This window comes from Ursus americanus, chromosome 11 (genome assembly GCF_024610735.1).
Source record: "Ursus americanus isolate L20-20 chromosome 11, mUrsAme1.1.p, whole genome shotgun sequence".
Classification (NCBI taxonomy): domain Eukaryota; kingdom Metazoa; phylum Chordata; class Mammalia; order Carnivora; family Ursidae; genus Ursus; species Ursus americanus.
The window spans coordinates 22,229,963-22,302,051 of record NC_142137.1 but is presented as its reverse complement, the minus strand read 5'-3'; positions in this window follow the sequence as shown (position 1 = coordinate 22,302,051).

The following is a 72,089-nucleotide window of genomic DNA, read 5'->3' as shown; positions in this document are numbered from 1 at the left end:
TTTTTCTCTTCATTTAATTCTAATAAGCTATAACACAAGTGTGTTACTGGGAGTCTTTTCACATGTAATTAAACTACTGAGAAACAAAAGTTTTGAGTAAACTGAAGGCCAAGGAAGGACAGATAAAAGAATGCTAAATCCCACAGAGCATTTTATCAGCTTACCACTATTCGCTCTGTAGTCTGATAATAAGATGAAAAAAATCTAGTACTTAAAGGTCTGGTGAAAGACTGCATATAACCGAATAAACATCTTATTAATTATGGAAATAGCATTTTTATTTTCAAAATGTAGTTCATGCTTTTAAAAATGTACCAATAATTTCTAACACTTGGAAGACAGCCACTTGTAGTCTTTCTGGGGGTTTTCGACCTGACCTACATTGTTAAGTGAAGCTAGTCTTTCTAACAGGGTGGATATCACATCAATTTCCTTTTTCTCTTTGCTGAATCTTTTCACAAAGTTATTTAAAGATATGTCTGTACCACCCCCAAAGTGCCAAACTGTTCCATGAATGACAATCCTCTGCCATTAGGAGAATTGTCTTATATAATGTAATTACACGTAGCAAGATATCTGGCAAGGTTAATCTGTGTGCTTTCTTGTACATGACCCTTTCCTTACTCTGTTGTAGGTATTCCCATTACTCTAAGGAGAGAGAGATTTATTGCAGAGACACAAAGAGGATATTTATAGCAGGAATAATATTTTTAATAGCCAAGTCTTTTGATTCGCGAGAGAATTTGTTGAGAAAAGGAAAGGATCTTGAAAATTAAAAATTCTGAAACACAATTGATGGTCTCCAGTGCCCTGAGATTCATTGAGCTCTGTATGAGATGCTTTTGTAGTTACCTCTTTATTAATGTCCCTGGAGCCTCAGAAGAACCCTGACACAGAGGGTGAGTTCCTTGGCCCTCACAAGGACAGCAACGGTCATGGAACAGAAAGTCTCTAGCACTTGCTCTTGGGAAGGAATTGAACATAAAGAAAACTTACTCCCTTTATTTAAGTATTAACACCAGCCTTTTCCTTATCCTTCTAAGCATAGGGCAAATAAAATCAATTCCAAGAATAACTCTCGCTTTCACTGATAAAGTGGGTATCATAATGATAAAAACAACCAGTTCGGGAGAACAGCCTTCCACTGTAAATGAACTGCCCGTCTTAGGTTATGATGAACATCACTGGTGGCCAAAGGGTAGTCATCTTAGAATCCTAGACCCACAAAAGACTTCCAACTTCACCTACTTCCGCATTCTACCCCACATTTGAATCTTGGCTGTCCCCTAGCTGACATGTGTCATTTACTCTTTCCTGGAATAGCTTCACCCACAGAGAACTCCTCATTCATATGCCAGTCTTTATCATTGTTGACACCTCTGGTGGCTAAGAAGATTGTCATTCTATTGAAGTTTCACTACCAGTTTTACTTCCTGTATTTTCTGTATGGAATAAAATATCATGCATTATTGAATTGAAGGCCCTGTTTGTTAACCATCCAGAGAAGGAAAATATTTTGGGGGATTTTGTTGGGGATCTTGGTAGAATTCATTGCGTTTTTGATATGCTGCCTTGTTAACACCTATAGATCTACCTGAAAAAGAACCAAAAATTATTAGTGCCTTTTCAATTGCTATAGAAACTGAAGCAGAAAGAAGTTAAGTAACTTTCTCAGTATTACACAATCAATGGCACAGTTGGGAGAAGGTGGCGGAGAACATTTTCAGTGGAGTGGGAGTTAAGAAGGGAGATTAAGGAAATATGTGTTCGAGAATCTGGTTAAGCAAGTCACAGTGTGGCTGCATTTTGGTAATGTGAAATGCGTTTACTTGAAACATCAGGAAAAGTACCTCATAAGAAAAGCTCTTTGGGGGCGCCTGGGTAGCACAGTCGTTAAGCGTCTGCCTTTGGCTCAGGGCGTGATCCCGGCGTTCCGGGATCGAGTCCCACATCGGGCTCCTCCGCTGGAATCCTGCTTCTTCCTCTCCCACTCCCCCTGCTGTGTTCCCTCTCTCGCTGGCTGTCTCTCTGTCACATAAATAAATAAAATCTTAAAAAAAAAAAAGAAAGAAAAGAAAAGCTCTTTGAATAAATAGACTTGCATCATGGGTAGAAATTCCTAAACAAGAACAGGGTGCAATGTAGTTGGAACTCCTTTGAGGGCAGGGGCCTTCTCCCTGTGGTACAGAGCAGTTTCTGAGGGTGTGGTTGGCAAAGTGAACCCACCAATAGGAAAACTACAGATTAAAGCTACACAGAGCCCGTTGAGCAGAGGACAAAGCACGTTGGGTCTTTGGGTGTTTGGGAGAGGAGAGAAGTACCTGGGTGCTCCCGCTGAGGGTCCTGCTCTAGAACCTTGCACTGGCGAGGAGGGAAGGGCTGTCTCATTGCCCCATCTTTCTAGCAGATGGTATAGGAAAGGGAAGAACAATTTTGTCAGCCTCTGGGGTTTTCAGAAATAAAGACAGAACAGCATTATCCCTTCAGTTGGCCCTTGCTGATTCCCAGTCTTGGGAGGGGTTTCTGAGCACTGGGCTTCTGGGGTGTCAGGTTTGGGGGCCCAGGAGACAGTGCTGTGCAGCAAAAGAAATGGCTGGATCTTGGCTTTAGAGCTTTGGGGGAAGGAAAGGTAGGGTCTGAGGCCCAGAGGAGAAGGCGTTGATCTAGAGCTTGCCCACAGTGCTTTAAATCCTAGATAAAGGTGAGGCTAGGGGCAGAGGATGGTTTGAAATGCCAAGCCAAAGAGTCAGGCAGAGAGCAAGATGAGATCAGAGTGAAGACAAATTGAGGTCAGGGTTAAGAGAAGAGGGAGGTGCCCACACGGTCAAGTTCCAGAGGCATAACAGGGAAGGATGTCAGGAAAAATTAGAGTGTTGTTTCAGTTGATCAGGGGGTCATGAAAAGTGTTCCTAAAGCAGTGGTTCTTAACAGGGGCAGTTTGCCTCCAGGGACATTTGGCAGTGTTGGGGGACACATTTGGTTGCCACAGCTGAGGGTGGGGAGTGCAACCGGGATCTAGTGGGTAGAGGCCAGGAATGCTGGTAAACATCCGACAGTGCACTGGGCAGCCCCACAACAAGGGATTTTTCCAACCTAAAGTATCAACCCAAGTTGAGAATCCTTGTCTTTAAGGACTTAATATGCAGTCCTGCAGTTCTTTTAAGGTGGGTAGAATGTATATTTTGACACTTTGTCTTCTTTGAACCTGCTTGCTGATCAGTCCTTTCTGAGCTGAACTGCTAGGATGGGCTCGACATTGTTCCAAGACATTGGTACCAGTGTCATGCTGACCAGAGACAATCTTGACTATCATCCCTGCTTGGGTGATTTGGGGACTGCCTGAGTTTACTTTCTGGTTTACCTGTTGTGTCTGACCTATCCAGCCCTCATCAGTGGGCCACCCACTCTCCTCTTGGCCACCTTTATAGCCCTCTAGCTTTACCTGTTTCTGAGATGACCATCTACCGGACAACTTCGGTGCTGACATTGGTCTGGTCCAGCCCCCTCAACAGATGTGGAAATTGAGGTCCCTCTGCAGTGCACTTGCCCAAGGTTGAATCATTTCTCCTGTCGTGTGATTCAGTTATTTCAGAACTGGGCTCTGAATTTCATGTTTCCTCCGTATCTTCTCTCTCCTCCACATGTAGAACTGCTAAGTAAGTTTTATCGCTGATTTCTTCTTGCTGTAAACTCTCAAAACTTTATTTGCCTAACTTCAGATGAAATGCTTGTATTTGGACTATGCTGTGAAAATAGATACATATTTTAAAAGCCTTATTGAGAAATCACTGTGGAAGATCAAACTTTCCTGTGGAGAGACGACACTTCTATTTCCATGAGCAAGGAAGGAAGCATCATGCAGAGTGGGTAGCAAGGCATCTGGGGTTATTGATGTGCTGACGTGGAGTTTGTGAAGTGCCGGAATAGCTTTCCTCACCGCTCAGGGGAGGGCCCCTCAATCCATAGTGATCTCCTGTGCATCTGGTCAAGATTTCACTGACTTTTCTGATCTAGTTCTTTTCTTGGAAGGAAGGAGAGGTACAGAGCTGCTTCAGTGCTCTTAGATGAGGAAGGGGGTTTTAGGGAAGGTTGAGGTAGAAACAAAAGATATCAGGTTTGCCATCCATGGGCAAACCCATGGGCAGATTTAGAGTAAGACATCTGTTTCTGTGTTTTGGATATTTTTTCCCACTTAGAGAGAGAGAGAGTGTGTGTGTGTGTGTGTATGAGGGAGAGAGAGAAGAGGGAGATAAAGAGAGAAAGGGAGAGAAAGTGTTACCTATGGAAAAATTCTAATATTGCTAAGTACACAGGGAAAGATTTTCTTTTTACACTTACGCACATTTTAAAAAGCTAGGATGCCAGAGGGCATCAAAGGGCGGGGCTGGGCATGGTGGCAGGTCCACCTTGGGATTCTGGCAAAGAAGGGGACCTGATTCTGTGTGGACACTTGGATGACCATTTCCATATTTTATTTATTCCCCAAGTTTGAGGAATTTCAACTGTGCCTTTTACTAATCTCTATAAGCACAAAAAGATTTTTTTCCGGGGGGGGGGTAGATTTGACAATGTAGGGAAAGTCAATTTTTATAAGCTTTACTTCGTGTCTCTGCAGGGACCTGCTCTGTGTATACAGGATGCTCTGACTTATAAGTAGGTTGTGTTCCAGAACTTCCTTTTAGGTCAGAATTTCTTAACTGGACCAGCATGTGAATGGGCTTCAAGGGGCCACTGAAGTCCCTTGAGTATGAGCAGAATTTTGCATATATGTGATCTGCACATATACTTCCTGTGGCCAGGAAGTCCACCATTTGCATGGGATTCTGAAAGGATGCTTTGACTCTCTGATATTAGAAACAATGTTTGGTAATCAGCTGTTTGGAGGTTTTAATGCATAAGTCAGAAATGGATTCTGCCTCAAGGAACTTACAGCCTAGCCAGGGAGATAAGACATGCATATAAATATCTGTAAAGGTTTGACAGAATGTTCTGGTCAATCTCAGGAAAAGAAATAAGTTTGGGCCTTGGGCATCAAACAGCTTAATGTTTCTTCAGAGTGTATCGGGTATATAGAAGAGCCAATGAAGAGAGCGACTTTAAGAGAGTTAAGGAAGGGGACCCATTTATATGTGAGTTGCTTCCATGCTACATATTTGTAAATCTTTTCTTTAATGATACGAAGATAACCAAATTATATTTATGGCTGCATATACCATTTCTTCATCAAATATGAAAAACTGTATGAAAAATGAAACAAGATAGAGAGCTATACTATTTTGTTCTCTCCATGGACCATGTCCATATCATTTGATAAGAATACATTAAAAAGCAGACGTTGTACTTCATAGTACTGTGACTGGATATGCTCTCACAGTCATATTTAGACGGTAAGAGGTATAGGTTTTTGCCATAGCGCACCTGGAAATTGGAACGGAAAGCAGAACATCCCGCCCCACTCTCCCGCTTCCCACTTTATTCCTTGCACAGTCTAGCCCGAGGTGACATTCTCTGACCACTAGATGGCACTCCTGCATAGAAGAGCTGAACCCTGATTTCCCCAGGGCGGGGCTGGGCTAAACTGATCTTCCCCAAGCCCTGGAAGTAAGGGCTGCACCTGATAAATGAGCTGATGAAGAAGGCAGAAAGTCAAATACAGTTGCGTAAAAGAGATTTTCAGGAAATCAAATCGATGATAGTTGAGGTGACAAAAAGCAGGAACTGCCTATCTGCTTTTTACATTTACATTTTTAAAAATGTGAGGTGCCTCAGACATGACTGTCACTGAGCCATAGGTATGGTAGATAAATTAATATGCATAAAACTGAATTTTTAACTTCCCCCAAAGCTGGCTCTTCTTCCACATTTTTGTTTCTCTTCCAGCGAACCCCTGTTTTCCAGACTCCCAGGCTAAGTGATCTCTGACTTCTGTCTTGGATTCTTCGGGCTTACTTCCCCCCATTCAATGATTAAATTCTAGCATTTGCTTCTTCAGACTGTCCTCTGGGTTCCCTATGTCTCATTCCTTTTCACTGCTGTCACCTCTGCATCTTTTAAATGGCAATTACATAAATTCCTCAGATACTGTTCTGGACGCTCTTTTGGACTAGAAGGGTTCCTCAAAGATCCTTGAATGTGGGTTCCTGCCCTTACGGAGTTCCCGTGCCAGTCCTGTGCTCAAGAGCTGACAAGCCTAGAAGATCTCGGAGGACGGGGACTGGGAGAAGGACTCACTTCCTATGCGGAGCACTGACTTGAACTGACTGAAATTTTGTTAATGGTTGTTGAGTTGGTCTTTTTTTTTTTTTTTAAAGATTTTATTTGTTTATGTGACAGAGAGACAGCCAGCGAGAGAGGGAACACAGCAGGGGAGTGGGAGAGGAAGAAGCAGGCTCCCAGCTGAGGAGCCAGATGTGGGACTCGATCCCAGAACGCCAGGATCACGCCCTGAGCCGAAGGCAGACGCTTAACGACTGCGCCACCCAGGCGCCCCTGAGTTGGTCTTTCTATATTTGTGATTAGCAGATTGATTTCCTAGAACATAATCTGCTTCCCCAACATAATAGGTACATGATAAATCTTTGTCAAATGAATGAATGAATGAATGAATAAAAAGACATGACTCCAAACTCCTCCATAATATTCACCACCATAATTCCAAATAGTCCAACAATATAGAAATCCTGCAAAGCAATAGTCTTTAAGTATTTGTTGAAATTTCCTTAGATGGTTCTGATTGTTCCCAAGCAAAAAAAATGATTAATGTAACAAACACCTAAATACCCTGCTTTTTCAAATTATACCATTTTGTCTTATTTGCTTCAGATCTATTTAAACAATTCAGTTGGTATTATAATCAAAATTTTTATGTAAAGAAAGAGTAAAATTGTTAAAAGAAATGCTTGGCGTAAAAAAAAGTACACTCCACCTTCCTTTTCATAATTTCTTGCTCTCCAGAGGCAACCACTTTCAAATGTTTTAGTACTTACTTATTTGGCTTATCATGCTACTTACTCATTTTTCAGTTTTGACTTCCTGCTGTAAAAGATGAAGATGTAGCTATTTTTCACTTCTTCAACCCCTATCCATACAATTTTTGGGACATACTTACACAAAAAATTATTAGCTATTTATCTGAAATTAAAATTTAACTAGGTATCCTGTCCCTGCATTTTTATTTGCTAAATATTGCAACCTTAACTTTCTAACACACACGAATCCTTCCTGCCCCAAGTTCTAAATGTGGTTACATCTTAATTTTCACTTGTTGACTTTTTAATGTTTACATTCTGAGAGGTATGCAAATACTAATCAAAGCTGAGCTAGAGAGCATATAAAATATCATTCATTTTCCTTCCCATTTTTTATTTCCTTGTATTGAAAATTGGTTTTGTGTTTGCTTAATTTTTTTTCATATCTCCCACTAATTCACCCTCAAACTTCCCCAAGTTGTGTATTTTTTCATCTGAATGTGTTCGATTAATTTTACTTCTTAAGGAAATTTCTCCTGGTGACTTCTGTTCTAGTCTCAGCAGATTGTTCTCCAGACTTGTACATCTGGTGCACTGGGGAAGCTTCGTCCTGGGGATACTTGCCACTGCCCTCCTGGGAGGGATCTTCTGTTTTTTGGGCCCCTAGTCTTTATCTTTGTTTATTCCTTCATTTGGGTGGGAACTCCATGAGAAAGTTTGCCCGGAAGATAAATAGATTGAGAATTTGCACATGTGGAAATGTGTTTATTCTATACTCACACCTTATGGCCAAGAATAGGACCCCAAGCTGGGAATTATTTTGTTAAGTATTGTTATATTACTTTCTAGCGATGTTGCTGTTGAGACCTAACTGCTCTCTTGAAATCTGCTTCTTTCTGCCTGCCCCAGGTGTTCTGAAATTTTACATGATGTGTGTGACCTTGCGTGGGTCTGTGTTCAGTTGTTCCGGATTCTTGGTGGGTATCTCAGCCTCCAGACGAAGTTAGGGAAAAAAGTTCAAACTTCGTTAACCAGTAAATAACATTCAGAACCAGTTTCCAGTAGGAATGTCAATTTTTCTGCTGTTAGCTTTAAATTATCAAATTACATATTTTTCTTATTATTTGACATTATGCAGAAGACTTCACTTTAAAAATATAGTATAGAAGTCATCCCTAATAAAAGTCCAAAATATTGGGGCGCCTGGGTGGCACAGCGGTTAAGCGCCTGCCTGCGGCTCAGGGCGTGATCCCGGCATTATGGGATCGAGCCCCACATCAGGCTCCTTCGCTAGGAGCCTGCTTCTTCCTCTTCCACTCCTCCTGCTTGTGTTCCCTGTGTCGCTGGCTGTCTCTATTTCTGTCGAATAAATAAATAAAATCTTTAAAAAAAAAGAAAGGTCCAAAATATTTTTGGAACACACGTTACATTGTTGCCTGCCCCTGCACACACCACCCCTCATTTGAAATTTTGACCCAATTTAAATTTAAAATCAAAAGTTCTAAAAATTAAACTAAGGGGCTCCTGGGTGGCTCAGTTGGTTAAGCATCTGACTCGATTTTGGCTCATGTCATGATCCCAGGGTCCTGGAATGGAACCCTGCATCAGGCTTTGTACAAGCTCCGCACAGGGAATCTGCTTGAGATTCTCTCTCTCTCTCTCCTCCTGCCCCTGATTACAGTCTCTGTCTTTTAAATAAATAAAATCTTTAAAAAATATTAAAAAAACCCTAAAATGGTTGTTGCCTGATGTTAACTTTTGTTAAAAGCAGAAAAAAAAAAAACCCCAAACAGCCAAGTGTTAGTTATGACCACCTATATTTAAAATACCTGAATCAACACAATTTTCCTGTTTTAAAAGCTCTGAAATTGGTCAAATATAATTTTGTGGAGAAGGAGTGCTGAAAGCCACATAGACTTTGGAGCCTGTTATGGTTTTAATTTTTGGTTCACCCACTAATCAACGGGAGCTTAGAAAACAGACTTAACCTCATTGAGTGTCACCTCTTAAATGGTTTCTCTTGGGAATAGCAAATAAAAAGTAACAATTTCCAAAGTGCCTTGTGCTTGTCACCTCGTACACACTCACGAACAGCAACTGGGGCCAGGTCCTCCAGGCGTGTGCTGGGAGTGTGGCTGTGGTGGCGGATGCGCGCCAGGGAATGACAGCAGGGAAGGCACTCCAACAGCTTGCTCTTTCTCTTCTTTGTGGAAAATCTGAAGAACTTCAGAGAAATCATATACATCTTACAGCTGTCAAATATCTCATTACAACTTTTAGGTATAATGAATGTTTAAATATTAAAAAGAACAATTTGGGAAAATCAATCATACCTTATTTTTGAGAAAATTGCTTTAGTGGCACCAAGTTGATCAAAAGAACATTTTTTTTCCTAAAGATTCATGGATTTTTAGATTATTGCTGAATAATTTCTCCCAAAGAAAGTGAATAAACATCTATTTTCTTAGTCGTAGTGCTTTTCATAGTGCTATAAATTAGAGATTAGTAATATTGATAGCTGTACGAATAATCTCTGTTGCCAAAAGTACCATAATGTTTCACATATAATACGTGGCCTTTTAAAAGTATATCTTGTGGTTTGCAAAGAAAGAGTTAAAAAATTTCTCATTGCTGTACAGCTGAGCTTAAGTGAGAAATATCTGGCAGCACAACACATTGACTCTGACGATATGGAAAAATTTTATTCAGCAAACATCTGTCAAAAGATATTTCATTATCAAATGAGATTTTTCTTTTCGACATGAAATGATTTTTTTCCCTGTCTTTCTTTTTCTCCTTTTATCATAATTCTTTGAAATATCCGCTGGCATTTAACATTTGTTTAGGGAATTTGGGAGAGCCTGTTTGTAATTGGATTATCAAAGGAAATATTAAAAATATGAATGATGGGGGGGGCCTGGGTGGCTCAGGTCATGATCTCAGGGTCCTGGGATTGAGCCCCACGTCGGGCTTTCTATTCAGCAGGGAGTCTGCCTCTCCCTCTGCTGCTCCCCCTGCTGGTGCTGTCTAGCTCTCTCTCTCTCTCTCTCTTTCAAATAAATAAATCTAAAAAAAAAGTGAACAATATGAAACATGGTAAGTATCTCATTTTTCATTTGTGAACTAAAAATGAAGAAAATCTACTAGGCTTTCCATAGTAAAAAGTCACTGTTTTTTCTTGGGCAGATTTTAGCCAGTGCCTTTTTTTTTTTTTTTTAAACTTGAGTTTAAAAAGTTGAGGGTTTAGCTTTGCTTTTTATTTTTTGAGGGCAACTGAAATTCCAAGCAGAATTGCTCTAGTGGGCCTGAGTTTCTTTCACATCACGGCAGAGAATATTTTCCATGCCACTAATTCCCAGTGGGTGCATTTCACCCACCTTAAATGGGATATTTCTAAACATTACCATTTCAACCAAAGTTATTTGATAGATCGCTATTATTTATTGATACTGTTATACGTCTTGCTGCCAACATAATCTTAATAAGTCATTACAAGTCCACTGGGTAAGCTATTTTTCCATTTCTTAAGCTTTAGTGCCTGTGCTGTATGGATTTGGCATTTAATAAATCACTGGAGGGCCAGCAAACACATTATATTCCTGTAGTCGAGACTGTCTAGACAAAAGTGCATGGAGAGATCTTTCCACTGTAAGTAGCGGGAGAGCATTTGTTTGCCACAAATTGGTTCTGAATCAATTGCTCAGAAACTTGGCATATCCAGGCTTACTTGGATACAGGAGGAGGGCTAGACTAAGTGCTGCATGGGGTGCTTTTCTGCCTTCTAGTTTAATTGAATAACCGAGTAGCAATGCCTAAGAAACAACACTCCTTTGGGAAAATAGCCTAGAATTTACCCTTTTCAGATTTAAGAGTTATTATACCAGTCTTCCTGTTATATGACCGTCGTTTACAAAATGTATGGAAGATTTCTTAAAAAAGTCAAGCAAGTGATACTATTAAGAGTGTATATAGCAAGGGAAAAAAAAGAAAGAGAGAATATGATTTCTTTTCTGGTAAACATATTATGTATGTATGTGCATGTGTATTTGTTTCCCTCACGTAGCTTTTCGTGTGTGTGCGTGTGTGTGTGTGTGTGTGTGTGTGAAAGAGAGAGAGAGAGAGAGAGAGAGAGAGATCTTCAGTGAGCCTTAATGATCTGGAATTATGTTAGGGCTCGATTTTGCCCTTGGAATTAGACTGCTAATAATCTCATAACTATTGCTGTCTTTAGAAGTCCAATCAGAACACAGGGAATTTCTGAATAATATGTGTTTCAGTGTAGCACTTGGACTGACCAGCCTTTTCCATTGCTATTACTTCTTCTATCTTAGTTATCTTTGCCTCACTACTCTTTTTGTTGTGTAGCACCTGAAATTTCCACCTAGAGTTTCCTCTTTGATTGATTTTCTTATAGATAAGGTGTTTTTGGCAAAGGAAAAAAGTTATGAAAATAACCGTAGCCAGTGATATTCAGGCCTCAGTGACACTAGTAACATAGAGTTTGTATTCAGAAACATTTGGATTACATATCCTATCCACACATTACCATAATGTTCGGCCCCTTATATGGATTCTAAACTATCTGATTTTATCTTTACATAAAAAGAAAAATAATATTTGCCATGAATGTCGATTATTCGGGAAGTGTTCACTTTACAGGTGACCTGTAATGTGCACTGGTTCAGCTGTGTAAAAGTGCATTTGACTGTTTTATGTACGAATGTATTTTTGAGCCTAAATTGTCCACGTGTGTGAATTCTGCCTTCATTTCTGCTTTTCATTCGAAGATATTTGAATGTTGAAGGAATTATTAGACAAGTCAATAAATTACCAAGATTTGAAGGTTGGGCAGCAATGACACTCAAATATAAGTCCCAAGTTACCTGAGGGCAGAATGAATATCTCTTATCATGAACATTATAGGTACTTCTTGAGATTTAGGTGAAAGCAGAAATCAGGGGTTTTATATCCTGCATAGAATGATGCTTTTCAGCAGTGATAGTAGAACCTTTCCTGACTTCTGTAAACTGGCTTAAATTCCAGTGTTTCTTGATGTGATTATGTACAGCTCTTGTGATTGTGTCCTTTAGGTCTTTGACTTTAGAATGCTATCCAATCCAAATTCATAAATCCTCACATCATCTTGTAGCATTCTGATTATGCTTATAATTGGGCACCTTTATGATATGAGCCAATGGAACTGGGACTGTCTGTCAGAATATTTAAGTTCATGGAGTTATTAGCATTATCTGGAGAGAGATTGTATGATTACAGACACGAAGAGGTAGAACAGATATCCAGAAAGCTCTTGTTATATCCTAGTGACTACTTGACACATCTTTTTCCAAAAATATTTCTCTTGCATAAGGGTTCTAGACCTCCTCCTTGAAAGAAGTTTGGCAGACTTCATTTCTATAATACATGCAGGGATGGCCCAGGAGGAATCTCTGAGATTTTGGTAAGCAGAATGGGGAAAGGAGAAAAAAGTATTTCTGAAAGCATTAATTGAATAGAGAAAGGCAAATTGAGGAAGTTAAAGGTCCTGGAGGAAAATTTCTCTTACCCTGTAGCATTACCTGTGGCCAGTTATTCTTATTTAAAATAACATTTCTTGACTTATCTTATTTTTCTATTTACAATCCACTTTCTCCAAGGACAGAGACTTAATATTTAAGTCCATATGTCCAAGAAAGAAATACCGAGTTTTTATTCTTCATAGTCAATAGTAAAAATCAACCTCTTTCACCAGTGTCAGTAGGGCAAAAATTCCGTAAATTTTTCTTTCAGTCAAGAGGAGAAAATATTGAGAAACATCCTATAACAAGAAAATATTTTTTCTAGAAATAAAATTTAAGAATCTTTTGGAACAATGTTCCTTTTTTCCTCTCTTCCATATGTTTTGAGCATGTGGATGCCTGGAATAAATTCAATTTAGAGACCATTCTGAAAAGGCAGAAAAACCAAAGAATTCTTATGTATGATTGGCAAATCTTAAGAGTGCTAATTTAGAAGAATGCTAATAAATAGGGATGCTTCTGTGAGTTTGGAATGCCTATCTATAGCTTTCAGCTGCCATCTGAAGAACAGTAGAACCCTGTGAAGAATACTTTGGCCAAGCATTGTTGGTGTATATCTTCCCTCCTTCTTTGTCCAGATGTATCAGTGCTGAGAACATGGGCGATGATTAGGTATTTGATGAATCCGGATCATGTGTAGATAGTCAGTTTGGAGAAATGGGAGTACCTCATTATCTAATAATTTGAAGATGTCACAGAACTTTATCAATATTAACTGTCCTGAAAGAGATACGGTGTGAGGTAGGTTCTGAGAATTATGAAACTACATCTCAGAAAAAGTATTCTGAACTTTTCGGCTGTAATAATAATACGGTAATAATGGATGACTTTTTGTATTGCATCTTTGATATATTTTGACTCATCAAATCCTCATGACACTTGATGAGATTATGTATGGATACTATCCCTATTTTATACAGGAGGCCCAGACAAAGTGGTTTGCCCAAAGTTGCACATAACTATGCGGTCATGCTCCTTACCCAGTCAGTTTGGCCCTAAGGTCTATATATATAACAACCATCTGTATTACTGTAATCAACTCAAATGAAGCAAGCCATAGAAAGTGTGTTATGGGGTATCCCTCAGTATTACTAAAAGGCATCTCTCAGTAATGAATACTAGCTTTGAAGTATCTTGGGGCTGGAGCTGGTAAGTGGACACCTTCAAGGACCAAGGTGTTCACACCTCATTCATCCCTCTTTCTCTCTCATGGTCTTATGTCTGTTATCTCTCACTGTGTCTGCTTTATGTGCCAGCTTTTTCTCTGTGGTGCATATAGATAAAAATGGTTGCCTCCACCCAAACTCTACACAGAAGTCAGGAATTCTCCACTACCTAAGCTCTGCCTCTGGGTTCATCCCTGGTCCAGTCATCTGAAAATAAGATGTAAGGTATGAATGTCAGGGAGGATGCAGTTCTTAGAGAATGTACTATAATAGGGAGGCAACAAAAAACCTACTGCAGAAGGGTATGTTCAAGCTTTTCAGGGCAGCAATCTTTCCATAAGACCCCACTGCTTAAGTGTTGTGGACAATGATATTACCCTTTCTAAAGTAGTCCCATTTCTATACCTCACAACTCGTTATGTAGGAGGATTATACATGCCTGCCCTAGTAAACTCAGGGTCGTGTGACTTGCTTTGGCCAATGAAATGTCAGTAGGAGTGCCATGTGTCACTTCTGAGCAGAAAATTTAAGAACCAGCCAGTGATTCTCCCTGCCTCTCCTTCCCCTGTCATGATGCTTGATTAATAAAGTCCCAGACAGAAGGAATAAATATGCAATGGAGCAGAGCTGCATGTACTCATGATGGTCAGGTAAGCTTGAGGAAGAAATGAACTTTTGCTATTTTAAGCCACTGAGATTTTAGAGTAGTTTGCCCTTACAATTCATCCTGACTGAAATGAATATGTCACAACTTAAATCATAAATACTGTACAAGCACCAGGCAGAAATGGAGAAGAATATACTCTTACTTGATAACCCCACTGAAGTAGAGCTTTCAGTGACCACATAGTCTAATTACACCACATTGGAATGTCTAGTTGGTTACCTACTCCCAAGGCCCAGTTCTAGGCAAAATGATGAAAATGGTTGTTTACTTTCTACTTTACCTTCCCCAGACTCTGTGCTCCCCTTTCACAGGGACCTCTACCATTTGAGAGGACATATCCAGACTGTCCTTGGCCTCTGGACCTCACCTTTCCTTGCTCCCAGAATGCTATCTCCTGTTCACCTCTCCACCTTTCCCCTCTTATATATATCTTCTCTCAGGCTCAGATTCAAGATATTATAAGTGTATTAGTTAGGGTTCTCCAGACAAACAGAACCAAAAAGATAGATCTAGAAGAAATTATTGTTAAGAGCTGATTCATGTGGTTATGGAAGCCTAGAAGTCACAATCTGCCATCTCCAAGCTGGAGAGCTGGGAAAGCCATTGGTAGTATTCAGTTCAAAGCCAAAGTCCTGAGAACCAGGAATTCTGATGTTCATCCATGTTTTCCCAGCTCAAGAAGAGAGAGAGAATTCACCCTTCCTTCACCTTTTTTTTGTTCCATTTGTGTCCTCGGTGGATTAGATGGTGCCTAAGTGTGGGTAGATCTACTTTATGCAGTCTACTGAATCAAATGCAAATCTCTTCCAGAAATACCCTCACACATGCATCCAGAAATAATGTTTTACCAGCTGTTTGGGTCTCTGTTGACCTGGTCAAGTTGACACATAAAATTGACCATCACAATAAGGCAGTAGTTCACTCATATTCTATTACAGCATTTTCCAATAGAAATATAATGCTTGCCACATTATGTAGTTAAGATTTTTATACTTATAAAAGCCATATTGAAAGAGTAACAAGATACAGGTAAAATGAACTTTAATAATATATTTTTTTGAACCAAACATATCTAAAATATCATTGAGATTGTTTTTCACTTTTTTCATAGTAAGTCTTTGAAATCTGGTGTGTTTTTACACTTATAGTATATCTCAATTCAGACCGGCCACATTTTAAGTACTTAATAGCCATATGTGCCCAATGGCCATAGTATTGAACAGCACAGCTCTTTAACACCCAACCCACTCATAGGCAGTTAACAGGATGCCATTCTTCTTACCCTTCCAGGTAATATAGGATTATTTTGTAGCAGTCTCCTAGAGGTAATGAATGTGCTTCTGTTTTTTAACCAAAAGAAATGACTACTGGTGAAAGACTTTCTGACAGACAGGATTCCAGAAGAGAAGGATCTCTGCTGTAGCTATGTGTCTATTGAACATCTGGTCCTGTGGGTTTTAGATCTTCCTTAGGGTGGATCTTACCCTCTCCTCCTTTTGGTCTAATACTATGACCTAGGCTTCTCTTGGTAAATTAGGAACTGATTGTCAGGCTTTCTCTGGTGCATAGTATATGGATTTCTAAACTTTGGACATTTTTAGGGCTACAGTTTTATGAAAATTCCAACTGATTCTTGATCCTGTTTGTTCAGCCAGAACCTAGAAGGTGGAATGGTCCAGGTCTTAGAGGGAGGTGGTTTTATAGGGGTGGAGATATTATAGCTCAAGTTTGCAGGGGAAGTAGATGGAACAGTTTTATTTCTACCTACGTTCCTTTCCCTAACTTCTATCTTTTTAGTTTGGAAGGTGTGTTTCATTGCATTCTAGTAAAGTAAAAGGGGAAGCACAATTAATAGTAATAACCTTGAGAGGGGAAAAAAAAATCCAATGCAAAAAGTGAGACAATATCATGAAATACAAAACAAAATAGTGCTAAAATAATTCTCTAATGGTTTCTCCAAACCAAATTTAAACCTTTTTGCAAAGGAGTAATTTAAATGATTCATAGTAAAAGTCGAGCAAATTTATCCAATCATCAGTCAGTATGCCAAATGATGGTGTTGGAAGAATTGCACATCAACAGGGAAAATCAAGTTATTTCACATAGCAACTGGGTTGTTATCCAAATCAAATCAGCAAAATGAGAAAAAGTTATGTCCTCCATGGCCATAAATCAACAATAGTGGGCTCTACTGCATTTTTAATTGGCAGCATCTTTCCCTTTTTACATCTAAATATGGATTCAGGAAGTATCTCTTTAGCTGTCTGGGCATTTTTATAACACTTATCACTATAAAACTGTAGAATCAAGGGAGGTAAAAGTGGGACCACAGGAGACAGAGCCTTTGTGAGGCTTGTAAATTACAAGCTTTAATGTCTTAAGCCATTAAAAAAATTCAATTTCTATGTGGTTTTAAAGACAATTTTTAAAGTCAACTACCTACCAATTAATGCAAAAATAAATGGGGTTGTTATGAGAATTAGTCTTTAGCTATGAAGAAAGTTTGTTTCAAATGTCAAGGATGTGTCCTAATGAATGCTGAAATCAGTGAATGTTTCCCAGCAGAAAAGGAAATTTCCAAATATGAGAAAAATACATGGTCTTCTTTTTTAAAGGCAGTTGTATGTGATAAGAGTTAGAATCACTTAATATTTTCAATATTTGCTTTGAAAATTGGATGAGATCCATACCACTGATAAAAAACAATCTTCCTCTAGAAGCATTGGGTAGTGCACAGCAGAGACCCAGGTGCTTCCTTACAGTAGAAAGTGGAGACCCTGCCAATCCAGAGCACGCATCTTGGTGGTATAGAGTAAGGGTTCACACTGCTGCCTGAGGCATGGAGCTGTGGCAGTGGCCCCCTACACACGTGCCTAGGTGGCCAGAGGAGGCCTTCTGTTTGGGGAAAGAGGTAAAACTGGAAAGTTCCTTTATTCACCTGACTCCTCAACCTGAGCTTGCACATGCCAACCATTAAGTCTCTGACCCAAGGATTCCATCTTAGGAACTGCCTTAGTGGAAAGTAAAAACAGGAAATAATCCTGATTTGAAAATATAATGCATTTCAAATGAGCAGAGCATGAAATGAGATATTTTCCTGCAGTGCGCATGAATGCAGACCCGTAGTGAGCTGGAGAGAATTAGAGAAGGTGGGTGTATCTAAGTCCCCAGAAGAAGTGATGGCGCTACCCAGAGAGCCTCTGCCTGAGGGTGACCCACTGCGCAGGTGGAGCCGAGTGTGGCACTGCGGGAGATTTTTAGAGCTATCGAAATTCCAGATGTTTGTGTGAAACTGCCCGATTTTTAAGTGTTGGCAACAAATTCATATAAGAAAAAAACAAACAAGCAAACAAACAAAATGAAGTAAAAAATCCTTTACGTGTGTCAAACAAAACCAGCCTGTGAGGCAGGTGCAACTAGCTGGCCTTCAAATTGCAATCTCTGTTTGACTGCTTTGAAAAATCCCTATATTTAAAAAGAAAGAAAAGCTCCATGATCATAATTTTCTTTTCGAAAAGAGTTTATTGTCTTAAAGTAGACCTTAATTACTCATCTGTTCTTATTTTACACAAGTCCTGTTCTGAGTCCATTTTACTTTGGATTGAGTATTTTCTGAGCTGTGAAATATTCTCAGAATCTTCAGTCACTTAAGTTCTGCCCTGAATGTAGATTTAATCATAAAGCTATCTTAAATCCCTTTTCCCTTAAGCCATCTCCCATGTAGTTTTTAAAGCTCATCAATATAAATGTTTGTGTCTTGTCTTATTTGTTTCTCATGTTTAGAAGGGGAAAAAGGAGATTGATTACAAGGGTCATAAAAGTAATGATGTGTTTAATGAAAGCATGTATTTTATAGATAAAATAAACTTTAAAAAATAACTTGAAGCTGATATCCGAATTAATGGAATGAAATGACCTTCAGAAAGCAATTTCTTTATATTCAGGTCATTTGAGCCCTTTTCTTGTTTTTATTTATTTATTTTTAATTTGATTTTTACATTTTGGTTTTGACGACTTTATCCTACTTCCTCTGGATCCTCTATAAAACTTAAAAAGTTTTTGATGAGCCTTCTAAAATTCTAAGTTTTATCATAGTTACAGTGGTTTTTTTTTTTTTTAACTGTATAGAGTCCAAATGGCTTGTTGCTAAGGATAAATGCAGCAACATATCCTTCATAAAAAATGTGTTTACTGAGTCCCCAGTATAGGCGGGGCAGTGTTCTGGGTACCAAATTTCCTGCTTTCATGTAGATTACATTTCTTTGGTGGAAAGCTGATAGTAAGTAAATAGAATTGGTTTTAGTTGAAATCCAACCTGGAGAATGGAAACAAGCGCAGGACTTTTGAATACAGGGAATTTAACATTGGAAGATTGTTGTATTGCTGCTGGAGTAGCTGAAAAGCCAAACAGGATGTTGAGGAAAGATTAGCAGCAGTAAGAAGCTGTTACCATCCCAATGCCTGGACATGGAGAATATGGAACTTCCATTGTTGGAAGGGGAGGCTCTCCACGGGCAGCTGCCCTCTCGTCTTCTGCTAGTGCTTCCTTAGACCAATCCTACTCTGGAGCCAAATCATAAGAGAGCCCAAGACATATAGGAGGCTGTAGGAGTATCTAGATGAAAGATAGTAGTTTCACCAGAGATTTAGGATGTAGTTTGGGAACAGAATTATCAGGATTTACTAATTTACTAGATGTGGAGTACAAGGGAAAGAGTGGAGTCAAAATTGACTCCTAGGTTTGGGGCCTGACTCCTAAATTTTGGGTGGATGGAGTTGCCATTCACTGAGATGTTGAAGCCTAATGGAAGGGGTGGGGGTGGGGCAGAAATCAAGAGTTCTGTTTTAGACACGTTAAATTGGAGATCCTCCTTCAACTTTCAAGTGAAGGTGTTGAGCAGGCAGCTGAAGATGTGAGTTTGGAGGTCATGTGAGAAGTTAGAGCCATTTACATATGAGGGCTGTTTATCAGCTGTGGAACTGAGATTGATCACCTGAGGAGGAAGGCCTGAGAATAGAAGGCTGAAGAGCAAGTCCTAGAGTAATTCAGTAATTAAAAATCAGGGACAGAGGGGCTGGCAAAGGAGATTAAGAGGGGTGGTGAGGTGGGAGGTAAACGGGGATAGTTTTGTTGTAGAAAGTTGAAGTGTTCTATGGAGGCTGAAACATTCACCAGTGTCACATGCCGCTGAGAGTTCAATTAAGATGTCAGAGAATTGATGATTGGAAATGGGCAGGGAAGGAAATTTCTGATCATTATGAAACGTGATTCAGTATAATGGTGACCAAGGAAACTCAAGTGAAAGGAGGAGAGAAGGTGAAGAAACGGAAGTAGTGGTTTTGAACACCTGTTGCATGGAATTTTACTGTGAAAAGGAGTGTTCTGGATTAGAGTGGCATTGGCATCTTAACTACTAACTGGAAGCCAGAAGACAATGGGGGAAAGCTTCCAAAATTATAAGGAAAAATTATTTCCAACCTTGAATTCTACATGGAAGCAAACTATCAATTATGAGTGAGGGTAGAATGAGGATCTTCTCATACATGCCAGGACTCCAAAACTGCCTTCAAGGCACCTCGTTTCAGAAAGCTTTTGGAGAATATTCTTCATCAAAATGAGGACATAGACCCCAAAAAGAACACATGAGATCCAGGAAACAGTGGAAAGAGCATAGGTATATATAGAACATCCTAAGACAGCTGGAGCAGGAAGATAGAGGGGTCCAGGAAGTAGAAAGACAGTATTTGGGTAGGGGATGGGAGAGCAGAATAGAAGGGATATGCAATCTAAGATTAAAGACCAAACAAACTATGCAATGAACCATATGGAAAATAAAATCAAGGGACACCTTCGCAGATAAATATTTGGGAATGATTAGCGAGAGAGAGAGAGAGAGAGAGAGAGAGAAAACTAAGTAAATGAAAAAAAAGGTAGCTGTGGTTAAGAAAAAACATATAGTTGTATGAGAAACGAAATATGATCGTAAGACATCTGTCTAATATTGCTTGGCAATGAACACTGATGATTGACTTAACAAAATGTTATGAAATAATTATGCAGGCATAATTTGGAAAGGCAGATGTGGTAGTGGGGTAAAGAGCTCAATCCTCATTTACCACAAAGGGAATTAATACATGTTGTCTAAACCAGGGCACCGTTTAACATATTATTTAGGAAGAGGGAGGTCAGTATGGTAATGTACCCAAAGAATTGAAGTTGCTGCCCTGTGGTGAGGGAGGTCAGGGAGTGGGACAGCCAGGGCTTTAGTTTTAAACCTTTACCATTTGCTAGTGTATTTTCTTTTGAAGAAAATAATAATTCTTACTCTTTTTCTTAAACATCTTTTAAAAATATCAGGAAGTAGCCTAAAGAGATATAACTGCTACAATGTCTGGTTGATAATTTTTTTATGACACTATTTTTTTTTTTTTTACCTCACTTAACTGTTTCTTGTGGATTTGTCTCATTGTCTCTATGAGACCTGAATTGCCACTCACAACACTGGAAAATAACTCTTTTTAAGTCATTTGTAATGGAGAGTCTTAGTTTTATTTTTATCTCTGTGACACCTAGTAGGCACTCACATTTTTTATCGTTAAATTTAATTGAATAATGAATTATTTTTAATTAGTTTTAGGATCTCGAGTAAAAAGATTCCCTTTTAATTAGATGCTGTAATTGTCACTGAACAAGGAGATTGATGATATGTTTTAGACTCTTTCACTCTTTCTTTCTTTGTCTTGTCTAAGACAAAGGCCACCTGAACATACTATTTCATTTCACAGGTGAATTGATTTAGTGGTCAGGGGTGCATTTGGTAGCTAAACTTCCTGGGGCCCATGAAAGTTCACAGTGAGTTGTATGATGATTGTTTTATAGTGGAAGTAGATGATTGATAATACCTGCCCTCAACTTCTCCAGGAAAAGGTAATATTTTTCATGCTTTGTATTGTCAGACTCTAGGGCTTTAATGAAAAATTTGTTTGAGTGCCTGAACAGATCTAATGCTCCTTCCTGAAGGCAGTTTGATGCTGCTGGCAGGTACATTCATAGCTGTTCATTAGGACAAGAATGTGTCAGTCTAAATAATATTCATATTGTCTGGGCAATCTGTGGGCAGATCCTTGCCATTTGGTAAAGAGTTGCACCCTTGGGAATTGCATATTGATTTGTTCACTATATCAGCGTTTGTGTGCTTTTTATATGCTTGACATTGTGCTAGGTGCTGGAGTAATAGAGTAGAAAGCAAAATATGCTCATATCAATTAAAGAAAGGTAAACTGTGTATGAGAAGCACTATAATAGAAGCATCACAAAGGATGCTTGAAGAACATAATTTCTATCCCAATGTACTACTAAATCTCTTATAATAGAATTTCAGGTTTCAGGTACCTCGTATCAAGGTGGGAAAGATGTTTTAGGTAAGGAGGCCTTCAGGTCACACTTCCATATCTGTTGTCTATTTTTTGTTTTTTGTGTGTTTTTTCTGTTTTTAATTCTTTATTTAAATTCAGCGTAGTTAACATATACTGTATTATTAGTTTCAGGGGTAGAATTTAGTGATTCATCAGTTGCATATAACACCCAGTGCTCATCACATCAAGTGCCCTCCTTAATGCCCATCACCCAATTACCCCATTTCCCCACCCACCTCCCCTCCAACAACCCACAGTTTGTTTCCTAGAGTTCAGCATCTCTTTTGGTCTGCCTCCCTCTCTGTTTTTATCTTATTTTATTTTTCCATTTCTTTCCCTTCATCTGCTTTGTTTCTTAAATTCCACATATGAGTGAAATTATATGGTATTTGTCTTTCTCTGACTGACTTACTTTGCTTAACATAATACCCTCTAGTTCCATCCACATCATTGCAAATGGTAGGGTTTCATTCTTTTTGATGGCCGAGTAATATTCCATTCTATATATATGCACCACATCTTCTTTATCCATTCATCTGACAATGGACATCTGGGCTCTTTGTGTATTTTGACTATTGTGGACATTGCTGCTATAAACATTGGGGTGCAGGTGCCCCATTCGAATCACTGTGTTTGTATCCTTTGGATAATACCTAGTAGTGCGATTGCTGCGTTGTAGGGTAGCTCTACTATTAACTTTTTGAGGAAACTCCATACTGTATTCCATCTGTGGCCTATTATCTAAAGCAAATTGATATTTTAATCAACAATCCGAAATACCTGAACTTCAGAAAAAGGCCAGGGATATCAATCTTGATAATTCTCTTCAGCTGCTTCATGCTGACTTTCCATTCTTCCCATCTCTGTACTCTCAGCTCTAGTACTGTGTCGACTTCAAACCCTGGAAATCTCCATGTCTGTGCTATAGTACTTGAGCTGTGCCTAGAAATGCCTTCACAGGATCAAGGTTAACATTGGGTCTTTGACTTTTATCAAAGAAAAGCAAGAAAAACATACATAAGCCTCTGGGTCTTTCATTTGTATTTGTATTTGAGGTTTAACCATTAACGTTTTCTTTGTTTTTCCCTAAAAACTCCTGTAACAAATTAATTCAGATTTCAGATGCTTAATTAGCAAGGCAGTATCTGGTCCATTAATAGGTGCCAACTAAGTTTTTGTTGAAGGAGTGAGTGAATGAACTAATTAATATTGAGCATACTGTGTGCCAGAGTCTGCGCTAGATGCTTCATTCCTTTGATGACAAACTTCTATGTTGTAAAAGCTATTAATAAAATAAAGCTCTGAGAACCTTCCTGCTTCTTCTTTCACCTTTCTGCAGAAAATATCACTGTTTCCCTATGGTCGGTTCACAGGCACAACTATATACCCTCTTTCCACATTTCCCTTCTTCCCTCCCTCACCACACATTTGCACCTGCATGGGCACACGTGTGTGCACACATGTGTACACACATACAGCTTTTCTTACTCTACCTTATTTCCTTTTTGGAAATACATGGAGTATACGTAATAAAGGACTAGAGGGATTCAGGTTGTACATCGCTGCCATGTACCTTTAATTCTGCTCTGTTTATTGTGGTAAGGGATTGGTCTAGGAACAACATTTCAGTCTTTTAAAACACATAACATCAGTAAGTAACACTGAAACACAAATAGCTCTGAAACCAATACTAATTTGCTCTTTTTTTAATATGAAAGAAATGCTATTATTGGCCATGAGTATTGCTGTTATTGCTCTTATTTCAACAATAAAAATGGCATCACATATGCCATTAGGTTGTAATTCTCAACCAGTACTTAATTGTTTTACCCTGCCTATCTCATAAATAGAAACAGGGTGATCATGAAATATGTAGATTCATTAAGTATTGCAGTATCCAGTAGTATTCCAAATTAAACTCAAGCAATTGAATCTTTTTTTCCTTCATATTCAAGCCTCCTGAGCATGGAAGCTGGGTTTTCATGTGCATAGAGGCTTTATAGTATTCTTCCTTCCTGTCTGAACTTCTCTCCCTTGAAGAGTTTTCTTTCAGTTTTGTTTATTCAAATTTAGTTGCCTTGGTTCTAGAATATTCTTCAAGTGCCTTAAGTTGAGCAGATGGCTTCCTAAATACAAGACTAGTAAATTTCACCGTACCTGTGAAACAATAAATCTGCCATAAGTCAGGCATGGTGGCATATTTGAGATTGGAAATATTTTGGATCCCGAGGTGCTTTTCCCACTAGGCAGACACTTTCATCTTTTGAAAGTACATGATGGTCCTAGCATACCTTAATAAACCTCCAGGGAATTCACAGGGGATGTTTTACAATGCAAAACTGAAAAATAAAAACAGGGAAGATTTTAAAGCATCTTTCTTCACGATCTGTAAGACAGACAGTTTTAGAGAACCACAAATATATATTAGTAATCTTTTCAGAATGTTAAGATTTGAGATTTGGAGGCAGCTTCAAATACTTTGGTCTTTATCTTCAATTGCATTATGTGACAAGTTTAAAAATGCAAGCAATATTATTTGTCTTGGAAGATACTGCTGTATATATTAGGAGTGCAGAAGGGTAGGAGGGAATTTCAGACAAAGGGGTAGCCCTTTGCCATTGGGGATTGATTTTGAAATTTGAAGTTCACAAATTAAAGCCTGTACCACAAAAGCGACTTAGGGTTTCAAAATATTAGCAATTTTCAGGGTTAAATAAGCCGATAAGGAAAACCTTCAAGAAAATTTATCTTTGTCCAATCTGTCCCCCAGGAAAATCAAGATAACTGCTTTTCCTTTATTTTATTGGGTTCAAGCAACCATGTGAAAAGCTATGTAATCATCAAGTAAATATTGACCATGTAATTACAGAGTAAATATTATTTTGTGACACTATAAGTAGCGGATAGTTATGTCTGCCTCCTGAACTGCTATCTTCTGGTCATGTCCTAACATTGAAAATTAAATGATAATTATGTTTCTAATGTCTTTCAATACTCTTTCTGAGTATTCTACCTGTTGGTGGAGTTATAAAGATGGTAATGTTTTCTAAATTACTGTTATTTTATGTGTCAACCTAATGTGATTCTCTATACAATTTTTTATAAGGATATTGAAAATAATACTCTTCATAATGTTTTAAAATTTTGAAAGGACTTTCACACATACCTCCTATAAGTAGAAATAAACAGATTATTTTTCCAGATTAAAACCCCTTTGTTTTATTTTATTTTTTTAAGATTTTATTTATTTATTTGACAGAGAGAGATACAGCCAGTGAGAGAGGGAACACAAGCAGAGGGAGTGGGAGAAGAAGAAGCAGGCTCCCAGCAGAGGAGCCTGATGTGGGGCTCGATCCCAGAGCACCGGGATCATGCCCTGAGCCGAAGGCAGACGCTTAACGACTGCGCCACCCAGGTGCCCCCAGATTAAAACCCCTTGAAGTCCAGAAGTATTACCAGAGTTGTTTAAGTTCATGCAGTGGAACCTGCTGAATGGGGGCTGATGTGTTTTTCTGATTATTTGGCCGGTGCTATTTTTGCTTATTTATGTTCCTTCTGCAATAAACATTAACTACCGTGTGTCAGGGACTGAGGATCTGCTATGGCTACAGATACAGTGTAGTTTCTGGGGCTGAAGGAGAGGGCAGGGGAATTGGTAGGTTGGTGCCAAGCCTGTTGCAGAGATCCAGAGTCCAGGGCAAAGTACCTGGAATAGAATGGAGTATTGTATGTGAGGGATGGTCCATAGGATGGTTTATGTACATTTGTCGTTCTTATCGGCCCTATGTCAGTAGGATTATCAACTCTAAAAGAGCAACTTCAGCCAAATAGGGGCTTACTTGCCTCATGCAGTGTGAAGCCTGGAGGTCTAGAGGGTAAGGCAGTGTGGTACTGTAACAGTTCAGTCAAGGGAGCAAGGTCCTTCTCACTTCCAGTTTTACCGTCTTTTGTTATGCTCAAGAGTGCTTTGGTGCCACAGATTTTACTACTAAGACCTGCCCTTTCCCGCTGTTGCTTGTAATAATTACAGTTCAGGGTGTAGAAGGCTTGGCTTTTTTCAAACATGCAGGACTTGGCACTGTGGGACTATTTGATGGAGTTAGACTGCAGCCTTCGGGCCGAAAGCCCCTCCTTCAGCCAGGTGATACTTCCATTTCTGTTTACAGACTGGTGGCCCTGCTGTGGTTCATTCTCTCTTTTAGGACATGGCTGAAAAGAGCAAAGAGTCAGCTGATGCCAACTTGATGGAGAATTTCCTCCATCTCTTCTAACGCTATCTTGGGTGCTGCCTGCTCTGTGTTCTGCATCCAGCGGGTGACTAGTGAGACCAAATATCTTTCCAGTGCATTGAAAGGCCAGCAGCTTCCCAGTTGTCAGTGAGCCAATTTCATCATTCTCACTTTCAGTTACCAGATTCTGTGTTATTCAGAACTGAGATGCCTGTGAGTGACATACATATGACCAATGCTCTATAAGGAACCAGCCTCACACGCAGGTAAAAAGAACAGTAAGGCAGAAGAGACAGCACTGCTTCCATTTTGTCAGTCAGAACTGAGTTGTTCTAAGGGTTTCTAAGAAAGTGAGGTTTAGAAGATGAAAGGGTGGCGAGAATGGGTGCTGAATACCTAGTGCCTGCCTCAAACATCTAGCATTGGAATCTTTTTCTTGTATTTCGATTGTTCCTTGTAGCTCAGACATGGGTCCTGAGCTCCACCAATCAGATCCACTCACATAAGACATTAAGCTGAGTATCAGTGATATAAAGAGATTAGGATGGTACAGAATCCATTCTGGTAAGAGTGGTGGTGACAGAAGTAGAAGTAATAGAGTGATTTGTGCCCATTTCCCAGAGACACCAGACAGAAGCCACAGTTCTTGCAAGCAGGATTCTGGCCCAGTACTCTTGGTGTCTGTGACGTGAACTGTTGTGACGTGCCTTGAGATGATGGCAGTTGGTTCCTGCTAGGGTAGGTGCCACAGCACAGTTTAGGGCATTGTTTCTGGCTCTCTGGTCTCATTCTCTGGCCTTCTGAGCATTCTGTGAGTGAGCCAACATCACTGAATAAACTTTGATTTCACCTAAATGAATCAGAGTTGATTCAGCTGTTTGCAATTTAGCACTTTGGGAAAAGGATTAGTATAGCTTGGTGGCTGCTAGAATTTCAGGGGACAGAGGATAGGGAGGAGTAAAACATGACTCTTGTTCTAAGACCGGGTTAACTGAAACAAATAATCATGTGATTAAATTAAGTTCTAGTATCGAGTGACATGGGGCAGAAGTTGTCAAGCTGTGCATGACATATCGTGGGACATCCCAGTGGAAAAAATCTAGCAGATTGATGGTGAAAAGTGTCAAAAGCTTGTGAGAGAAGACAAAGCTAAGTATGTGAGAGATCTGAGCTAGACCAGAGCTCAAAAATTGGGGCAGCTCGGTTAGAAGGTTGGTTAGGTTTAAATGACTCCCATTTTGAGTTTTTATTGAAATAACAAATAAACAAAGGATATATAAGATAAGGATAGAGGTAAATGGATGGACTCAAGTCAGATGCCTCCTTATTTCCTTTTGGAGATGAGTCCATAATTCAGTGGTCAATGGAGTCCTCATGGTAAGAGAAATCTTCCAGGTCAGAGAAGGCCATCCCAGTGTACTTAGTTTTTATGCTGTTAGACTGGTGGAAGTCTCATGCAGTGTGCTAGGGTCTACTCACCACCATACAAAGCATTCCTGACCGTGCCACAGTGATACACTTTCATGTCCTATTTCTTACTGCATCTTTGGGCCTACAGCAGGCCTGGCCCTGGTCCATCAGAGCAGTCTAATAAGCATTTTGTTAGCTGAAGTAAACAGATACCCTGACACTAGAAGATAAGGCTGTGGTAATCAGCTTAGGACCTTGTTGAGGCATTAAACATCGATTAATTATGAAGAGCACAAGAGCCAGAGCAAAGAGCATCTCTATTAAGTTGGCAGGGTCTGTAAGTCTTGGACAGCAGAAAAGAGATAGTTGCAGTGACCTTAGGGCTTAATTGTTGGGGGATCATAGTTTTTCACTTTGATTCACTAGTGGCATATCTAACAGCATTGCTAGAATTTGCTGAGATAAATACTGCATTTAAATATAATGCCAGGTATAAAATACGAAAGAGGGCAGCTAAGAGCACATTCTGAGTTGTCCAGTTGGGAGATGGGGTCAGCATACACATGGCAGCATTTTTGGGTGAAATGTCTAGAGACAGTAGCGTAAAGCTTCCTGCCTGCATGTAATATTTGTATGCTTTCCAGAGATGTTTCTTGATTTAAACCCTGGAAAATTACTTGCATCTTTTAGATCAGGAGAGTAAGTTTGAATTAGGTTTTACATTTTGATAGTGAGTGTGGAAGAGCTTGGCTAACAATCTATACGGTCTGTGTTCAGAGCTAGACTGTATTTTCCAGACTCCCTTGCAGTGGGTGTGGCCGTGTATAAAGTAAATGGGTCATTTCCAGTCCTGACCCAGGGAACCTCTCGTGCATGTCTCTCTGTACTCGTGGAGGGAGCCTGGTCCCTAAATCACTATAGGGAGGAACGCTGCTCGCTGACCAAGAACATCTGTATTGGGCAGTGGGTAGAAAAAAACTCTTGTGTTGATCTGCGGAGATGTTTGGGTTTATGTTTTACCCTAACCAATGCAGACTGTTAGAAAAATATCAACAATTTCAGGCTTTGTGTTTACCTTGACTCTGCGAAGTTCAATCCATGTTTAGTAAATCACAGAGCTCTAGTGACACATCTAATTAATCACCACAAGTTCTTCTTGCCAGACCTGTTTACAGTCTTCTCTGACTGTTGGACTTCATTTCTCTGTGAAGTCTTATATTCTACATCTTCAGGTCCATTGGTTACTTGGGTTCAGTTCTGGAGTAGAAGAGAAAAATATGGACTAGGTATTTACTTGGGAGAGTTAACCACCCATGTAAGGCTTTTTAACTATAAGTTTTTTCAGGAGATATACATAGAGCTAAAGGGGATATACACAGAGCAAAATGCAGTGGCTGGGCTGAAGCAGAGGTTATCAGTACTACCTTTCTACATAGCCATCATCAAATCATACAGATCTGCCCTAAAATATATCTGGCAATATATCTGTTTTGCAAATACTTCTTGAAAATACGACTTTGAACTCTGGGCTTCCCAAACTCAGTTATAGATAACTAATGACAGCAGTCAATCTATTTCACTAGACCGAGGACTGGCAAACTTCTTCTGTAAACAGCCAGATAGTAAGTATTTTAGGGCCAGTTTCTGTTGCAACGACCCAACTCTCCTCAACTCTTGAAAGCAGCCACAGATGATATGTAAACAAATGGGCATGGCTGTGTTCTAGGAATTCTTCTTTCTAAAAACAGGTGGTGGGTCTTTGTCTGTGAACACCTGCACTGGGATGTCCAAATTTTATATCTGAATTAAACCAAACCATTAAGGAGCTTGTACCAGAGGGCATTTCTTTGGTCCCTTTGGAGTCAGGTTCACTGAATTTTGCTTTGGTATTATATACTCAGCTTGCCCTGAGGGACATTGTAAGAAGCAGTTGTCTGGACTGGATATCATGTTTCTTGTCCTCGATTATAGGGGATTTACCACAGGATGCTGTGCCTCCTTTAGGGTGCTTAGCAGGAAGAAAGGAGTGACTCCCCCGAGGCCTGGAAGTTCCTACCTATGGACAAAGTAAATTGTAATGAAACACAATTAATTATCTTTCTGCTTTGGCAACAAAGAAGCTCAGGAAGGTGCAGTCTTCCATCAGCTATGTCTGCCATCTGTGTACTGATGCCACCCTTAATGTTCTCTTGAGTATGTACCACCTGCAATGAGATAGGTGCTGGTGTACAGTGGAGGACAGAGCAGCTGTGCCTCTGCCCTCACACAGCACATGTTCTTTCTAACTTTATTTTCCATTCTCTCTGATTTAAACAACATATTTATTTTTAAAAATCATGCTGGATTCTACATGTTTTTATGAGCTGCCTGACATCCTTATTTGGAGTGAGGTCAGGTATATAAAGACAAACCGACAGATGTCAGAGAATGGGATTTGCAGAGGTTGATTGCCCAGTTCCCTGGCATCTATCATATCTCTGTGCTAGTCCTTCTGTAAACTGTGGGTCTGAGTCTTAAACCTTTATAATCCACATAAAGAATAGTTAGTTTACGGCAAAACTCTTCTATCGTTCAGGAGTTAACTGTTGCTTTCATTCTGAAGAAACTATTAAAAATCACATAAGATCTTCACAGCACTGGCTCAATAGGCCCAGTCTTCGGTTCTGAGCTCGGTAATTATATGTGTGCTGAATTCTTGCTACGAGAGCCAGGATAGTGATGCTCTTGTAGGATGTTTATCACAATAAATAAACAGAGGAGGCTATTGACAAGGCAGTTCCAGACTTTGTCAGTTTGGATTAAGGGTTCTGAATTTGGAACCCCTAAAACTCTGAAGGAGCTATAAATGGGTTTGAGAGAATCCATGAACCATCTGTATTATATGCATCATTTTATACTGTAATGTATATGGAAATTATTTTCTGCAGAGAGTGTCCATTGTTTCGATTGGCATTCTCAAGGACATTGGGTTAAGATGGCCTAAATGATTTACATCAGCACTTTTCTAAATGATCTATGCAGAAGTGCCAGTTTCTTTCTTTTTTTTTTTTAAAGTATAACCTAAGTAGATCATCATTAAAAAATATGAGAAAAATAAATTACTAGAAAAATTAAACGCTGGATGCTGCAGCAATGTCCAAGTGCTATGGAAGTTTCTAAATACCTGCTTTCAGTTTCTGTAACTGTCGAGTATTAGATATATAAATCGAAGGAGAAGGGATTCAAGAATTAAACGGAGAGTTCCAACTTTGGCAACTGGAGAGACGATGATGAGAAGATATAGTAAGCAAAAGAAGCAAGTTTGGGTAGCTGAATAATGAGTTTAACTGGGATCTACTAAGTTCAAAGTATCTGCATGACACTCATGTGGCTATTACCACAGTTCCAGTAATTTTTGCACTTGTGCTAGAAACTCAGGCTATAGATAGAGAGATACTGACCTGAAAGACATCAGTAATGATTGAAGCCAGGGAAGCAGATGATATTACATGAGGAAATGATGTAAGGTGAGGAGAAAAGAAGGTTAAGGGTGGTACCCATGAAATACCAAAATTTAAGGAATTAGCAGAGAAAGAATTATCTGGCAATGAAATGGAGAAGTTCAGAGATGTAGGCAGACAACGTTTGGAATATTGCAAAAATTAAAGAATAGAGTTTCCAGAAAAGAAATATAAGATTCTACATAGAGGTCTGGTAAAGGTCCAAAAAGAGGCCATTGGATTTAGATACTGATACATTGATAGCAGTTTTTGAGAAGTGTTAGGGGCCAGGAAGAAACTGAATACAGAAATTTGAGTAGTGGGAGGTGAGCAAATGGGGTTGAGGTAAAAAAAAGAAAACACTTTTCCAGAAAGTTGAACGCTTTTATCCAACGTAGGTAGACAAAGGAAGAAAGAAAATATGATGATTTTCTTGAGGAAAGGCAAAGTTATGGAAAGACGAAGCAACAGAAGAGTGGACAAGAAAAGGGGAGCAAGGGGATTTGACACCTCACAAGGCAAACAGTAGAGGAGAGGGTGAGAATAACAGGTGCCTAGGTCAGCCTTGGTACTAGTCCTCCAAGTTGGCTTATAGCTGGCCACATTTTCACTGGTTGAATTCCTGGCTGTTCTCGATCTGACTGTTATCAACTTGTGTCACATCCTGTTCATATTTTCACTGAGAGCTAACCGAGACAGTGCATGAAGGCATTGTGGAAAGAGGCTCAGGATCGGACATTTGAATCTTCTTCGCTCTTAGTTCTGCCTCAGTCTCATCTGTTTTGTTCATGACGTGAATTTCTAACTCATTAGGAACACTTAGGAAAAATGGTTATTTTTAAAACTAAACTGATTCACCACTGTCATAGTTTAATATAGAAGCAGGTATAGTTTTTTTATGGTGAGATTTGGCAAGTTGGTCTTTGTGAGAATACATACTTTTTTAGTTTCAGAAAACATTGTGTAATTATTTTCTACACGACTAATTTTCTGGGCACTTTTTATTCTTGATAATTTATTTTCATCCCCTAGAATTCCATTAGAAATAATTCTTCCTATTTAAGATACCTTAACAGCAACTGGTACCCAGTTCAGTTTAATGTATTCTCTATAAGACATTTAAAATAATCAATGTGAGTACTGGGTAGAGACTAATAGAAGAAGGATAGAGTAGCCCACTGTGTCAAACCATTTGCATCATTTTTGGCATGTCTGTCGACAGCATTCACAGATGAGGCCAAAGATGGAATGGCTTGGAGCCTACGCTGCTTTTAGGCTCTGGCTAAAGCACAGTCTTTAAATCATGCTCCAAAGTACAATTACCAACAGTGAATTTATACATCGTAAAGATGGGGGAGAGCAGAAAATGGCTTTCACAAGACAGCTGCAGCTGTAGAGACATGGTCTATCTATGTTACTCCAGGAAACCCTGATTAGTATCATCTTGAGCAAGCTCCCTGCCACGGGGAGCCACTACCCTTGATTTCACCTCACTGCCTCCAGTTTCAACTTAGCTCAAGGAAACAGATCTCCTTTTACTGTGACTGTTCCTCGGAGAACCAAAATATTGCTTTTTTTGTTGTTGTTGTTGGGGGGGTGCATAAGGGTTTGGGGTAGACCTAATAAGTCTATTCTCCAAAGACCATTTCTCTGTACTTCTGGTTTCTCTGTACTTCTAAACTCTGTATTCTAAACCACAGAGGAAAAGGCAGTGGTATACTGTGTTGACACTGAAGAAAAACATTGACCAGACAGAACATTTTCCCCACAGTCAACTGAGCTATAATGACCGGGCTTTTTATTTCTCTCAGGAAAGAGTAATATAAGTGTTCCCTGTAATACAGTAATCAGTTTGCTCATTCTTTGTTCAGTAGATGTTTATTTGGGAGATATGTCTCACAGAATAAATGGGCTCTGGGATAAAGGCTGAGAATAGATTAATTTCTAAGTAAATCTCAGTAAATACATCAATAAAAGAAACACGGGAGGAGTAAACTGTACAATTAGGAGTACCTGAAATAAGTACATTTATGTATGGCAATTTACAAGTAACAGTTATGTTAGAACATGTCTTGCGTTGATTTTTTTCAAGGGCATCTGTGAAAAAGGAACATTTCTGAATTAGAATTTCTGTCATGGAGTAGAAATAAGAAGTAAGAACATGTTTTCGAATATGCAGTAAAAAGATCACCAGCTCCTCTAAAGACCTGACACTGACATTCATCTTAGTACATAAAAGAGAAAATACGCTGAGGATGGGAAATGCAGGAGCTATAACAACAGCTGGAGAGGTGACTGATTCTAACGGATTGCCTGTGTGTGACATCGGTGCGCCCCTGAATTTGGCGGGAAAGTAATTCACAGAATTAAGATAGCTGCATTAGTGTTGTGTTCTCTTATTAAAAAATGTCAACAGCTCATTGAATACAGGAAAATTTCAGGGATTTTATTTTGCAGAAAACCAGTGTAGTATCTGCAAAAGTCATATCACGAAAATGATATGCATTAGGGAATATGCGCAGCATAGGCTGGTACATTAGTTTGAGTTATTCCGCCAGTCCTTTAAAAGGGTAATATCCCATTTGAATGACAAGCAAAGGAATTCAGAAGGATAACGGGCATTGTTTTTGTTGTTATGGTTGTAGTTCCTTGTTTGTCATTTTTTTATTAGCTGTATTAATCTAAGGCAGTTTTTTAAAACTTATTTTGGATATCATTTTATACAACTGTAAATCTAGATTCTTTTATTCATTCACGGATTTTAAATGATGTATTCTGTGTGTCAGACAACCTGCTCGAAGAGAAAAATGTAACCTGTACTTTAACTAGTTAAGCCCATTGTAAGGCATCCTTACATATGAAGATGGAACGGTATGTAAACAGCAGTTGATACAATTGTAAGAACTTGTATTTAAATTTAATTTTTTCTGCAAGTGCAGTTAGTATTATTTTTTCCCCACTGGTCTCTGATATACTATTTTTGAGGGAGGAAAAAAAATGTTTTTGCTACCATGGCAACAGTATCCTTTTGCTTTCCATCACAAGCCATAGTTTCTGAGTATAACTAGGAAATTGAAATGTGGGTAGCTCAGAACGATAAGGCCAAGCGTGGTAAGCATTCATCTAAATGAATATTTGTGTCACTGTTCTTGCACTCACGGTAAGATTGGAACTTTCAAGGTCAACATATTTGTTCATAGTTTTCACAGCAGCACTCATAAAAGATTATTGCCACTTACTGGGCAACTACTCCTTTCACTAAATGTCTTATTAGCATGATTTTCCGAAGACGATAGGAAATTAAAACACTCCATAGTACAGTTTATTTTATAGTGTTGAGGAAATGTAATACAAAGAAAGGGCACACACTCTAGTGAGTTTGAGGAAAGAAATGATCTGCAACTTGACCTGGAGTATGTGTGAGGGGAGGGAGCACAGCAAAGGCTTAGAGAGAAGCTGATGGAGCTCCTTCTGTTGTTTGTTTCAGGGGTGATTCTGAAATGGTGCTTCTCTCTGTGATGCCCTTGCAATAACAATATTCTTTTTATTTTTCTTGATCTTTCACAGCCTGTAGATATTTAAGCTTGCAAGGTAAAATATGTTTTTGCTCCATGGCCAGCTTTTAAAATCCTCTTTGGCTCTGCTATGACACTAGATAAAAACAACACAGCCTTTGCTGCCCCTTGGCTCTGCTTCACATGTCCTCTCCCTTCAGCTGTTCCTTAATCTCTGTCCGCATTGACTTTAGATCTGGAACCTCTTTGCCTAACCCCGTTTGGATGGGCAATCATATGCCGAACTGTTTAGCCACTCTCGACTTGGCACTTTCCTCAAGTAATTGCATTTGGAGGACACATACTACACCTACTGGAGGCAATCATGGAAATACTGCAGTGTCCTTTTCAGGCCTTGGGGATACCACCCTGCTGGGGTCTGCTGTGCTCTCTGGGTTCAGCTTGTCCGTGGAGGAGCAGAGAGAAAAGTGTTTATGGGCCACAGACTGACCTGGACCTCACAGCAGATTTGCTTTCTTAAGTAGATGACTGTATATTTTTCTACCTTGTCAAGGACACATCTAACCACATTTGGGAAATTCCAGGCTGCTTCACACACGATACTGATGAACCAGGAGTAAACTGGAGTTTACTTTCTTATCCTTCACTATAGTCGGGGTTCAAAATAATCATTCAGTTCCACCTTAGCATGAATACATGTCTAGGGTGATGTTTTGCTGTTCTTAACCAATGGATTGATTCTCTATGTCAGATTTAAAGGAGTGCAGGATGCTGGTTTGAGCATTTTGGTCATATGGCAACAGGAATTGGCTCTTTACCGGGCTGCTTTGATGGGCCTAATTAGATCCAGAGGAGAGTCTTTGTAGTGTCAGAATGCACTCAGCTTTGGGTCATACCAAAGCTTTAATTGCCACCTCTGTCACTTACTAGGTATATCACTTTGGGTAAATTATTAAGCTCCTTTAAAATGGAGATATAATACTTATGTTGGGCTAATCTGAAATGCAAAGTGCATTAACTACATTAGAGCAGTACCTAGTGCAGAGGACATACTCATTACATGACTTTCTTCTCTCTAATAGGATTGAAAGGGGCGTGTATGGGGCTGCAAATTAATTGTGTATTGGTATGCTTCTTTTCTCTTATTATCTGAGTATCTTCCACTTAAACTTTTTTTTATCCAAGACAGAGCTTTGCATGTATAGGATGATCATATATTATTGTTTTGACTTAAAAAAAAAAAGGAAACAAATTGATTCTTAATTTTCACATAAAAATTACTTAGGCAGCTAGCTATGAAATCTGAAAAAATAAATGTTACATCAGATCTTGAAAAAATGAACAGAATGGAGACCTTGGATTCCTCCTCCATTGGCCTAATAACTCTTGAGGCAGAGTAGGGCATGTCTGAAGATGTAAAATGGCTGGCCTATGGCACGGCCAATCCATTCCTTTCAGTCTTCTAAGAATTGATGTGAGTTGTAGCCAGATCAATTTGGCTGTGGCGATTGGTATCGATTGTGTAGACGGGCAAAAAGAATGGATTTGCCATGTCACAGAATAGTTCATTTGCCTCTTGTAGATACTATAGTAGCCTAGGAAAAATTGCACAGTGGTGAGAGTCAGGAAGGAGGCCTCTTCTCCTGATCCTTCCCTATCTTCACCTTGCCCTGTGTGACCACCAGCTAGACAGCTCCATGTAGATGCTCCCCTGGAGCTTTTGAATATGTTCCTGGACTCATCTTCTCTCTGAAATTACTTCCTACTTGTTGTTGGGGGTACTACTATGTAAGCTCAAATGCTTAATATTTTCTTTCACTTCCCTCTCTCCTATTCCTCCTTTCTATCCTCCAAGCCCCATTCTAATCATACATCAACTTCATTTCTTCCTTAGGAATATACCTCAAATTCTTATCACGGTTTTCTATACCATTTGCCAGCTTTGTTGTCTGTTCTGGAAAATATTTATTCTACTTGCAGTCCTGCTGGATACTGCTGCCTGTTTTCTTTTTTTGAATGCTGCTCTGATTATTTCATTCTCTGACTTAGAATCCTCCCCAGCTCTGTACATTCCAGCCTGTTGTAGTACCTTTAAGGAGCTCTCACATTTGGGTGACTGCAAAAAATGAACATTTCACCTTCTGTACCTTCTTGTCAGGCTTGGTGTGACAGAGATAGAGAGCAGTCTATCAAAATGCATTTTCCTCCTTTAAAGCCTAGAGTTGTCACTGAGGAGTGACAATCTAGGCAGGAGCTACATTTTCCAGTGTCTGCTTAAATCCAGGTGTGGCCATTATATAGTATTTACCAGTGCAGCGTGAGCAGAAGTGGTGTGTGTCTGTTCCATGCCAACATGCTTGAGAAATGGGTGTATCTTCTCCAGACTCCTTCTTTACTTCTGTCGGCTGGAAAAGACTCTGAGCCCTTGGGGGACAGTGAGGCTCCAAGACGGAATGACCCTAGATACCTGAACTGTGTGTGGCATAAAGACATCAACCAGGAATATCTTCGTTGAACTGTTACACAAACAGGAAATATAAGTGCACTGGTTTTATACCGCTGAAATTTTGGGGTTCCCTTATTTCCATGTCTTTCCATCTTCCTAGAAAACCCTGTTCATCCCTCTCTACTAATTTCAGTTTTACCACATTCATAAATTCAAGTTTTACTGCTGTTAAGCCTTTCTTAATTATCGTAAGCCAATTTGCTCTCTCTAGTCTTTGAATTTCTTCATTGCTTATTTTCCACAGTGCTATTCGGTTTTTCTATGGTAATTATCTTTTCCTTCGCTCTTACAACAATTATGGAAGCAAAGTCTACTATGTTTCCAATTGCTAGTAGAGCCAAAGTTGAAAACTGCCTATGTCCTATTTCCTTAAATTTAGTATGAAGGCTGAATATGTCTTCTATATTGCTGCATTCTTCAAAGTGCCTGGCATGCCGCATATTATTATTTGAGATTGTTTGGGTTTTATTTCTCAGAGTTCAGAAGTTTTTTTTTAGAATAATCATGCTAATTTAACCGAGCACATTAAGCACCTTGATGAGTAGGCTCTAAGGCTGTGGTGTCTAAAACCAGTGAATGTGCTGACTCTCAAATTGAAGAGGAGAAGGGCTAATTTAGATCACTTTGGTGGTGCAGACTTGGTAAATTCCATCTTTTGATTGGAATTCTAGGTGGATTTTACCTAAAGCCTACATGGCTGGGGAACAGTGAAGATATGGCACTCACCATCCTCATGAAAAGAATTCCATTTCTTAATAAAAGAAGATCCATATTTTTTCTCCTTAGGTGGAGATAGACATTAAAACATGAATAAAAAGTTGAGTTCTTCTCACTTAGATTTTTTAAAAGATCAGATTGTTCCCCAGCTATTGTTAAAAATAAAATAGGAGGAAGGAACTAGAGAATATTGAGGATTAATGCTTGCTGTGTTTCCTAGTGGTTTAATGATATTTGGATACCAGTGCCCTCCCATCATAATAACTAAATAATGACTCACACAGTTCCGCTTTATCTTTTATATCACTACTTCTTTCTTTTGCCTTTTAATAGATTTTTGTAGTTTTACTTTGTTGTTGGCTGACATTGAAGAATAATTTCTTTTTCTTAAAAGGAACAATCTGAACTTTTGCAGGATAATTGCTAAATATGTTAGAAATGCTGCAATTTAATACTGTAGAGGCTGTGCCAACTAATGCAAGATTGAACAGTGGTCTAGTTTGAATTTGGATAAGCTGCATCTCTAGGTAGAGCATTCTTTATTACAGAAATGTCAGAAAGATATATTTACAATAACATTGACTAGTGGAGGAAGTAGAATATAAAATAAACACAGCTTCAGTGTAGTCATATTGGTTTAGAATTCTAATAAAATTGGTAAAAAATGAGACAAGCTTGATTGTTAGCGCATTAGAGTCACAAGTAAACTTTAATTCCTCATATTGTCTTTTTAATCAGGATAACAGTAGCATTGTGGTTTGTAGGAAAGTCATTTTGTAGTGGTATGACCAAGAGTTTGTGATAGTATAATAATCTAATAAGGAATAAGATGGAAAGATGTTTGAAAGGACAGCTAGCTGCATGCCTACAAATTAGATGCATTCTAAAATGAGATTTCTCTATGATGCAATAAGATGTGTTCCAAACAAAAAAAGGAAAATTAAATTTGGGGAGGAGGACATTTTTTTCTCTGAAATATGCCTGGCTCAATTTAGTTTATGGAATGATTTAATCAGAACAGTAAAATTCTCCAAATATTGTTTACACAAAATTTTTCTGGGCTGCAGCCATATTGAATAAAATTGCTTTCTGTTTAACTTGTGTAAAACTAAAATTCAGCAAATTTAATTTTTGAAAATAAATTACAAAACTGTTGAAGAACAATTGCTACTGAGTTTAAGGAACGGAATGCCAGCAGTATCACTGCCAAATTATAAACTCCTAGAAAAATGACAGGTATTGAAAAGACTATGGTTGCTGCTGGTAGGATCTGAAACATCATTGTGATTTAGTGGAAAATTACTGCCTTTGGGTAGGAATCAAGCCAATGTCCCTAACTGATACTTATAAAAATGAACCAATCTGCTGTGCTCTGAAGGAAAAATAACAATTATTCATATCCAAAGCAGTGTGTTGAAAATGTAGATTTATCTTCTCCTGTGTTTTCTGTAACTTTTTACTAGATGGTGGCATTTGCTTCATCTTCTAATATTTACAACCTAATTACTATATAAGGCACTAAAAGAGCACAGAATAAAAGACTCAGTCAACTGCAATTTTTCTTGCTTAAACTGATCTCCAGTACCAACTACCACAAGGGTAGACCTACCATCCACTCCTGGCCAGTTTCTGTCCTTGTCAGGGTAATCTCCATTCTGTGCTTGGGCATTCTCCAAAGCCTCCTTTTCCTTTAAAAATCACGTATGTTCAAACATTAGTGCGCCAGTCCTTGGATCATGACTATAACTTGACTCCTGGGGTCTTAGTTAATGTGAAAAGAGCCAATCTTGAAAACCTCAGGAATCCTATTCAGTGTGAACATGAAGTTATTCCAAGATTTAAATGTCACTAAAATATTCAACAACAAATACCCATTATCTGGATGAGGTTTTTCAAACACTTGTTTCTTAAAACCAAATTCTGTATTACTCAGGGTTTAACCACAGAAACAGACTATATAAATCTGTATGTGTATGTATAACACATATCCATATATTATAAATAAATACTGTATGTGTGTGTGTGTGTGTGTGTGTGTGTGTGTGTGTGTCTGTATTTAAAATTTTTTATGTCTGTTTGTTACAGGGAACCGGCTGACAAGATTGTGGGACTGGTTAAACAGTCTCTGAAAGGCCGTTGTCTCCACATCTGATGCTGGGGCTCCAAGTCCGCACAGTGGGCAGTTTGGAAGGGAAGTTGGCGAACAGGCAGGAACCCACAGACATGAGCTGGAATCCCTTGTTTGCTCTTGTTGCCTCTGACCTTAGTGACGAGTGGGTCCTGCAGAAGCTGGGCCTTTATCATGAAGTTAAACCCACACACCTGGCCCAGGAGTCAGAGAAGCTGAAGGAGGATCCAGGGAAGGTGATCAGGTGCAAGCCTGGATCTTGCTGCACACCCACCAGGTGAGCCAGCAGGTCAGCGGTGATGGGTGTGTCAGCTACACAACGGCTGCCTGCTTCCTTCTCCCTCTCCCTTCACCCAGGTAGCTCAACTGGAAGACAAGTAAGGCCCTTTATAAGGAGCTAAAAGAACAGAATGAGGAAACTGGTCCTTGACCAGACAAAGAGGAATATGAGTTATTAATATAAAGGAATATAACAGTGTGTTATGTTCTTAACGTAACATTTATTGACATATCATGATGGTACATTTTAGTATTTTGCTCGCATCTTTTCTATAGCTCGTGTGGAGTATTCTTCATTTAGAGAATGCATTTTTGCATTATTCTATCATTATTGTTTTACCTGTTGTTCTCCTTTGAATCTCACCTGTACATTTTATCAGTGGCTAAAGCATGTGAATTCTAGCATATTCTTGTCTTTTTTGATGAGTGGAGTGTGAAATATCTGACAAAAATTACAAGTCAGTAGCAGAAATAGATTAATCACAAAAAAAATTCACAGTTGCCTTTTGTAATATGGCTTAAATGTAGTGTCTGGTATTCAGAAGAAAAAAAAAGGAAGCAAATGGAATTATGAAAAGTGGATAGAATTGATTTTTTTTTTAAGCATGAGGAATTGTGAGGAAAGACACAGCCATACTGATGTAAATGCAGCTTCCAGTAAATCTCATTTCTCTTAGCTGTAATTATGAAAATCCTCTTGAGCATTTCAGTATGTTGTGAGCTGCTTTGCCGTTTTTCACAACAGAGACAATTTCAGTTATCCTAGAAATCTGGAGCTGCCTTCAGCCCGAAGCCCAGAAGACTCGGCTGATTCTGTGCTCAGGGTCAATTGTTGCTTAAACTACTTTTAGAGTCTATTCAACATGACAAGCAGATCAATCTTTTCAATTCAGAACTGATGAAATTCTACATTTTAGAAAGCATTGCCTGGAGAGTATGAATTCAATAGATGTTTTTTTAGGACCATTTGGTGTTTCTTTTAGCTATTTTACTAGCGCTTCTCTAAATGCAGAATACTAAACTCATTTGGATCTTTTAAGCAGGCTTATTTCTCTCAATATATACATATTATTCCAGAGTATAGGGAATTAATCTTAGAACATCATCTTGTATTGTACCCCGGTATTGACACTGATTCTAAGTAGTTTGTGTGGAATAAGGATATGAACATTCCAGTTGTACTGACACCTTATTTTTTAAACTCACAAATCAAATGCTGAGGTATACATGGATGAAAATGATAGCAAGAAGTGTACAATTTCTAGGCTGTAGCAAGTGAGAATGAAACTCAGATTATTTACCAGTTAGACTTACATTACAATCAAAATGCTTTCATATCTGAGTCACAACTAACTATATTCAAAAATATATTGGTATAAAGGCAAATGTATCTTGTACAGAAAGTAGAAGGCAGATAGGGGGCAGCAGCCAAATGACCCCTACAGTGTCATCAACTGTGAAAACAAAATCTTGATTTCTGTTTTTATGTAGTTAAACTAATGACTCATCCTACTTAACAAAAGAATTTCTGGAAAATTCTGAATTTTTTGTTATACTTCCTGAAATTGTTTTTGATTTTTTTTCTTTTTTTTTTTTGGTAGACTAATAGAATATACTCACCTGTTTTTAGCCTGAAATCGGGGCTATGACAGGGTGAAAAGGACGCCCCCAGGTCAGTGTGATGAGATAGATTTAGGTAGGGCAAAGGGCGTTGACCTGCGGTCCTGGATGGAAAAATCCTTGGAATAGAAACTTCCCTTTTCTGTATTTAAAGGTAATAGGATGATGTTGGAAAGTACAAAATATTCCGATAGGAATTCCTTAATGATGCCAGTAGTGCCTTTGAGCAGAATATGCTAAAGTAAAGCTGAATCTCTCCAGTTACTCCATTTGTCCAAATGCTAAATCCACGATTCTGGCATTGATATTCTAGGGATACAGAAGTCGAACAAAACAACTGACGTGTGCGAAGAGAGACGGAAAGCACCTCTGGCCGGGCCACACGTTGTAAGGTACTGTAGTGAATTTTAGTGATACACACTTCGTCACTGTACTTGTTTTTGAACACCTCTGGTTTTAACATCAGTTATTTTGATTGTGAAGCCCATCGAACATTTTAATGTTTTTGCTAGAGGTCCTAGTGTTGCTTGCCATCCATTTATTTAAAGTGCCATCAGGGAAGGTTGAAATTCATGCCTAACATAGCACTCCTTCCTATGGAGAGATCAGAGATGGTGGTGCTGTGAGCCTGGTTTCTAGCAGGAGAGAAGGCTCTGAACCATTTTTATACTCTGCATTTCGATTGGTTGGTGATTTGGCTTCTCAGGCTGCTGAGGCTGCAAAAGGAGTGAGGAGAACTAACCAGCCACTAAATTTTGAAACACCGAGGAGGTCAGAGAAGCCGGGGTTATTATCATCTCTCAGCGAGCACATAAAGCATTAAACTTTTTCAGTCTCATTTCTGCGACAGAGACTTTGACAAGAACATAAAATAAAAACCTCACAAATTCATGCTGCTGACAATGATTATAACATGACCAGGGAATGGTATAAATGTCAACATTTCTTGAATCAATTTGAAGATTGTGATCTTGCAGACCTCCACAGGCACTGCAAATGATTACGGTAGAATTTCCCCATTTGTGATTATATTATTGGAAGAGGTGAAGGGATTTCAATATCACACCTGACAAAAAGGGATTGTTAACTCACCACCACATTCTGAAGGGTAAAAGATTCTCACAGAATTATAAGGCTTGTTTCTGAATCCTCCTGCAAAATACATAAAACGAGCACGATAATTTCCAAAGATCCATGTATAAAAATATGTTGGCTCAAATTAACCTCATGATTTTTAGTGATTAAAAAAAAAGCCTTACTAAATCTTTCTGTAGCAGTTACATATGTTATTTGAAATTTATAGTTAGCCTCTTTTTACTAACAGCTTTCCATGGAGTTATTTTTCGTCATAGAATAATGTCTTTGTACAAGATATCTATGCTTCTTTGTACAAGATATCTGTGCTTCTTTGGTTATTGCAACCAAGTAGAGTCTTTGTAACCATGTGATAGAATCACCAGATTGATAGAAGTCAGCATTTTGAGTGAAGCTTGTACCAAGTAGAAATTAAACAGAACTTTAAACAGGCATGAAAAAGCAGAGAACGTTCATTATCCTAAATATCTACATCTTATTTAAAATTTCTTAAAAGGAAGCATTTTTTTTTTTTTTTTTAACTGCTTCTTCCTGATTCCAGAGTGTTCATCTGAAGAGGCCAAGGAGCCACTAGGTGTTGCTCTAAGACAGCTTCCTGTGACAAACCAGCAAACTGCTTTCCGGGTTTGAGATTTCATCGGTCATTATAATTTCCTTAAAAATGCTAAGATTAAATCTGAGGCTTAGAAAAATTAGCTTTAAATAGTACCATGATCATCTATTAAAATATGCAGTGCATACAGACATGGGCACCTCCCCCACCCCTCTGAAATGCCTTGTAAATGAAAATCAAATATAAAATCCTGTGTAATACCAATGGTGTCATTCATTTAACACCAGAATAATCAGTTTCTGTGTGGCAAATACAACTATCTTTTTCATATACCTAAGCTATCCGCAACAGTTGATTTGGCTGTTAATTACTGATACTTCTGAACTGTAGAATTGTTCTGGCATCAGGAAAATGGAGCCATTGTTTTAGCCAAGGCTTTTTACCTTATCAAGCAGCTTTCTCAAAAGGACTTTTGGATCTGGGTAATATGACACCCATCCCCCCCCTTCCCCAATCTAATAATCCGGTAATCTATCCCATGTTCCGTGACATTTGACCCACATGTGAAATGAATTTTCTTGGTTCATTGATGTTTCTCCATAGTTGAAAGCTACTCTGTGCTCTAGCTTGGCAAATTTATACTGATTATTACAAAAGCTGGGATTAGAATATTAGAAATGTTACAATACAAAAATGAGATTGAACTAGAAGAATTTTGGAGAAGATACTGAATAATATCAGGTTTCTGCACAGGAGTTTCTGTGGCTCTGCATTTTAGAGGGCTGTAGAGTTTTGTAAAGGAGAAAAGGACAGAAATCCTATTCTGGTAAACAGGACATGGATATAGCATAAAAAATGGCCAGTAGCTGTCTCTTTGAGCCCAAATCATTCATGGTGTCTCATCTTTTAATTAATATGAAGTAATATAAAAAATTAAACCTCAGTGAATTAGAATTTTGTTTCCATTCCATTTTTTTTTTTTCACAAAGACCTTGGTGGGCTGTTTTCCAAAAGTGGTAATAAAGATCTTCTCTACACCATTTTTGATTGTGCATTTTTTGCTAAGCTTAACCATTGAATCAATGCATCAAGGACTTAATCTTGTTCATGCCAAGGAAATAGGTATGTTGCTCTAATACCTTTTACATCATCAATGATTATGACATATCATCTACTAATACAGTTTTCCTAAAGAATTATAAAATACTTTGCAACTACAAAAATATCACAGCTATAAACAATGTCATATTTTTTGGCCATCTTGTATATGCAGTTACCTCGGTGTATAATATTTAGACTGAAGTTGTATATACCAAACTTATTAATATATTTGGGGTGAAAAGCATTAACAAAAATACACAAGTTCTTATTTATCTTAGAATTTACCTGTGATGGATTCTTTTTTCTTTTCTTTTCTTTCTTTCTTTTTTTTTTTTTTTTAAAGGAAGTTTGTTGCAGTAATGGAGTCATTAAGGAAACAACTTCTAGGGCCAGAGAGCTTGGGTTTGAATCCTATCTTTGCCATTTTTAAGCAGACTAACCGATTAACCTTTTCAAAGCTTCAGTTTCTCAGCTGTTAAATTGGGAACACTATAGCACTATGGTTTTTATAAGAATTATAAGAAATGAGACATATTAAGAACCTGGCTTAGTATTTGTATGATGGAAAATGTCCAATAAACATTACATTGAACTCCGTCTTTCTGTCTACTTTTCTGTTTGATCTAAAGGAGAGTCACAGTGTTCTGCAGAGGTGAGTATTACAAATAACTAAAATTTATCTCCTTTAAATATTTTTTCTATCTTACTCCTGAATATAGAAACTTTAAAAAAAATAGTGCATATTTTCAAGAGTACTAACGGAGTATGCTAACAGAATACACTCGGCGTGGTTTAATCATTTCTAGATAGCTCAGGACCAGCAGTGGAGACAAATGATCATATTCTTGCTTTAGTAAGATTATTTTTCAGGTGTCAGTGCTCGGTGAGGGATCTTTGCCTCCTCACTCAGCCAAACCATGTTGGTATACTTTTCAGATTCCTATATTTGCTTTCCAATACTTTAAAAAAAATCTTTTCTCCTATGTGGATTAAAACTGAAGGTCCGAGACTGAGAAGAGAAATGAGACAATGTGTATAACACATAATATAATCTTGGGAGAACCTGTCTGGGAGGCAGAAACTGAGATCTGGTTAAGGGGGCTCTTGGAGTCAGGACTAAATCTCCCCTGCTGGGTTCTGCTGTATTCTGGCAAGATTTCATCATAGGCAGGGCCAGGGTTTCATGCTCTTGTGGACTGGAGGAGGGAGAGATAGTTTTGGGCTTCCATGAAGTTACTACCTACAGCTCAGTATGTTGATGCCTAGTCTTGACAGCCTCTCACCCTGAAAACACCTACATGATGCATGTCTCTAGAGTCACCACAGGTGACATGGAGATAGGTGTCAACACTCTCAGCTGTCATTTCATTTTTGCTATCAGGGTGATAAAATGTGACAGTCTGTAGCACTTTCCTCCCTCAGCTCACCTCTCTAGATCCTTCTAGTTTGCCACCATGGCAGAAACTCCACTTTGTTAGAATATTCTCCAAACAGAAGCTAGTACTTCAAGACCACTCAGGGAAACAGTATGAGTGTTGTGCACAAATTCTCATCTAGTTTTATTGTTGCTCAGAGGCATTTTTTGCTCACCTTATGGTTGTTGGCTGAGTTCTAGAGCATAGGGGTTTGATAGCTGCTACCTCTGTGTCAGTGAAGTATTACATCTTCTTTTCTTGCTGGACCAGCTGTGAGGTTTGACATGCCATGTACTAGATGAGAAGACATTGCCGTTGCCTAGAAATGCTATCCCTCTGTTTTAACTCCAGTGTCCCATTTTTTTGAGCCTAACCTCTGTCATTCACCATCTCAATTCCATTCCTCCTCTCTGCCTCTTCTCAAACCTCACTGAACTCCCGGGACTTTGACCCTCCAATTTTTGTTCATCATCAGCTTTTTTTTTTTAATCACCATTTCTACCCGGAGCAGATGACACAATCCCATTGCTATAATTACATTAGTAAAAAAATTTTTTACTCCCTTACCTATCCCCTTCATGCTTTTGTTTTACTCACCTAAAATATTTTAACTGTGTAGAATGCAATTGGTTTTACAACTTGGCTGTTGGGCAGTATGGAGGGGGGAGGCAGAGGTGCAGGAACAGTTCTAACAGATCTAGGCAACTCTATAGATTGGGGACGGTGAAGACAATAAGACCTCTGCAAGGACCACCAGTTCCCTTATGTGTTGCTAGTCATCTGCCTTTCCATTCTCCATAACGCTGTCACACAAACTGTCAGTTTCATTAGGCTCTCATTAGGCTCTATGTCCTCCCACATCCTCTTCACTTCTAGTGAGTGTTTCACTGCCTGCTTCCCAGAAGATGCAGAGGTTATCATAAACTTCTCAACTTCTTGAGTACTGCCATCAATTTTCTTTTTTCTGTCTTTCCTATGAGTTTAGTGGATGAGTAATCTCTTCTCCTGCAATTATCCTTCCACCTGTGCTCTGATATCACTACCTCTGTTCTCAGGTATCTCGGCTCATCAGTGATGATGGACTGTACCAGTTCTCTTAACAATCCTTCATCCCTCCTGGGTCCCTTAGGAAACATTTCTTTCTCTTGGCTCCTACTGGTCAAATCTGGTAAATTTGAGCATCAAAGTAAATAATGAGAGTAATGTGTAGAATAAAGTAAGAAAGCCATGAGTTCAGACTGATGTAAATAAATACCTAAAAAATGGAAAAATAGTGGAAGAAAAGCTCTTCCTTGCATGTTGAAAAATAGAAGAAAAATTGAATTAGAAAATCATAATTTGGCAGCTTCTATATTGTTTCAGGTAAGGATCATCTATGGATGTAAAAACTACCAGGCAAATGTTTTTAGAAGTAAGAGGGTATTTACCTAGTCTCAAAGAATTTTCCCAGAAGATGTTTGTTAATCATAAAAAGATTAATTAGTAACTTTACAGAGTTTTACAGACTAAATTATAAACTTTACAGAGAAGGAAACTGGCAGACACCTCCTTAATTAAATGATCACAGTTAACATCTCCAGCAATGGGAAAAATAGATGTCTGCATTTTCTAATAGGATGCCATAAGAAGGACACAACCTCATTTTTGTGGTCTTTCTGTAAAAAACACATGACCTGCATCTAATTGTGAGGAAATCTTAGACAAACCTAAACAAGTAATGGTCTACAAAAATAAATGGTCTCCAGTCTTCAAAAATATCAAGGTCATGAAAGAGAAGGAATGTGGAGCTTCCAAAATAAAGGAGAATAAAGAGACATGACAACTAATGAAAAGCAGCATGTGATTTTAGATTGGAGCCTGGACTCTATTTCTTTTGCTGAAAGGTCATTAAGTGAGATAATTGAGAAAATTTGCATGAGGCCTGTTGATTAGATAATAATATTGTATTAGTGGTTTTTTTCCCCCCAACTTTACTGAGATATTATTGACGTACAACTTATGTAAGTTCAGGGTATACAATGTGATGATTTGATACATGTGTGTATTGAGAAATGATGATTACAATAAGATTAGTTAACAGTTCCATTCTCTCACATTGCTAACTTTTTTTGTGGTGATGATATTTAAGATTTAAGTTGTTCTTTTCACAACTTTCAAGTATAATATTGTTAGTTACAGTCACCATGTTGTACATTTAGATCCCCGGAATTTAGTGATCTTATTATTGGATGTTTATAACCTTTGACCAAAATCTCCCTCTTTCTTCCACCCTGAGCCCTGGCAACTACTCTACCCTCTGTTTGTGTACAATTTGTTTAGATTTCACAAATAAGTGAAAACATACACTGTTTGTCTTTGCCTGTCTGACTTCACTTAGCATAATATCCCTAAATTCATCCGTATTATCACAAATGGCACGATTTCTTTTTTTTACATTGAGGTAGAATTGACATATAAATATTACATCAGATGTACAATATAATGATTCAATATTTGTTTACTGTGTGAAATGATTGCCACAATAATTCTAGTTAACATTGGTCAACAGTAGTTATACATTTTTTTTTCTTGTGATGAGAACATTTAAGATCTACTTTCTTAGCAGCTTCTAAAGAACCAATGCAGAATTACTAACTATAGTCACTATGCTGTACATCACATCCCCAAGACTTATTTGTTTTATAACTGGAAGTTTGTACCTTTTGACCACCTTCACCCATCTCACCTACCCCCTGCCTCTGGCAACCACCAATCTGTTCTCTGTATCCGTGAGCTTAGTTTTTTTTTTTTTTTTAAAACATTCCGTGTGTACGTGCGACTATACAGTATTTGTCTACCTCTGTTTGACTTATTTCACTTAACAGAATGCCCTCCAAGATTATCCATGTTATCACAAATGGCAGCATTTCCTTCCTTTTAAAGGTTGAATAATATTCCTTTGTATATTCACATTTGAATGGATATATAAAAAGTGATAATAAAGAAAAAAATGATATATTTTTTATCCATTCATCTGTTGATGGATTCTTAAGTTGTTTCCATGCCTTGGCTATTGTGAATAATGCTGCAGTGAACATAGGGGTTCAGATATCTCTTTGAGATAGTGATTTCAGGGGCGCCTGGGTGGCTCAGTCGTTAAGTGTCTGCCTTCGGCTCAGGGCGTGATCCCGGTGTTCTGGGATCGAGCCCCGCATCAGGCTCCTCTGCTGGGAGCCTGCTTCTTCCTCTCCCACTCCCCCTGCTTGTGTTCCCTCTCTCACTGGCTATCTCTCTCTGTGTCAAATAAATAAATAAAATCTTAAAAAAAAAAAAAAAGAGAGATAGTGATTTCATTTTATTTGGATATATACCCAGAAGTGAAATTGCTGTATGATGTGGTAGTTCTATTAAAAATTTTAAAAGAACCTCCATACTGTTTTCCAAAAGTAGCTTGAACCAATTGACGTTCCCACCAACAGCACACAAGTGTTTCTTTTCTCCATATCCTTGCTAACACTTGTCATCTCTTGTGTTTTGACCATGGCTATTCTAGCAGGTGTGAGGTAATATCCTATTGTGGTTTTGATTTCCATTTCCTTGATTAATGATATTGAGCACATTTTCATGTACCTGTTGGCAATTTCTAGATTTTCTTTGGAGAAATGACTGTTCAGGTCCTTTGCTTATTTTAAATTGGATGGCGATGATGATGATGATGATGATGATGATTGCTATTGAGTTGTGTGAGTTCATTATATATTTAGGATATTAACCCCATATTGTATATATGGTTTGCAAATAATTTCTTTCATTTCACTGGTTGCCTTTTTATTTTGTTGATTATTTCCTTTGCTGTGCAGAACCTTTTTGGTTTGATGTAGTCTCACTTGCTTATTTTTGCTTTTGTTTCTTGTGCTTTAGGTGTCATATCCAAAAAATCATTGCCAAGACCAGTTAAAGGAGCTTTTCCTGTATGTTTTCTTCTAAGGTTTTACAGTTTTGAGTTTATATTTAAGTTCTAAATTTTGAGTTAATTTTTATGAGTGGTGTAAGATAGGGGTCCAATTTTATTCATTTGCATGTGAATATACAGTTTTCTTTGCACCATTTATTGAAGAGACTATTCTTTCCTCAGTTAATATTTTTTGCTCCCTTGTCACATGTTAGCTGATCATATACACATGGCTTTATTTCTGACCCTCAATTCTGTTCTGTTGGTCTGTGTGTCTGTTTTTATGCCAGTACCATACTGTTTTGATGACTGTAGCTTTGTAGTATAGCTTGAATCAGGAAGTATGGTGCCTCTTGCTTTGTTTTTCTTTCACAGGACTTCTTTGGCTATTCAGGATCTCTAGGCCTTTGGACTGGAGAATTTAAACCATTTACATTTAAAATTGTTGTTGATAGGAAAAAAACCCTACTAATGCCGTTGTATTTTCTGTCTTGTATTTCCCTTGTTCCTTTCTTCCTCTTTTGCTGTCTTTCTTTCTGAATTGATTATTTTCCATAGTGGTATGCTTTGATTTCCTTCTGTTTATCTTTTGTGTACTTACTATAGGGTTTTGCTTTTTGGTTACCATGAGGCTTACATAAAACATTTTACAGATGTAATAACATATTTTAAGCTGATAATAACTTAACTTTGATTGCATACAAACCTCTACCTTTTTGCTCTCCTTTCCCCATATTTCATGTTTGCTGTCACAGTTTAACACATTTCATATTGTGTATCCATTATTGAATTACTGTAACTATAGTTATTTTTAATACTTTTATCCTTTAAACTTTTATACTATAGTTAAGTGATTAACAAACCACTATTTTATAAGTATTAGAGTATTCTGAATTTGACTATATACTTACCTTTACTGTTATGTTTTATATTTTTATTTTTTTCATGTTACTAATTAGCATCCTTTCATTTCAGCTTAAAGAACTCCTTTTAGCATTTCTTGTAAGGCATGCCTGGGAATGATGAGTTCTCTCAATTTTGTTTGTTTAGGAATATCTTTATCTCTCTTTATTCCTGAATGACAGCTTTGCCAGATTGGCAGATTGTTTTTTTTGTTTTGTTTTGTTTTGTTTTTCCTGTCAGCACTTTGACTATATCATCTGACTCTTTCCTGGCCTTCAAGGTTTCTACTGAGAAATCTGCTGATAGCCTTAAATGGGTTCTCTTCTATGAGAGAATTTGTTTTTCATTTGCTATTTTTGAGTGTTTTGATTTTAGACAGTGCTAATATAATGTGTTTTGGGGAAGATCATTTTGGGTTGAAATTTTGGGGTAACTTATTAGCTTCATGAACTTGAATGTGTCTCAGAGAGGTTCTCTTTAAGTTGATTTTGTTAAACGACCTATGAGCTTTATGGACTTGGGTATCCAGATCTCTCCCCGTATTTTAGAAGTTCTCAGCCATTATTCCTTTAAGTAAATTTCTGCTCCTTCCTCCCTCTGTTCTCTTTCTGGAACTCTGAATAATGTGTAGATTGTTTCTTTTGGTGGTATCCCATGCTTTATGCAAGCTTTTATAAACTCTTAAAATTCTTTTTCCTTTTTTGCTCCCTTTTCTTTTTTTCTTTTGGGTCATTTAATGAGTGCAAATGACCAGTCTTACAGTTCACTAATCCTTTCTTCTGCTTTGCTGAGTTTGTCCTTGAAGCTCTTTTTTTCCCCATTCTTCAATGCAGTCCTTGTATTGTTCAACTCTAGGATTTCTGGTTTTTTGTTTTGTTTTGTTTTTAATGGTTTCTGTTTCTTTGTTGAAGTTATCCTTTTGTTCTTGAATTGTTTTCCTAATGTCATTTATTTATCTATTTGTGTTTTCTTGTAGTTCACTAAATTTCTTTAAGGGGATTATCCTAAAACTTTTGTCGGACACAATAGAAATAGATTTCTATTTGTTTATGGTCAATTATTGGAGTTTTATTAGTTTCCTTTGATGATGTCATCATCAAGGTTTCCTTGACTGTTCATGATCGTTGTGATTTTGCATTGGTGTATGCGTAGTTGAGAAAGTAGGCTCCTCGTTTGGTCTTTGAAGACTGGCTTTGGCAGACAAAAGCCTTCATCAGTTAGCTAGTCCAGAGATTCTGGGATGGGCCTGTTATTGTGGTAGCCTGCCTAGAATCTGGGGCCATGGGAACTGGCCTGGAGCTAGGGTGATACTGGAGCCTGGGCTTTGGGAGTTGGCCTGCAACCTGAGGCCTCAGGAACTGGCCTACAGAGAGGGTCTGTGGGAACCATTCTGACAGTGGGGTGGGCCAGTTGTCTAGATCTATGGCAGCTACCCCTGAGCCTAGGGCTGCAGGACTGGCATGGTGCTGAGGTGGGTTGGGGATCTGGGGCCACAGGAGCCAGCCTGGTGCTGGAGTGGATCAAAAGCCTTGGTCTTCAGGAGTCAGCTTAGTTCTGGGGCCTGGGTCCATGGCTGTTTACCTTGAGCCCGGGTTCACAGGGACTGATTATGTGCTTGGGGCCGTGAAGCCACCTGGGGCCATGGGAGTCAGGGTGATGCTGGGGTGGGCTGGCTCTGAAGTCCATGGTGAAGTTGAATGCTCACTCCATTCTCCTCCCACAAGGAGGGTGTCCCTCTCTGCACTGGGTGCCTGTGCTTGGGGAAAGGTTTTGAGGTAATGTGAAGCTATGTTTCCTTACCTTCGTCAGTGCATCTTTTCTTATTTCTGTGCTTCACCGAGGTGCTGTAATCACTCACCTGGAGTCCTTCACTCTTGTGAGATACTTTTGCATGCAGATAGTTGCTCAAATTGATGCTTCTAGGAACTACAAATGCTAGAATTCCTATGCCACTGTTTTGCTGATGTCACTCTCATCAGAGCTGTATTAGTGTTAATGTCCTGATTTTGATAGTTGTATGGTGATTATGTAATAGAATGTTATTGTCTTTTAGTAAACATATACTGAAATATTTAGGATATTGGGATTAAAGGGGAATCATGTCTGCAATATACTCTTATATTGTGCTGAAATCTTAAATACACACACATATGATAAAGCAAATATAAGAAGTTAATACTGAGAGAATCTGGGTGAAGAGTATGTGGGAATACTTTGTGCTATTTTTATAGCTTTTGTGGAACTCCCAATTTATTTTGGAGTCAAGAGTTAAAAAAACAAGGCATGATTCTTTTAGCCTTACGTTTCTTTCTAGATGTTACACATTCAGTATATTTTCTCTTTATAGCCAAAAATGTTGGAAAATTAGTCTGCCTTCCTGGTACTAACCTCTTTGTTTTACCATAACCGGACTGCATCTCTAAGTTAGTGAAATTCCTTTCTTCCAGGTGATCAGTAAACTCCTAGTTGCAAATTCCAACGAAAACTCAGTCAAATCTTACTTCATTCCCTGACAGCAACGGTATACATTGTTGATCTCCTTATTGATACCTTTCTTATTAGCTAGACTCATGCTTGTAACCCTGCTTCCACAACCACATACCAGAAACATCCCCTGTTCAAATCTTCCAACCTAAATGTGTCTCTTTATCTTTCCCCTTCTCCTCTACTCCCCACCTGCCTAAATATGTTCTTCCTTCCTCTTTATTTTGGGGAATGACATTGCTGTCTATCTATTTACCTGGGTCAGAAACCACTTTCCCCTCACTCTACCTTAAATCAGTCGCAATTCCTATAATTCTATGAATTTCTCTCAAGTCTAGTCCCTTTATCTTTGTTTCTATTTCTATGTCTATTGCTTTAGCTTAGGCCTGTTTATTTTCATGCTTGAGTTACTCAACTGTATTACAGATTTTGGACTCAGAGAGTGTTGGCTTGGGCTTCCTAGCTGTGTAAAATTAAGTGGGTACCACTCCTTGAGACTCAAGTTCCTCATCTGCAAAATAGGATTAATAATGTATACATAGGAAATTTTTTGGTGACCATTAGATGAGGTAAGGTATCAGGCAGTGTGTGTTAGCTGTGGAGGATTATACCTATGCTAGCTGCTGTATTTCCTAGACTGACCTACCTTTCTAGAAGTGTACTTATTGTACTGGGTCTTTGCTTTTATTAAGTGAATGCTGCCAGTGAGGTCAGGAGAGAGTGATGGCATATAAGGGGTGAGAATAGTCAGCTGGTTCAGATAAAATGCCATTCTCTTAACACACAGACCTCCAGGTGTGTGCATGTCTATCCCTTGGCATTATGCAGTCAATAACCATGTCAACTATACTTTTATTTACATTGATACATAGCATAAAACAGGACCTCGACAACCCCTTTCTTGTTTTTTACAAAAGTAGTTCCTTTGCTTTTTTCATTAGCTTACCAAGGAACAAATGCATTGGTAAAGATTCAATAAATCAATTAATTAGGCAGCCCTTTTAAGCAACAATGGAAATAGGAGTCAGGAGCTCTGTTAATACCTTGTCTTGGGCAGATCAATGCTCAGTGCTTGCTCATGTACTAAAAGCACAGTCACAGGTCAGTATTATGTTTGCTGAAGGCTGATTGGTTATTTTACTGAATGGATGCTGCAGCTCTTGTGTCAGGTTTTATATACTTAATTTAATTGTTGCCACTGGCAACAGTGGGATCCATGTTAACTACCGATGCCATTTATGCTACTGAAGCAAAGTCTGTGCCAGCATTTCCATTAGTAATCTCTATGTTTAAAAGAATACTGATTGAATAAAGAAACAAATGGAAGGAGAGAAGCTTCAAGAATTCTGAAGACAGGGAGATAGGGCCACTCCTGGCCAAAAAGATAAAGACTGTGCATTAATTTGTTCATTCACACAACAAGTATTTACTGAACATCTACTATGTCCTAACCAATGTGCAGAGTATACCTGGTCAACAAATCATAGTCCTAAGCTTCCATGAAGTTTATAGTCTAGAGTGAAACACAAATGATAAGTAGATAACAAACAAGCAAATATGTAATTACTAATTGTGAATAAGTATGATAAGGAGCATAAACAATGCTATAAAAAATTTAAACTAAATGGTGTATACATAGAGTCAGGGAAACCCTTTCTCAGATAGTGATGTTCAAACTGAAATTTGAAGTGTGAAAGTTGTTGCCAAAGTTGGGCAAGTTCTAGGGAGAGAGACCTGCATATTCAAAGTTCCTAAGACTAGAAGGGGGTTTGGAGGGTCCAGAGGTGCAGCAAATTGGCTGGCTTGGTAGGAATGATTGTTGATTATGGTCATTGTGAATTTATAGTGAAGCTAAAATGTCCAGGTTTTTTTTTTTTTTCTCCTATAGTGTCAGTCAACTCTACAGGTGTAGGTGTGGACAAGTTAGACAGTTGGGCTCATTTGGAGTTGGGTTTTGTTTTGTTTTGTTTTGGTGAGTGTGATGATATAGAGAGAGATGGAGAGTTGAAAGAAGTGCAAGAGAGTACTTTGTAAATCAATCTTAGGATCTAAAATGAAGACGAATGGAAGTAAGGCAAGAGGGATTGTATGCCTAGAGAGTAAGGAGTGGGGAAAATGAGTTGATGGACTATAGATAGAGAGGTTAAACAACATCCAAGGGGTGACAGTGAGAGTGGGTATCTGAGGCCTAGAAGAAGAGCATTTTGGTAATGAGAAGTTGTGAATATGGGGACCTTCCACTTAGAGGGATGGAAGTGCTGTGGTGTTCTCAGAAGTCTGCCTATATTGGTAGTTTTACTACCTCTAGATTTGTCTTCATCATCTTATGTGCCTTTATATTTACCTTTGATATTCACCACTCCTCACTCCCTAATACACGGCTTCCTCTAAGTCTGTCTTTCCAAAACTTAAAACCCTTTTGGAAAAAAAATCCATTATCATTAAAACTCCATTCTCTGGATCCTTGCCAGTTGATATGTTAGTTAACAAGAAAAACAAATTCAGTTAAAATTAATTTAGGATGATAGTTTAATTTGTTGTTCCAGATAACACATTTTCATTTTAGCAGAAGCTTTTAATAACAAATAGAAAAGAGTATCTAATATAGAAATTCAAGCTAGAGAGAAAAATATTGTGGTGCAGAACTGTTTTTTTTTGGGGGGGGTTGCCTTTATGTAAAATCCTGGGGATAGTCATTTAATTTACTTATATCTGGGGTTAAGCCTAAAGATGACTAATATGAGAGTCTTTTTTTTTTTTTCAAAGCGGTAGCAGAATTGGAGACATCTTACTTGCTGTAGTGTGAAGCGAATCTAGAAATTTAGTCCCATTTCTAACTTTTGGAGGTAAAGAAAGTAGGCCTAGAAAGCAATATTAGTTCTCTCACCTAGTTACTCAGTTAGATAGCTACTCAAACCCCTGTCTATACCACACTATATACACTGTACTTCTTATCTTCCAGAGACATTAAAATTGAACCTTCTCAAATAGGTGGAAGAATGTCCTATTATAAAAGTCATTCAGAAATGGAGATGCTACAGCCTTCTAAAATACCCTGCACAATGTTTAGGAACCTTTAATAACAGGAAATTATCCATTACAATTCAGCATAGGGTAGTGGAAAGAACTCTGGTTTTGAAATAAGACATGACTTGTGGTCGTAGCTGTGGTAGGCTGTCTCTAAAATGTCCCGCAGCTATCTCTCCTTTGCCATATTCATGCCTTTGTGTAATTCCTTCCCCTTGAGCGTGGGCTGAAATTAGTGACTTGCTTCTAATGAAGAGTATACAGCAAAAATGGAGAAATATCACTTCCAATCTTATAAAAAAGGTTATTGAAAAAACCTGTGTCTTCCATATTGGGCACTCTCTTTGCTGTCTCTTAGCTCACTCTGGGGAAGCAACCTGCCATTTTGTGAGATAGCAGCCTGTGTGACAACGAATCCAGGTCTGCCAACAACCACATGAGTGGATTTGGAAGTAGATCATTCTTCTCTCCTCCACTTCAGCAGCCCCGTGTTCAATTGAAAGTGAAATTGTGATGTTGGCTATCCTGCAACCTCATGAGATACCTTGATCCAGAGGTACCCAGACAAACAGACCCTATTCCTGACCCACAGAAACTATGAGATAATACATGTTTGTTTTAGTAGCATACTTTTGTGTTAGTCCTTGCCTTTCTGGGGCTCAGTTTTTTCACGTGTGCGTGTTCAACAATTGAACCAAATAGTCTTTGAGGTCATTTATGTGCAGATGGCTGTTAGTCATCTAATTCCTCACGTGTTAGCATAAGCCAGTTCTATCTAATTGTATCTTCAGTAGTGATGAAGAAGAGTCAGCCATAATTTTCTAAAAGTAAGCCTTCAAATATTAAGACTATAGGAAAGCCTGTAGCCTCCCTTCCAATCCAACATGTGAAAATAATATGAAACCTTTGATGTGTAAGGATTTGGTTTTATCTTATTAATCTCTGATGCTAAATTTATTTATTTCCTTAAATAACACTACACCGTTAAATGCTATATCACCTAAATCTTATTCTTTATAAAATCTTAGAAGAAAGGGCACATAGATGCATTTTTTGCCTATATAACTTGACAGGGGCTTTTTAAAGCTTTAATTTCCAGGAAGTAAATGTCATGATTGGTTCTTATTTAACAAAACAGTCATAAAGACTCAGTCTATTTACCCTGGGTAAATTGACAGCCCTGAAGATTGTATCAGAAATGTGTTTTCAGTATCTATTTGGACAGTGCATTTTGGATGTGGGGATGACTACGTAGTCAAAAATATTTTTTCTAAACATGCACAGAAGTCTTTCTGCTAGGCACCTATTATTAGATGGCCAATATGTTGTTATTGATTCATTGATCTGGGTTTTAGCATATGTTTTCCCAACGGAACAGAAACTACTCTGTTGGCACGCTAGAGGAATGAGGCCAATTAGCCCTCAGAGAATCCTAGACTCCATTCATTTGTGGTAATTCTATACAGCAACTCATTAAAAATAATAAGAGTGCTATGTAAAACCTTCTCTGGGTATTGATTTCTGTTTCTCAATATGTTGTCTTTGAATCGGAGCCCTTATTTTGTCCACATTGCGTGCCACTGCCTCTCCTGCAAAGCCAAAGAAATGCGTTTGTTTGGTTTGGTTTGGGGTGTGTGTGTATTCGCGTGTGTATTGTGTGGCATGGTGGATAAATCTACAAAGGAATGATTGTGGTGTCTCATATTAAATTTGCTACTTTATGTTATTAAGCTATGGAAGTTAGCCAGGAATGGAACCCACATTGTAAACAAATGTTTATAATCATTAATGCCAAAATGGTAAAAAAACAGACATTTAGAAGCCAAAAAGATGAAAGCAGACTGTAAGCAGCACATACACTCTTTCTTTATTTTCTGTCTTGTGGGTTGCCCTTATTTCCCATTTTTCTGAAAATTGTTGAAGATGCTAGAACATAGCCACTCAGGTTCCGAAATCTCTTAGGTTATCCAACAATGTGATTCAGCCTGATGAATGAGGGGGTGTGCTGGCAGTGCCCACAGGCCACTCCCTGCTCCCTTCGCCTCTCTCGTCCTTGACAGAGGTCGTGTAAGGAGACCGCTAACTGAGTGCTGTGATAGCTCGGCCAGTGGTGAGGTGACCTGTGACTCAAGGCTCAGGGAAGACCACCAACTGCTTTCAGCTAGGTCAGTGACCAGCTGTCAGCTGGGGAGAGTCTCCTGTCAGTACCAGCCTGGGGGAGATTCAAAGTGCTGACCTGGAGGGGAAAGGGCAGAACTTCTCGAGAACTCACTCCATTTGCATTATAAAGACAGAGAAGGAGGTGACTTTGGGAGGCAGCCCTCATTCCTTAGACCTCCCACAAAGAAGCAGATGCATTAAAGGGGTGGAGGCACGGGGCGAGACAGAATTCTCCTTCTTTGTTGATTCACTGCCTGATTTTTATGCGGCTTTAAATGCGGAGGCTTTCCTTTATTAGGAAATGTGCTTTAGACTAGGCTTAATGCTGCATCTCGCTGATTTTTTTAAAAACTTGTTCTCACGAATCCTTCAACTTGATGTTAGCTAATTTGCAAATAAGAAAATAAATAACTTAGATTTCTTTGCAGGGCTAGAAAGTGGCTTTTAATCCTATAATGTTTTCCTCAGTCATCACCAAGCTTAGTGAAGAGAACAGCCTTAAAAACAGAAAGCTTTGCAGTGATTCCACAGCGGTGTGTGCTGTGGAGAGAGAGAGTGTCTGAGAGCATCATAAAAACCAGGGGAAAGGCGCTCCATAAATATGCGGGTAGTTATTTATTACAAAATAAATTATGTATTGACATGAGGAATTACACCATAATTTTCTGTTTGAGATGGTACCAAAGTAAATTGGTTTCTATCTAAAAGGTCACATGGAATGTTGGCTTTGTGTTCCTGTCGTGACATTTGCCTTATTGACATTCAGGAGCATTCCCTCTGCTTCATGCAATCACTGTCTCCTTTCACTGTGTTTACAGATAATCCAGCAACTTTGCAGGCCAAATGGTTTTCTGAATATGAGCCCACAAAGCATTGAATCAGACAGCCTCCTGCTTAGAGAGTTTTCAGCACAGTTCAGCCATAAGGCAAACATCAGTAATTGCTTTAGAAGGGAAAGTGACAGGAAATTGTTCATAATTTGCCATCACAATAATTAAGAGTGGCTAGCACTATTGCAACCACTATTTAATTTCCCCTTCTTTAAAATTAACTCTGTTATTGTCACCAACTGCTCAGTGGTGAGACCGATTAACACTGTTTGTCTGAGGGCTTCTATTCCTTTGAACGCATCATTCACTCACCTCCATGTAGAACCAATTATGCATCTTGATCCAAGCTGTTTTACATTTACAGTGAGGACATGCGTGAGCCTTAAAAAAGTAGCCCAATTGCTAAACTGCTGTTTAACAGGCCTCTCTTGAAATATCCTGAACTGCATATGGCTGAGAACAAATAATCAAATGCCTTACAGCCCGGGGAAAAAAGGAAAGTAGAAAGTGTCTTAACCATTGTTCAGTGGTTTTCATGCCTGATTTGGTAGGTAGAGGTTATCCGAAAAGTCAGTTCCAGTGTGCTTAGAAACCTTAATGACACCTCTCAACTCCCTTGGCAGGCATTTCATGAAGGGGAACAGGTTATTAGAGGCCAAAATTAGAAACCGCATCTTTGGTAAATGAACTGATTAGTGTCATCCTGCGTCTGAGCTGCCCACGGCTAGAATGGCTAGAGTTTCGGTCTTGGGTGTCATACTTCAAGCACCTTCTCAGGACTCCAAAGTCACGATGCTCTCTGTACACTTTCCCTAGCTCAGCACACCCTGCCTCTTACTGCACTAATTTGTGTGTTGATTTCCTCTCTTTTATCAGGCATTGAGCCCTTTGAGGGCAGAGTTTTACAAGCTCACAGTCCCCAGCGTGTAGCTTAAAATAGTTGCTGAATAAATATTTGTTGGCAGACAGACTAAAAGATGAATGACTGACAGTACTCACACGGAAGTTGGGGGAGAACATCTCTGCACTGTAGGTCCAGTGGACTATCATTAACTGTCCCAACCTAGGAGGACCCTGGCTACAGAATAGCAAATTAGATTCTGTTTAAAGAAGAAAGAAGCCAATTACTCTTAGGTGAAAATTTTGCTAAAATCCTTATTTATTAATTCAACATAATGTGTTGAGTGCCTAGCCTATGCCAGGCACTGCTTTAGGCACTTGAGACTTATCGATGGGCCAAACAATTCATGAAGTTATTGAATTTATATTCTGATGCAAGAATCCGGTAATTAATAATAACCATAATAAGTCAGTCATGTATTAAGCTGGAATGTGACATATACAGTGAAAATAGTGGAGCAGGGGAAATTAGGTTGAGGTACTAGGGGTGGGTTGAGGCATGGATGGGTCTCAATTTCGAATAGGGTCAGCAGGGTAAGCCTCATTGGGATGACAGCATTTTGGAAAAGACGGGAGGTTAGTGTAGGAGTTACTATGTGGCTGTTAGAAGAGGAGCATTCAAGGTATAGGAACCGCCTGAGCAAAGGCCCTAAGCTGGGAGAATGCCTGGAGAGTTCTGTGTGGAGGACAGGGAGGTGGGTTAGAACAATCCACAGGGATGTAGTAGGAGATGAGGTCAGAGAGGTAATAGTATACCCGATCAAGGGCTTGGCTCGCCATTGTAAAGCCTTTGGCCTTTACTCTGAGTGACAGGGTTAATCTAATTCACTCCCTCCTTTGTACTTGGAACTCCCATTTCCCATTTCTACTCATATCTATTTCAGCAAATAACACATCATGTTAAACTGTTTGTGTCTTTTTCCCTTGCTAGACTCTCGGGTTCTAAATGCAATTTTTAAAACTCATTCTTCTCTGTATCTGGACCAGAAGAATGAATGCACATTATAAATGCTCCATTATTGTTTGTTGAATTGAATTATGACAACAAACAAATCACAGGAGTAGGGATCGCACAATATTGTAAAGGAATGCAGATCGCAGATAGTTTCTGGGGCAAAAGAGTTGGTGCAAGGATACATCATACACTTCTCAGCTATAGGCTAGTGTTTTTCTTTTTTCTTTTTTTTTTTTTTTAAGATTTTATTTATTTATTTGACAGAGATAGAGACAGCCAGTGAGAGAGGGAACACAAGCAGGGGGAGTGGGAGAGGAAGAAGCAGGCTCACAGCGGAGGAGCCCGATGTGGGGCTCGATCCCAGAACGCCGGGATCACGCCCCGAGCCGAAGGCAGACGCCCAACCGCTGTGCCACCCAGGCGCCCCTAGGCTAGTGTTTTTCTGCTCAAGTCCTCTAATTTTTTTCCTTGTGTGCAGTTTTCTCACCATCGTCTAATGGCTGCTTCCAAAAAATCAGCTGCAATGCTGAAGCCGACAGTATCTTTCTCTCTAGGGAAACTTTGGTAGTTAAGCTACTGGTCTCATGAGCTAGGACTCTGAATATCAACCTCAGATGCACATTGGAATCCTTGAGGAGCCTTTATAAACTATTGTGCCTCATCACAGAGCAATTGGACTAGACGTTCTGAGGGTGGGACTCAGGCATGGGTATATTTTAAAAGCTCCTCGGTGATTCTGATACCCAGCCAGAGTAGAGAGCTATGGATCTGGAGCTGTTCCAAGACTTTCAGAGGTGGCCCATGTTCTTTATGAACATTTGAGCTACAACAAAGGGAATATAAAAATTTGGTCATTTCCCCAACCCATCAGTTCTTGGTAGAGGCATGGCTTTTGCATCATGGTGGCAGCTCAAGGGTGTCTTATTACATCTGCATGTTTGTATAGGTACAGGTGTGGTGGTGAGAGGGCAGAGCTTTGAAGGTTGTCTTTTCTCTAGGATAACCAGCTTATTTGTAAATCAGCCCACGTGAGATACTTACAGAAGCTAAATTAGGAGCCAATTCCTGGGCTCAGAAGAACACATATCAAAGTGAACTTGCATTCTGGGAAGCAGTTGTGTTGGCTACATATCCTCAGGGACAAATGAAACAACCTTGTACCCCAGCTTGGTTCTCACCACAGGATGAGTACTATTCCACCATGGCTTGGCACATTCTAGTCTAAAGATTGTGAGAGCATACCTATGGCCCCCCAATTTAGGCAACCTATGCATTTATTTAGTCACCTTGGGCTTGGGTGTCAAATGCCAGCTACTCAGTGGTAGCCGATCCTTAGCTGACCGTGTGAGTGCTGATGGTGCCTGCTGCACACCATGGTCATGTATACATTTACTCTTCACAAAATGTTAAAGCTGATGTTTTGACATACTTGGGAAAAGATCTTGCCTTCTTAATTTAGTCGTCTTTCAGACTATTCTCAGTGCCAGAGTAAGGCCATGCATCATCAGGCTCTGTGAATATGTGATGAATTTAATTCTTTTATATCTTTATTTTTGCCTTTTTGTGTGTGTGTCACTAAATACTCTTGGTGTATCTACTAGGTACCGTACTGCATTCTGGGAGCATAGGATAGGTATGGTACTCTTCCTTCAGCTCACATTCTAGAGAAGGAAATGGACATAGAAGCAGAAGATCAGAACTTAATAGGAGCTCTTCAGGCATGGAGAAAGATAGGAGGTAGAGGGAAGGTCTTATGAGCTATGGGTGCCATGAAAAGTGAGGAGTTAGGAAAATGCATTAGGGTTTAGAGAGCAAATGTATTCCTGAAGTAGAGGGAGTGGAGGGGATGGTGGTAGAGGTGAGACCGGAGGCATAGAATGGGATCAGATTGTAAGGCATTTTCATGCCAAGGAAATTTGGACTTGATCCTGAAAAGGCAAGGTGGTACAAATGAAAAAAAGATAAAAATATACTTAACATTTGTAATCAGAAAAATCTGATTAAATTCTGACTCTGCCACGTATTAGTTGTATAATGTTGTACTAATGATTGTAAATGGTCCATTCTCTATTTCTTCATCTATAAACATGATAATAAAATAAACATGATAATACCTACTTTGCAGGGTTAGTTTGAGGGCTAAATGAGACAATCCTCATGAAAGTTAAGGGCAGCCATATGATAGATTCTAGAGCTATGCTATCCAACTACTCACTTAATTAAAATTAAGTAAAATAAAAAGATCTATTTTTGAGATGCACTAGCCACGTGTCAAGTGTACAATGCCATATGTGGCTAGTGGCTATCATATTGGAAAGCACTGATATAGGACATTTCCATCATTCCAGAGCATTCTGTTGGGCAATGCTACTCTATAGAGGTTTTCCTTGCCTTTCTGGAAGCATCAGGCTTCTAACTGATGTGGTTAATGTGTTGATAGTATGTGATGTTGTATTCTAAGAAAGTTTTTCTTCAAAATAAAGCTTGGAAATGTGTTCAGATGAAGATTGGATTTCTCTCTGAGATGTCAGTCAGAAGCTCACACATAGGCCTGTGCTGACATGCAGCTCCTGCTCCCCAGATCTCTCTTGCAGTTGTTCTGCCCGCCCTGCTTCTAGCCTTGGATTTATACTGAGTTCTCTCAGAAATGGCCACAGTAACAAGCAAATTGCTCTGGAGCTGAGGCACAAGTTTCCCTGGGGACTTACTTCAGGATCTAAACAGCATTCTCTATGGAATTGCCTATAGGAGCGACTCATGCCATTTCAAATAACAGCTTAATTCATCCTGTTCCCTTTACTAAGGTTTCGTAGCCCAGAACATCAGGGATGATGGCCATTTCTGGTGACAGGTAGACACCTGCACTGAACTCCCAATTTATTTCAACTTAAGCCACTTGCCCAGAAAGAGTGTATTAACTTCCAGTTTCTACTTAACTTTGGTTTTGCTCAGGGAGTCAGCTAAAGTTGTAAGTGCAGGTCCTTTTCCCACATGGAACAGTTATTTTCAGGATTAAAAAAATTTAGAGGGACCATTGAGAGAATGGAATGTATAAAACTTAGTAAATTAAAAAAAATTAGTTAAAGCTTTCCTTAATCACCTTGGGAAAAACAGGTTCTTGCTGACAATTGTATCATGGTGCTATATTATCACATAATTTATTTTGTACACACGATTGACTTTTACTTGAGAAGCAAGAAAGCCCATGTGGACATGTTAAAAAGAAGTCAAGTGGGAGACCAGCTAGGAGAAATTAAATCCATCAGTGTGTAAATATAATAAGGTGAAAGGAATCTGGCATTTATTGAGGGGTATATGCAAATGCAGTGAGTTGCTAGAAGGGATATTCTCTGGGGCCTGCAATGACTCAGGGAATTTTGAAGAATTGGCAGAGGTTCAGCTGGTCATGAAAGGTGGTTGGGATTATGGTGAAAAATGGGGAGGGATTTCAGACAGGGAAGATGCGTGAAGTTGTAGAGATAGAAATGCAAAAACTGTCTTCTTTAATGGTAAGTGAACAGACTATTTTGACCAAACACACATGTATTATATAGATGAGAAATAGATGAGAAGTAAGGGTAGCAAGGGACAGACCTTGAATAATATAGCAATAATTCGGGAAGTTTTTTTTTTTTTTTTTTTTTACTCCACACTTTTGAGTCAGGAAATGAGCTAAAACATTTTCAACATATATTATTTAATTTAGGCTTTGTAACAGTCCAGTGAGGTGGGTATTATTATTCACATTTTACAGATGAAGCAACTTACATTGAGAGAGGTTAAGTAGTCTTCCCAAGGTGTCAGAGGAGGCAGTCCTCCATGGATCTTTTGCATCTCTGTACATCTTTAGAGCAGGGCCACTAGCTGCCTCTGTTCTGGACTAACTTTTCATGGATGTTTGCATAGCTAACAGCTTTGAAAGGTAGAGACAGTATCTCCTTCTGGAGCAGGGAACAGGTTTATTTATTGTCTGGTGTAATAAAAACAATGTCTTCCTCTGGGGCTAAGATTGAGCAAGTTTGCTTGCCCATTATAAAAGATTTGGGTACCCTGAACTCAGGGTCCTTTCCTGGAATGCCATGTGTAAGAGTCACTTGATCCTTTCACATTGCCCTGTGGGAGCCGAGGCTCAAGGAGGTGGAGTGAGTGGTGACACTTTTGGCTACCTAGTGCTGTTTCTCTGAGTAGTTTGTTTTTAATTAAACTTATTTGTTTTTAATTATATTTATTATTTATTTGATTTTCTTATCTCTGACCCAGGAATTTTATATCTTCTTCCAGCATCTCTGAAACTGTGGCAGACTAACTTGTTAGCAAAAATTAATAAAGTGAGGAGGAACTTTATTATTAGAGGAATAGGGGCAGGGTGTTTTCTGCTTTTAGAGTTTTACTTCTCTGAAGTTAAGAGCTAGATGTTTAAAAATTCTCTGCATAGGATCTAGCAGAGGATGCATGCAAAAAAACATAACAACTAGATCTCTCCTCTTCTCTGTGAGTGAGGGTGTGGGGGGAAGAGGAGCAAGTGCTGGAGCAATGGCCCAGTTACTTCTGAGGCCATTTCAGGCATTCCGAGGCTGGCTGCAGGCTGTGTCTCTCAGAGTAAAGCTTGGCTTCTAATAAGCACTATTGTTTTGCAAAACACCATTGCAGTTATGCTAGGTGACCTCTTTGCCCTCTTACTCTTTTCTTAGATGGATTTTTTAATAATAAAAGCTCAAAATGTCATCTATTGCTCCTGCAGTGTCATTTATGGTGGCAAAAATTTAAATATTTTCTTCCTTTGTTACGTATATAATATATTTTTTTAAGTAGCAATGACAGACAGATGAAGGGAAAGGCAAATAAACTGCATCTATTTATATATTATTATCTCCTGACCCCTCTGTCTTCACTAATAGTTCAGAACATCATATCAGGTTGTCTTTTTAAAATAAGAAGAAAACCTCCAAGAAGAATCCAAGTTGGTAGAACCTGAGAGCACAGTTGCAGTGCTTAGTGTATTGTATTCTTTTGGGGAAAATAAAATTGCTCAGTGTTTTTTATTTCTGAATCAGTTGCCAATGTTTGGTGAACTTTATCTACTGCCCCACATTCCCTTAGTGAGTGGCAGATTTTGCAGTGACATGATTATGTTGCTATCCTTCTCAGGAAGTCCATGGAGGCAACATTTCATGTTTCTCTGTCTGGAGCCCAGGTGTCTTGGGAACAGAGTAGCACCAGTCAGTGGTAAAAAAGATTTTAATCTTTAAAAAAGGTGGCATGATCTTTATTAGATCATTTTAGGAGTTGTAGATTAGTCAGCCACAAATGTACTATGTAGGCATGAGCCATTTTCTCTCTCTCTCTTTCTTTTATTTTTTGTATGTATCATTTTTAACATCTTCTGAATCCATGGATAACAGGTTCTTAGGTGAAGTGCTGAGTATGTCACAGAAAGCCCAGTAGAGTTAAGTGTGCAAAGTCAGTCTGAACATATGCTGTAATAGATTTGACCTCGCAGAGCACTACAAAGAGAAATTGCAGATAACCATCTGAACTGACTTCTGAAGCTTGTAGTTCTGACTCCCAAGATACAGAGAGAAAAGGGAGACCAAACAGGTTGGAATGAACAACTCAGAAATAGCAGAATGTAATTGAGCCAGATTTTAAAAGTAAATAAAGCTACAAAAAATGATTTATTCTCTAATACTTTTTAAATGTTCTTTCTTTTGTTCCCCAAAATGTACTTGAAGTACAGTAAATAGTTTGTTATTCATAATCTGCTTTTCCTGATCACATTGATGCCTGTTTAAGTGAATATTTGATCAATATATATATATATATATATATATATATATATATATATATATATATATAATAAGAAATCACTGGAACCTCAGACTGTAAGCAGGTGACAGTATTGTACAGGTAACCTAGTCCTATCCACTACTAAGGGTAAAAATAGCCTTAACAACAGTGATTTAGGTTAGGGCTTGAATGTTTCCTGTGATGGACATCGCAGTAATTTATGGTTGGTTTTTGGTACTACAAAGATAAAGTGTTTAGGGGCATAAAATTGCAGATATTATGAAATATTATAGCAAGCATAATTTTTGCCATTTGTGCCGTGAACACACCATTGATAGCATATATACTTCTTTTACTACTGAGATCAGTTTGTTTGCAGTCTGTGTTTTATGTAATCTAATCAGTAACTAGTATTTGTTATGCAGCTACCTGGGTTTAAGATTAAAACATGTGGCCATGGAACAGTTCTAAGCTGTGTGGCTTACCTGGAGTTCAGATTTGTGATCTTGATATTCTGTTACCTAGACCCATAAAGAACATGCTCCAATCAGCTAGGCCATAGGAATTTTGCATAGTCTTCAAATATATAAACACAAACATATACCCAGAAGCTTTCGTATTTGGACTGTTACTTAAATTGTGCTAGAAAATGGACTCTAGAAATCATATGGACTATACGAGTTCAGATTTTGCTATTGCTACTTATTGTTTACAAGCATAAACACACTCTATATAATAAGGGACAGTGGAAATATCAGGGCAAAAATTCCAGGGACCACAGAAAACAGAGTTGTGCCAAACAAGGCAGAGATACATTAATTATATTGATTGAACTTCAGGTTGCAGTGGCCTTTGACTTTTTTCTTTCATTTAGAATTGTTTTCTTTTTTTAGTAGTGGAATAGCTAGGTTTCCATGTGAAACAATTTGAGAACATTTGCTACCTACAGCAGTGTTGCCACAGTACATTCTTATAAGTGTCAGATGATATGCTGGTGATTATGGCTCCTATGCTGAACAGTTATTTCTAAACAATGCTTTGCAAAATACTCTACTGTGTAATTTGTTTGTGTAGTTACAAACCTACTGATGGCACCCTTTAGAAAAATGTTTCTTTACAATTAACTCCCATGGTGACGATAGAGCAAGATGACTTCCAAGTTGTCTTTCTTGCATTGTGCTCCTCTTTTCTGCTTCTTAGGTTTTTCCCTCCTGTTTCGAGTCTCAGAGCAGTATAAATATAAGATCATGTCAGAAGTCTGATAGCTATCATGAGACACGGTTGCATATATGCAGAATGTCGAGGCTTAAGCCACCAGGTTTGCATTTTGGTTCATGAAAAATGTACAGCCAGAGTGCTGAGCATGCTGTTGTATAGACCTGAACTCGCTCTTGGTAAAATAAACAGATAAATAAATGGTAACTTGGAATAAAGGGAATGTTTAATATAACTGCCAACAGAAATATTCAGTGCAATAAAACAACCCATGTGAAGGCAAACATATTTACAAACACAGTCACATTATGTGGATAGTTTTTTTTGTGTTTCCCTCTCTAGTTTTGGAGACTCAGAGCAAAGAACAGACAGTATGTAGGGAAGCATCTCAAAATGATGGTTTGTGTTTGTCCTTTTTTGCATATCTGAGAATGAAGCAACTCAGCTCCAATCGCTATCATTGTGCTGGTTTTTAAAAGTAGTTGTCCTTGTTTTATGGAACACACCAAGCCGAGCACAGCAGCCTCTGTGGCACTGTGCTGTGGGGTGCAAAGTTGAAGCCATCGAACACTGAATTTCCCCAGTGTGTCTCAGTGGCAGAACCCCTTGTGCTAAATGTGTGTGTGCTGTTCCACTGAGAAAATTCAATGTTCAACAGCTCTCTGAGTTTCTCATTTCATACCTACGGAGAAGAGGCTCAGTGGCTGCCTGTTGAGTTTCAGTGTGAAGTACATACAGATGGTCTGGTTCAAGGTTCTTTAAAAGGCACAAAGGGGAGGAAATTTCTGCTTATTTTTTCCATTTTACATGCATTTCTTCCCTTTTAAAATGTATATTTTGTATCATTAGTCAAATATGACATTGCTCTACTTTTAATGTAGGTAGAATGCATTTAAACTAACAATTCTTCTGAAGAAATAGACATTAGGGCTGCCCAATACCAGACACTCAAGCAATGGATATACAGTAACTTAGTATATGTTTTCTAGTCTCTTCTAAGTAAATGCTGAATTTGGTTAACATCTAAGCCTGTAATGAGAACATTAGGCAGTCGGAAAGTTGCCAATTGCATTGTAGCTTTTTCTGAATGCTAAGTTTCTCTGGACTGACTGAATTTACCCTCTTGAAGACCTTGTCAGTGAGTGCCTCTGTCTGGAAAATCTAAATAGAGGAGATCCATATTTAAATAATGTGCACAATATTTTAAAATTCTTCAATACGTTAAGAAAAGTCTTTGGAATAATTAGATAGTTTATATTTCATAGCACATCTGTTAAATGAATAACTATTGAATGGAAAATATCCCTGCAACTTCATAAGCAGTTTTTGGCAAATGATTTATTTTGCCATAATTATATTTGTGTCCAGCCTTATAGTTGTCAGGACATTGCTTTCAATGAATTTTTAGCTAGTAGATTAAAACGAATTTCTTCGTCATTAAGTATAAAAATGCTCTCTTGTGGAAGCAGAGAAATTTTATGTAGATGACTTTAGCTTTCTCACAAGAAAAGAGTAAATGGGTATGCATTATAGGACATGCAAGTGGAATTTGGAGACCACCTTGTGAATGTAAACTATGAGTACTACTTGTATCATTTTCATTTGCTTGAAAAGATAATCATGACAATTATGACAGAATAGAAGAGGAAAATGGGTGTACAAACAGTGTAAAATAGATACAATCTTAAATGGAGAACCGTCACTGTAGTAATACAAAGTAACTTCACTGAGTCCATTCCCTTCCTGAAAATTAGCTTCAATTTCATACGTGATTATTAAAAATGGAAAGCACAGATTAAGAAAGGGAAAAAAGACAGTTTAGGCTTTGGCCAAAGATGTCAACTCAAACGCAAAACAGACTCACTTCTTGGTCTAGATTGTGATAAATAAATTACTAGTTTGATGAATAGTTGTGAGTTCAGTAAAGTGATGTTTTTGCATTGTTCAGACAGTACATCCTATTTAAGTAGGAAATATAGACAAGTTGTTATGCAAGTATTATATGATAAATGATATCACAAATATAAGACATTAAACTTTTCCCTCTTTTTGGAGAAGAATGTTCCAAATACAAAATTGTTGAGAATCAGATTCTGACATGGAGAAGTAATTTAACTTGAAAGGAATTTCTCCTCTGGTGGAGGTGAGATTTGGGTACATTCATACAGAAATTTCCTTCAAGCCAGTTGCAGAGTGTCTAATCACTGTATTAGTCATCATTTAAGAAGTGAATGATAACATGCTAGTAAGTTGTTTGTAAAGGTAAGATTTGTTAAGAAAGAATGAAAAAAATCGCACTTCAAATGGCATTGATACTGGAAAAATGTCCCTACAAAGACTGAATGACATTTGCCTAAAAAAAAAAAAAAGGTAAGGGACTTAAGGAAAAAAAAAGCATCATAAAAATGCAAAATGCCTGGCTAAGAATAAGCATCACAGAAGAAGTATTGGTGTTATAGTTGACAAAAAATATGTTGAGATGTATAAATATGTTTGACTCCTTGTGGACTGACCCGATTATTAAGTCAAATAATTAAATAGATTTATGAATATAAGTACAAATTATAGTCATTATTGTGGTGCTGTCATCAGAAAAAAATGCCAGCATATTCCTAAGTTATGTGAAGAATTGTTGTAAAAAATAGATGAGCTAGAAAAAGATCTTTTTTCAACATTAGTCAGACAGATACTAAGGTATTATACTGTATCTTGTTTCTTGTGCTTTTAAAGTTATCCAGACAAGAAAGAGTAAGTTTTTAAAAGAATTTCGTCGTTTAAGGTTGGAAGAGGGTCAAGTGAATTGGAATTGTTAAGCGATGAGGTAAATGTCTGGTAATTGTTTCTAACGTTCATGAGCTGAACTACTCACTAGGCCATAACACACTTATGGAAGCCTAATATACTGGTACTTTGCCAATATTGCATGAGATCCAGAAAAGTCTTAGCAGTCCCTGTTGTAAGGAGCTTGCAGTATTGTCATGGAAGATCAATACAACAGGAATTAAATAGTTGAAAAAAAAATAGCTAACTATAGCTGTGTGTTACTGATTATTAGAACAATTGAATTGAAGAGAAGGGATATCATTGTGGTTTGTTGGAGGGAGTTTCATAGGGACTATGAAAAATTGCTTGCTTTTGCAGAATAAGCAAGTTTTGGAGAGGGCAGAGTGACAAGAGAACCTTTTGGTGAGAGATTGAGGTGGAGAGAGAAATGAGGAAAGGCAAAGGAGAAAGAGAGATGGCAGGAATGCATCTTTGGGGTTGGTTCCAACTGATACAGACATCATTCTTAATTCTGAAAATTTTCTATCTGTTTCTTTGGAGATTGGCACATCCTGCAGTCAACAAATGTAAGTGTTTAGTGATGTTGAAATTTATAGGAAGCAACTCCTGGGTTCAGTAGTTCAGAACTAGAAATGACTTTAAATACCATGAGTCAACTCCTCATTGACCTACTGGTCTTAGAGAGATTACGTTAGTTGATGATGGTCACCCACCTTGTTAGTCCTAGCGTAAGGACTAAAAAAGCTAGATCTCCTAATCTAGGCTGGTGTTCCTTCTGCTAAATCCTGCTGGCCTTTCTTGTATAAAATGAAAGGACAACTTTCATCTTGTTTTTTGGACTTGTTTGATAATGTTTGAACAATAGTGAGGTTTCATGGTTACAGACCTTGGAAAAAGTTTCTGATGAAATTGCAAGCAATTGCTTATCATGGCTGTTCATGCATTTGATCCATTGAGGTGGCTCAGGGGTGAAAACTTCCTGTGTTGTTAGTGATGATCTTAGCCAAACAGTCTGAAGGCTGTCATCAGAGCAAAGAAAAATGAGTGTTAGATTTTCTTTATTGATACACAATGGCCTTCTAACCTTACTGATTAACAAAGTCCCTGAAGGTATGTTCTTTCCTGCATGGCCCCCAGCCCGGGCTCCTGGCTGCATTCCATAATTGTGTCAAGGGTGCTCTGCATGCTGCTGCAGCTGCTATTTTTTTGCCAGCTGGCAAAGTGCTTGTCTGTCCATTAATGTTTTAGAAAATAATCAATAGACTCCCCCAAC